Genomic DNA, 69,478 nt, shown 5'->3' on the forward strand with positions numbered 1-69,478 from the left:
ATGTTTTAAAATGGAAAATCTTCTGTGTTTTATCTATACATGTATTTAATTCTATTCTCGACTAGAAAACTAGAAAATATATTGAGTTAAAATGAAAAAAACAAAGTACAATTTCAGAGTCTGGACCTCCTTTATCGTTAAATACACAAAAAAAGAACAGATTTCATTGTGTCTGCAGTATTTTTTTTTATTTTATCCCGACCTTTCAAATTTTTTTTTACTATCTTTAGAATTAAATTCATTATATAATTTCAGTTATATTAATAATCCATTTGAGTTTAACAGGAAGTATCAAAATGATTTGAGGACGGACCCGACCTCACTGCTTGACCCCGTTTACACGACGACGAAAACGAGTGTAACCGCAAAACTTTCTTCACGTTTTGAGGGGGTTCGTGTTTCTGCTTGTGTTTGTGTAATGAACCCACACAGACATGTCGCTATGAAACGTCTTTATGCGAAAGTAAGCGCAGGACCAACACGGAGGTCCGGGTGAAGCTGCGAGCCGCTGTTATCTTTGACACGGTGAAAACGTAATTGTGAACAGCAGCGTCCAGCTCCTGCTGAATATCCTCCCCTCTTATAATGGAGAGGAGCATCTGCACCTCACTGGAACACCAGGGGGCAGTGTGGCGCCCACGTTTCAATAAACCGGCTAACTAGACAAGCGCTTTGTGCTCACTGTGGCGACTGGGAACAACAATGGGAGGGTTTACCACAGATGAAGAGATATCAGTGCTCCTCCATAGTGATGATTACTACCGACCAATCAGCAAACGGCCGCATTGTAGCTCCTCCTTCAGTAACCATAGTGACGTGCTCGGTGCTCCAACGGCGGGGTTATCAAACATCGTAACCGTTGGTTACGGTTCTTTAGATACCATCCACAACTTTTGACTTCAATGGGAATTTTAGCAGATGCATATTATTTGTGATATGAACACATTGAAAACAATTTATTTACCAATTAATTTTTATTGCAAAATACAAAAAAGTAACAGAATAAAACCTGTATTTTTTCTTAAATAGAAACGTGTCTTGCTTCATAGAATATAAATACACCTGTCTTTAACAGAATTCCGTCTGGCTTAAATGACAACAGAATAAGCAAACCTTAACTTAAAATTGTATATATTAATAGAAAACAATAGAAAGCAGAACATTCCTGTAATAATGCACATTTAGTACAAAAAGAAAAGTGCAAACAGAAAGTCACTGGAAAAGTTGTAAACATAAAATATTTGTTCCTCCAAGTGAATGACAGTAAGCTACAGTAGAAGTAAAAAAATAAATAAAGATGGAGCTTCTGAATTCAAAAGCTCAATGCTACATCATGTAAAGACTATTTTTTCCATTTGTATTTCTGTTGAGCTCCTGCTGCAGTAGGGAGTTGTTTGTCTTTCAGTGTAAAACTCTGAGCAAGACATTTCATCATTTAAACTGACAATGAGCTCATTTCTAATTAATTCAGCAGAACATTTGTTCTGCACATCAGTCCACAGTGAGGTTATGTAGTGAGATGCTGCAGTGAGGTTCTCCAGGAGGCTGTTTGCAGCCAGACACTTTTCATGAAGCTCATCATTAGAAATGTTTATTCTGCCAATAGAAATTAGAATTGGACCTGAGTCATAAGTGACACAGAGGTCATTTAATTTTGACCACCTGTTTAGTTTACTTTATTTATTTATCCATCCATGTATTAAGTATATGAGCCGTTTGAATAGATGAATTGTTTGAATTTGTAAAATGTTGACTAAAAAAAAATGCATGTTTGTGTAGCTATACACTGAAATGTAAGTTTCTGATCATGTATTAATTTGTGTATATGATCTATTAATTGTATTTATTATTTATATACATTATCTATCAACTGTATTTATTTGTTTCTGACAAACAATAATATTAAAAATGGTTTATCACGACCCTGCTACCCAGCTCCGGTCCGGTCCTCCGCTCTGGTCCGGTCCTCTCCTCCGGCCTGGTCCTCTCCTCCGGTCTGGTCCTCCACTCCAGTCCGCCGTCAGCCGCTCCGCTCCGTGTTTTCGGAGCGCCTCTGGCCGCCAGCTGTGACGGTTTCTGCGCGAGGAGAGGCGGTAAAACATGTAAACAGACAGGACGCTCCGAGAACTGGCTGAGTTTCGCTGTGTTTCTTTACGAACAGAAGTGATACCTGCAGGGGTTGGGCTCTTCTCTTTCACACTCTACCCCCCCCCCCCCTTCCCGGGTATCTATTTTCTGCTCTCAGGTTTGGATTTAAACAGGAAACACGCTGCGATGAGAGCTAGCTCGTTAGCTTTAGCACACTTAGCGAGGCCAGTTAGCTTGTAAGCTATCAGATGGGACCGATCAACAGAGTCTAACATAGTCCAGCACTGTAGAACAGGGTCCAGCAGAGTCCAGGTAAACACCATGGAGGACTTTGGCACGTTTGTAGAGCGTCGACTGTCTCAACTGAAGAGGAAGGAAGAGGCAGAGGAGGAAAATGTCAGACCTGCAGTTTCTGTCATAAGCTTCTACGGACGACCCATCCTGCCTCCACTGGTACTGCAAAACCTTCTGCCATGCTCGTATAATCTACTATCATTACTACTATCTACTGGGATAACGGTCTAAAATGTTTTGATAACATCCCCGAGAATGTTTCTGTAACATCTCCAACTGTGTCACTATGTTTCTATAACGTCCCCTATAAGCTTCCAACCTGTTCCTATAATATCCTCGAACCTGTAACGAACATAACAAAGCTGGACCTCTTAGTTATTCACGTCACCGAAGTGTCTCTGAATCAGAATTGCTCTACTCGTAGTTTGTTTTTGGCCTAACTTTGACCATCCTGGATCATCTGTACTGCAAAGATCTTTTTCTTAGACTTAGACTTAGACTTTCTTTATTGTCATTGCACAGTACATCACACAGTGAGGAACTGGCAACGAGATGTCGTTGCTTAGCAACCGGTTAAAAAGGCATTCATAAAAAACGTATTTAAATAAATTTAAAAAAGTAGTGCAAACAGACAAACATCTAAAATAAGGTGCATATGAACGTTAAATAAAAGAGCATGATGAGAAATGTTAACTCTAGGAGTTTCACCCCACTTAAAACCTGGTCTGTCAGTCTTGCTGTTAACTGGTTTTTGTTTGCTGGATTTGATGGTTGCAATCTTTAAATAAAGGACACTAACAAATATTGTTACAATATTTTTTTTTATTTGCATACAACAAAAACTGACAGCGTAATAATGGTTCGTTAAAGAAGACTCTAAAACTTTGGCTTTTGCAGACATGCACTGTTCATCCCTCGAGTTTAGTGATAATACAGTTGTAAGTACATCAAATCAAAACTAAACTATTAATAATACCACACAACAATAATCCTAAAGTATTGTTATGATGTTATTTTGTGATGTTGTTATGTTAATAACATATCAATAGCTCACAATTGCTGTAGGAAGCTGCGCTTACTCGAAAAATCACATGTTAATTTTTGCCCATGCCCCCTTCTGATGCACTGGTTTTAGTTTGTGGGCCTTATGTTTGACACATCTGACCCCAATAGTCTGGCACTTAGCCAACACAGTTAAAACTACTATCGTTATTATCCGCCTATATTGTCGGTGTGCAACCATCTTGATTATCTCTTGTTACAAGCAAAAAAATACATGTCGGTCTCATAATCTGCTTCATGAATAATTTCAATAAGCAGAGTTTTGAAACGTTCATATTTTTTACGAGAGTGAGATATTACACGACAGGTGAATTGGTTTTGGTTGTTTTCACTAAACGCAAACCTTCTTTCTGTTGTGTTTTAGGTAGTGGGAGGAAAAGTGATCTCTTATATAATGTCTTTGCTGACTGTGCAATCGGTCACAGACAATTGGTGTCAGTTGTGTTAAACACAATGTGGGGATTTGTTCGGAGCTGCCGCTTATTTTTGCACCGAATTTCCACACATAAATCGAGCCGTGACTGAACTTAGGCATTTGTAATTTTATTTAGTGAGGTTTGTTGGTATTGCAAAGCTGCAACTTCTTGTCAGCAGAAAATCATTAACAGACGACAGGAAATCAAAAGGCAACATGAAGTCATGGGTTCTGCTAAATGAGAGCGAGAGAGGGAGTCAGAGTGTTCTGACTTTTTGTTTTGGTCTAATTTACCATTTCTCTGCTCCTCGGGAGCATTTGGTTGAACTTGCAGCACTGGGAATAATGTATTATAACGTAGAACTTGACTGTAACTCTACAATGTATTGCTCAGGTAACTGATTATTACTCTGAGTACACTTGAGTAGTGCCTCATTAATCCTGAGCTAATTCAGTCCTTCTGGCAGCATCATGAATGATTTCTGACTCGGTGAAATGTTTTCACCGAGTCAGAAATCCCCAAATAAATATTAGCTTTCCTTCGTAAGAGCTGTTTGCTGTGTTAGCACTTTACAGGCCAGCTTCTTCTCACTGTTAATTTATGAATCTAATTCTTGTAGGAACCAGTGTTGCGCTGAGAAAGGTCTCCTGCAATATCAGAGTAATTAACGTCAACAGTAAAAAAGAAAAGAAAAAAGGCTGGGCATCACAATTCCACATCAAATAAACTGATTATCTTCAGCAGGAGTTAATCAAATGAAATGAAATTAACTGTGAAACTGATCCGCTCAGTCTCGACAGCTCACAGCTCCACTACCTAATAGATAAGATGCAATTAAAGTTACTTTTTCAAGGAACTTGTAAGACACTCCCAACATTTTAAGGAAATGACTACTGATTTTAATGAATTAATAAAAGTCGCTAAATCAGAGAGAAAAAGAGCTGCGCCGACAGAAATAACCCCAATGAAAGTGCTTTTTTGTGAACACATCACCCCAGATTCAAAAGGGCCTATTGGTAAAGAAATGTTATTCAGAGTGCATGTGGTAGATTCTGCTGATCCTTGTATGGACCGGAGTCCATGCACACATTGTGATCACCTCCCTGCTGGGGGTCGGATTATTCTCACCGTGCAAAATCAGCTGAAGTTACCTGATTGTGGCGCTGGAACGTTGGTAGTTGATTACGACTCTAATAAATGTCGGATCGTCTGTTACTCGTCATACAAGGACAATGTTTCTGTTGTGTTTCTGTTTTGAGATACAACCTGGATAAGTCCAGCTAACTAAAACCAACTTCAGTCCTTCCGGCTAAAGCTTGATGTGGGTTCATGTGAACGTGTCACCAACAGTCGGCGTCACAGAGCAAAGCTGTCCTGCATGGATCTGCTGACCAATTCAGACGAAGTTGTCGGTGCATTTAGAGCTGCAAATCGGTTCCATTGCTGTATTCAATCTCCATGTAATTGCGATAAACTAAAATAATTCAATTGGTTTAAAGCAAAAGTGTTGTTCTTCTCTTTTGGCTCGATCAAAAAAACGTCTCAATGAATAATGATAAAATCATCTAATTTGACCCTGACATTCATTTGGGATTGATGTTTATCATTCTCATCAATAGAGGTGAAGAACAGTTCAAAAAAACAAACCTACATTGATGGAAAATAAGGCAAACTGAAATCAGCCATAACTACTAATGTAAGCACAGAGTCGGAAGGACAAACAAACAGAATAGCTGATCGTGAAACTGCCGCTTACTTTCAGCCTTGTTGTGAAACACGCATGACTTGCATGTGTGCTTTGTTGCGATAACAGCTCTCCGGGAAGCAGAGAGAGGAGATGCAGCGCGACAGAGATGAAATGCAGAAAGCTGCTGTCTGCAGACAGTTGAGCAATGACCCCAGACTGGCCTGTGTGCAAAGTCTTCTCCACAGCGTTCAGGTAATTCAAGTTCTTGTATTTCAGCTAAGTGTTGTTTGCAACTCCTCAAAGTGCCTGTGTTTGTCCCCACATGAAAGCGGCTTTAAATGAGAATTACAGATGGTGCAAAGGACTATTCAGGCACAAAATATGAATGCATAATGTAATTTTCAGACATTTTCTTTCATATAGTGGCTCTGATGACTCATATAGTTTCAAGTCAGATGGAGAAAACAAAACGTTTTCTCTGACCTTGCAATTTTTTTATGTATCAAATTGCAGCTCAGGAAGACGCCGACACTCGATGAGTTGCTTCAAGAGCCAGAGATCACCACACAGTGTTTGTATTCTCGTAACACCAGCAATGACTCAGCGCCCCAGAGTGATGTTTTGTCTGGAACAAAAGAGAGTCTTTCACCACCTGCAAGGGAAGAAAAGGGCAGCTTTTGTCTCCCTCCGCTGACATCAACAACATACAGTGCCTTTTTCAATTCAGACAGGACAACTCAGCAATCCTACCATGAAGGATGCCTTATTGACCAACTTGACTGCCAACGAGAATCTCAGCCAAGTTCCTTTAATGGCGCGAGCCACCAATCGCTATCCTCAGGTTACGTGACCGATGTGAATGTCGAAAAGTCCCCATCTGTGTCCGGAAGGATCGATGCAGAGACTGAGAGCCCTCGCTTTGCCTCTTCACAGGGTTTTTTGGACACGGGTGGATTTTTCCATCACAATACCTCAAGTACAATTGCCAAGATGCCCGATATAATCAGCTATCCTCCCGTAGACGGAGAGGAGTTGGAGAGGAGTGGGTTGGAGATGTCCCTTTGTAGTAACGCATGTGGAGTGAGAGACACTTGTTGCATCTCCTTGAAGGAGGAATCAACCGCATGCGACCATGTTCCTACAGAAAACTCTGAAAGTGGTCATTTGGACAGCGTTGAGCATGAAGATGACATTCCTTCTGCCGACTGCGTGAAAGATGAAAATGTCCATCAGAACGAGGAGTCAGACAATCAAGACGTCTCACAGACATTGAACCGCCATCACTCTTTGACAACAGAACAGCATATTGTGCAAAACTCCAAAGAAGCAGCGCCAATACACAACCAATTAGACGAAGCAGACCCGGTGCCATCGGGGGAGCATTATCGTCTCCGCCTGCAAGCCTTGCTCAAGAAGTCGCAGGAGTATCGGCGGCGCCAGTGGACGCTGAGGAACCAAGCCAAAAACGCTAGAATCCAGGAGGGGACCCAAGAACAGCCGAGAGCAAGGACGGAGGAGCAGAATCTCTCTGATAAGGAGAATGATGAGTTCTCCCACACGGTGACAGCAGAGGCTAAGAAAACCAAAGAGAGGAGAGGTGCTTTCATCCCATCCGTGGAAGCGTCTACAAAGAAATCCCGGGACGTTGACAAGAGAGTCGAAGGCGAGTTCATTTCTGAAAACACGAACAACGCGTCTGAAGTTTCAACGGGGGAGGAAAGCATGAAAGAGCCGGCTGGTTTCGAGGAAGGATCAACCTTCAGAAATAATCAGCTAAACATCCCGCGAAAGATCAGAACCAGCCACACACAAAGCAGCGCCTTCATCCAGCAGCAGCAGCCTGCTTCTGCAGAACCCCTCAATGTCCACCGTGCGTTTTACCTGACCATGGGTTCAACCTCGTTTCTTAAAAGACCCCGGAAATATCGCACAGTTCCAGTGCTTCGTTTCTGTAGGAGTCCCACTACCTTAAAAAGCGAAGTCAAAGCTGTTGGTGGCCACGCCCCACATGGGAAATCCACTTTTAGCAGGGGCTTGAATGAACACCACAAGGTCGGGGGAGTTGACCTGCAGCACCAAAACAATCCCACCGTCGCTCCCTCTGCTGTCAATCTCATCGTCGAAGGCGATGTGACAAGTTTTCTCGCCAAAAGTTCAGAGAATATAGATCAACTGGAGTCAAATCTTTCCATCTTAAAGGTGCTGATCTCAGATCTGGAATCGACCATCAAAGAGAATTTGGACAACCGGTGCCAAACTGAGAGCAACACACAGAGCGAGTCGAGCTTCAAGCTCCCACAACAAAGTGGAAGTCGCCAACAGCTGCTTCAAAGTAACGGTGACTTGAGGGAGGATAATGGAACTGAAGCCGACCAGCAGGAGAGACAATCACTCAACAACAGCCAACGCATGAAGACGCTTGAAGATTTAGGACCTGATTCGAGCTTTAGTGACTTGGAAGATATTCTCCTTTCTTACCAGGAACAAAAACAAGCTGTTCTCATGAACTGTCTCATTAATGAGAAGCGTAAAGAAGAGCAAACAAAGACTCCACATGGAGGATGTGAACTGCAAAATCCACCTGCCAAACGCACTCCCGACGTATTCCCAGCTGCTCCATCTGAACCCGTCTCGGCTCTCTGGGAGGCCGGCAGCCAGCCTCCTCTGGGAGGAGGAGGTGAGAGGCCTGCAGGAGGTCTCGGCTCGATCTGCTCCCCTCTCAACAAGTCGTACGACGTGGACACGCCATCTGACCTTTGGCTGCACGAAGGGTCGGGATCCGACCTGAGCTCTCAAGGTCACCCTGTTCAGGAGAAGACTCCGACTCCAGAGAGGCGGGGTGAGGACGGAGTGTCCAAGGTCAAGCGGCGGCTGCTCATGCACGTGGCGGAGGAGGGCGCAGACGAGCGGCGGGCAGCAGGAGGGTCTGCGGTCAGATCCAGATCTCTGAGAGGTAAGGACAAGGACAGAACAAAAAAAACACCAGCTGCTGCAAGGGTGAGAGTATATACTAAAAGCACTGCAACCGCTTATATCTTCTTTTTTTTTTAATTCCAAAAAGAAAACAATTTATCAGCAGTGTTTATTGTGTAGGATAAACAATCAACTATTGGACTAGTTGGAAAAATGCGCCTCGGGGAAAGAAGCCCTGCGTTAATTCCTGCTCTCCGTTCGGATAAAAAACCTGTTGTTTTCAGATGTTGTCTCGCCTACAGGTTTGAGTCACATGTGACCACCTACTGTTTACTGCGTTTTTTTATGTTGTGTAGCCACAGCGCGTGGCCGCGTAGCCGACGGCGCCCAGAAGGACAAACGGGAGCAGTTGAAGGAGATCCACGCCGCTCAGGTCAGAGCCCTGCAGGACGAGCACAGGAAGCAGAAGGAGGAGCTTCTGCAGGTGAGGTTGTCGACCAAATGTTATTAGAAAGACGGCACGTCGGCAACGCCAGGAAGAAGCGAGTGGCGTTAAAACAGGCATTTGTGAGGCTGAGCGACTAGGCGGCAGGTGTTTAATGGCGCAGTTTGGGAGTTTTATTGGCGAGTGCAGCTGTGATCCTAATCGCTCCAGATTTGTGCAAATTAACCTGTTAGGTTGTTGTTGTTTTTTTAAATAATTATTTATTTTTAGATGTATTGTTCCTCAAGGGGAAAGTGTTGCTCCTTTGACAACAGAATAATACACATCTAAATCTCAGTATTTTCCTCAGTAATTCTCCTGTTAATATGCAGCTAGAACGTGTTACTTGGTCTCAGCGCGTCGCTTTGTGCTCTCCCGATGATTAGAAGTCACTAATAACCTTCAGCGTAGCGACTGGACGACCGTTCTCATGTAACCGGAGCTTCAAGGTTACGCGTTTCAGTCTAACACGTGAAACGGTTGTGCAAGAAAGAGAGAAGAAAAAAGAGGATTTTTCTTGCTAAAGTTCCTGTTGTGTTTTTAATATAAATCACTAAAAAAAAAAACCTCCCTGGGAATTTCCATCTTGTGTGCTCCTGTCAGACAAAAGACATGCGTTTCAGTTCTATCGGTGACTAATAAACTCTGTTCACATCCGGGCATCGTGAGGCCGTCTGTGGCTTGACTGGCCTGAATCAAATAACATTCACTGTTATTATTTGCTTCATTACATGAAAAATGGTCACAATAATCACACTATTGGCCACGATTACATTATTGGGGTCGAACTTTGGGTAGCAGAGCAGCAACTGTTACCTCATAAAAGTCGTATTTCACAGTGAAAAAAACCAGACTGTTACTGAAAATACATTGTTTTTATTTACTTAATGGCTGAACTCAGAAAATTTCTGAGAAAATCCACTCTAAACAGCCTGTGTGGTAAACATGCTTACTCAACGTTTTTGAATTATAAACACATTATTAAGCATTTTCTAAGGATGTCTTTGAAACTTTAGGCAATTAATAGGAAAGAAAAAGTGAATTCAGACAGTTTTGGGGTCTTTTTTGGTATTTTTTGTACAACTTTGCTATCTTTCTTTCTTTTTTTTTTTCCAATTTAAGACCGTTAATAGGAATTTGAAATGACTACTGGAAATCTTTTTTTTTCTGAAACACCAAACCAACCAGACACCTTCCCTAACTCTCAGCATGGTAGAAACAGAGTCATTGATAATCCCTCCATCCCATTGGCCCGCTTCTTGCATTAGATTGCATCACGTATTGCTGTACAGATCTCGCACTACGTAATTCGAGAACAGCAACCATAATTCACTCCAGCGAGGTTTCTGACTTCACCCAAAGTCACCTACCAAAGATTAAAATTTAATGTCCAGCACAGTGGGCTTTTTTTTTTTCTTCTTCTTCTTTCTTTTCTTTTCCCCTCCTCCTCCTTTTTTTGTTCCTGACGAGACCTGGGCTTTGACACTTTCTAACCAATTCACTGGACTGCGATACGACGACGGCGACCCGACAGGGCTCTTCTGAAACAGGAAGCAGACATTGGGAAGACTGATCCGCATATGAACACACACACACACACGCACATGCACACGCACACGTTGTGGGCCTACCTGTTAGAGCATGCTTCTGGAGACCTGGGTCGTGTGCAGACTACAGACATCTGCTCATTACAAGAGACCTTCAGACTCCCTAGTAAAAAAAAAAAAAGCAAAAAAAAAAACCAACACAGGGATTCTACCATAAATGTTTCATTACGTCCCTAAGAGGCGAGCTGGCATGGTCGCCTCGTGTGTGTGTGTGTGTGTGTGTGTGTGTGTGTGTGTGTGTGTGTGTGTGTGTGTGTGTGTGTGTGTGTGTGTGTGTGTGTGTGTGTGTGTGTGTGTGTGTGTGTGTGTGTGTGTGTGTGTGTGTGTGTGTGTGAGACTTCAAGGACGCCTGCTGTTCTCTGGCAACCAGTTCCCGTTCCTCCAGCCTGTGTCTGTATTTGTTCTTGGCCGGTGTCCTTGCCCTGCTAATCACAGGCTCTTGTTTAATTTATGTATCCTTAACAACAATATAATTAACATACGCCGTTTAATAGAAAGACTTCCTTCTGACTCCCCTCTGTCCTTCCGTCATGTGTGATGTGATGGGAAGGAGCTGGCTGGAGGAGGGGGGGAGGGGGGAGGGGGAATTGACACAGAAAAGGAAAGGATAATTTGTTTAATTCATGAGCGTCTGTGGTTAAGTGCCAGATCGTCCCACTGAGTGCCGCCGCTAATGGTCCCTTTTCCTTCTCCTTTCTATTTTCCTCCTCTCCTCTCCTCTCATGCCTCCTTTTGTTTTGTCTCATGCCTCCTCCCACATTGTTTTTCTTTTTTTACTCTATCACTGTATCAATTCTCTCCACCCCCCCCCCCCCCCCACCATCCCGGTCATCGCTCTGCTTCCCTGTTTTCCTCTTTCGTCTCGTTCCTCCTTTCCTCTGCGCCCCGACTCTCCCCTTCTGTCTCTTTCTCTCTACCCTCAATTAATTTCTTCCTCCTGCCTCATTTGCTGTCCTTTCCAATTCAATATTTTCCAACCTTGCCTGCTCCCCAATGCATGACGCACACACACACACACACACACACTCTTTTCCTTTTCTTTTCCCCTCCACCCACATGTCTTCCTCCTCTGTCTCACTCAGGCGTTGGCAGAACGTTACCGTCTCCTCCAGAGTGCGTCCTTCCCGTGCTCCATGTCGAGCTCACGTCCAGGAGACACGCTGACCTTTCCCACTCCCTCAGAGGTATTATTACCGTTACCGCCGTCCACTCAAGTCACGTTCCTGCTGCATATGTAGGGTTTCTAATTCTTATGGAAGTCATGCGAGGCCGGTCGCCTGCTGTCGTGGTTCACCAGCCCCAGTATGTCTCGCTCTTGTTTCTCCTCAGCTTCACTTTAAACACATTTGTTGAGCAAAACCTCGCTTTCTGCTGCAACAGCGCCACAATCAACAAGTGAGCGGCGGCTCATCAGTGGCTTATTATTCTGCTTATTATCCCCTATTGTAGCGGCGAGTCCACTTGCACTGATGCTCTAAACAGATGCCAACCAAAAGACCTTGAGAAGCTGCGAGGGAAATTAATTGGTTGTCATTGATGGAATTAGCATTCTCCTCTCTCTTCCCCGGCGGTCTTCATTATTCACCCCCACCCCCTCTCGCTTCTCCTTCTCCCCCTCTTCCTCCTCTCCTTCCTCAGCCCACCAGCTCTCTCCCGCAGCACCAGCGCCCCCTCCTGGCAGCGGCCGCCAAGGGTTTTCTGACTCGCCGGCTGCTGAGGACCGAGAGAGTGGCCCAGCTGGTGCGCACCGTCAGGGTGAGTGGAGACGGCGGCCGGTGTCTCGTAGCACGCCGCCGCATCGTAGTGAAAACCGAGCAAACGGCCGCAGATCACAGCTCCGCGTCTGCACATGTAGGACACGCAGCAGTTCCTGCAGGCCCTCCGGCAGCAGCTGAGCCCCGGCGGGCCGTTCTGCAGCCGACAGGACCTTTCACTGCAGGAGAAAGGCGCCGTGCAGGTAAACCGAGGCAAACGCCTGGCAGCTCCCCTCCCCTCGGCTCCGCCAACACTGCGGCGGCTCGGCGATCGTCCGCTTCGTTAGCAGTTAGCACAACATGATTACACCCGTTCATCCACTCCGTTGTGTGCCCTGGAATTGTTCCTCCTCCAGCTGCGCGCCGCACGCTACGAGGTCCACGACATCTTCTTCAGCCTGTCGGCGAGCGAGCAGATGCAGCTGATCCGCTGGGACAGACAGCTGGCCAGAGAGAGAGCGCTGCGACAGCAGGTGATTGTTCCGGAAGCTCCCCTGAAACTGGAGGGAATCCCACACTCTGAGAAAATATCATGTTTCCCGATCGAAGGAGATTGAATGGAATATTTCATGGTGTGATCCCTCATGTTGGATCAATGGAGAAAATGTATTTATACACCAAAATATTGTATTTATTGCAATATATTGCAGGTTTTTTTGTTCATATAATTCGAGATTTCGGTTGTTGGGCAGGGTTTTGTCTCTGTGTAAGCAAGGTGAATTCTGACTTTTTAATCCTCAGTGTTATCAAAGTAAAACCTTTGAAGAGCAGGTCTGGATCTGCTTTCAAACGTCGGCGTGTTTTGTGTCTCTTCTAGAGCGACCATGCTGGACGTCCCAGAAGGAAGAGCTTCCTCTCAGCGGCGACACAAAAATCCCTGGAGAGGAAGAGAAGACTGCTGTGAGTTTTTCCATTTATCGCTTCTGTTCTGGACCAAATATCCTCCCAGCGTCATGTTCAGTGGCGTCCGCTGATCTCAATGCAGGAGCTGCTCGGTCGACAGTCAGCCTGGTATTTCAACCAAGTGAAAACTCTGCAGTGATTTTGTTTCTCAGCCGCTAAAACACGCGCTCTCTTTCTTTCAGGATCCAGAAAAAGGCTGGTGAAGTGAAGCGGGTGGTCCGAGCGAGTACCAGACAAAACACTTCTCCTGAGCAGCTCCCAGAAACCAAACGAGGAACCTCCCCAGCAAATCCTCAGAGGCTCTCAAAGAGCACTTTCTCCTCAAGGCCCCGGTGACAGACTGGCCCCGGCGAGAACTGCTAACAGGGCCTCTGGAGTCTCTGACGCATCATCTGTTTCTCCATATAAAACCCACATTTCACTCCCAACTGGGGCCTGTTGCTGACTAATATACTGGAGTTGGGATGATTTTAAAAATTCCTATAATCTCAAAGGGTTTAGTTTTGCAACGACACACTGAACCGTGTTGATGGTTTCACTGCAGCTCGGGATTCCTAAATTGTGAGGTCTGCTTTTTGTGTTTTTCACTTCAGTGTGGATGAAGATGAACGACACACTTTGGTAGCAACGTCACAGTCAGGTCATGACGGAGAGATTAATATTGGCCTCATCCTGTGTGAACAGTGTTTCTCAGTCCTGGTAGTTGAGACTTTCATCGCACAAGTTAAGGGATGGAATTGCTGTTATTTAATCGCAGATGTTGATGATAAAGGATGACATTTCCTCAAGTTTGCCAGTGAGTCTACAGCATGCTCATACAAATATCCAGTCATTCTTGGGATTGATTGGATGTCAAATGTTTTCATCCTGAGCAGAATGCTGGAATTACACAAATGTACACAAGTGGAAGACATGAATGTTGCGTCAGAGGCTTTACATGAGGGCGGCTGAGCGCGTGTTTTGTTCACTCGCTCAGACGGTGGTGAAAAGTCCCCCGTGAATGTAAAACCACCCACAGTAGTGTGTGAAAGGTGTGGTTTCTTCCAACCTTCGGTCCAAACCAGAGAAATCACACTGCCTCAGGGGTCTCCCTGATTTAACTTAATGGATTGTCATTAAACTCTGCCAGAGCTCCATAATGACCCATTAATTTGAATCGAGTAAGTGAGAGCGAGAAACCTGTCTAACTCCTGGAGGACAGTGGATCGTTAGGGAAGCATCACATGTGAGCCTGAGCCACTAAATTCAGCCTTTGGGCTTGAAGGTTCACCAGCAAACAAATACAGAAAGCAGTGGAATGCAACTAAGCAACTAATTTTTGCATCTGAAACAGTAAAGCACAGGTGGGGCTGATCATATTGAGAGACCCACCAGCATTCCTCATGACTGAGACTCTTGTATTCATTGAATTTGGTTCTTTGGGGCTCTGTGCACCTGCTGTGTTTGACTTCATCTGCTGTGTGAAGAATCCTATGTGAGGTGGCCTAGTAGCACAATGCCCTTCTCAAGTGCAACCATTGTTAATTATTTATACACTCGTGCTAGTGAAAGGTCAGCAGTTAATTAGTTTGTGTATTTTAGTGTTTTTTTTGGTTATCTATTGTTTTTCTCAATCAAAGTGTTCATGTGTTAAAGTTGCTTTCACAGTTTTACCAATTTAGGTAAGATGTAGATTTGTCTTTAATCAGTTACTGGTAGAACCGTAACACTTTTGCTTTTTTTGTTTACTTCATGTGTCCAAACATGTCCCCTTCAGTGTGAGACTTACAGTATTTATATACTGTGGTGTTCAAATCCTGATCTTAATGCAGAAGTCAATACTTTAACAACCCGTTTGCTCTTTGGTGTTGCCTTAAGTATTTTCACTGTATTGAGAGGATCAGCCAAATCACACACACTTCTTTGAAGTTTTTCTTTTCCCAAGTATCTCTGGTTCTGTTTTATTTATTATTTATTTGTATGTTTGGTAATAAATATATTTTTTACCCTGAATTGATGCATCTTTATGTGGACTCCGGCCAGCAGGGGGAGCTGTCGGGCATTTTTTATTTTATTTTTTTTACTGGAAGCAGGGTGCGATGCTAGATACTCCTCCGGCCAGCAGGGGGCGCTGTTGGAACACACCTCCCGGCCTCCGGTGAACTTCGGCCGGATAGCCGCGGCGCCGTGCTTCGTTTTCAAACAGAAAGCTTTCCGAGCTCCGCTGACTTGAAGCGGGATGGCGGAGGAGGCGGACGGCGGCGGCGGTTCGTCCCGAGCGGAGAGGAAAGCGTTGGAAAAAGCCAGAATCCTGCAGCGGGAGAGCGAGCGGAAGGTTTTCAGCCTGGTAAGGACGAGACGACGGAGCGACTAGCTCAGCGGCTAAACTAGCAGGGGGTCTCACCCGGCTCTCCGCCCTCCAGGTCGGACGACTCCTGAAGAAACCCGAGGCCGAGCGGTCGGAGGAGGAAGCCGCCGTGCTGAGGCTGCACCGGGACACCGCGGAGGAGCTGTGCCGGAGGCAGGTCCGGAGAAGCGTGCTGAAGAGGAAGCAGGAGGAGGTGAGCTCTCCCGCGGCTCCCTGGTCACCGGGAGGGTCCCGGTGTGGGTCTTTGTTGACAGACGAGATCCAGTATTCAGTGTTGCTCATTTCACGATTAAAACTCACCAAGACGAGTCACGATTTGGAGATTCTAAGTGTCCGAATGAGACTACTTTCTCACTAGAGTTAAAACTAACCCTGTTGCTACAGCTTATAATAAAACTACTATTCTACAGTATAATTACCAGTTTTGAAAAAAAAATCTGATTGCTCTTGCTTGTTCTTAAACGTGTGTCTAATCTCAGATCAAATCAATAAATAGAGTAATGCATTTTATTTTATACCACAATAAAAGTGCTCCCTTATTTCCGAAAGTAAGATAAAAAGATTGGGACACTATTTGGTCTGATGGTAAAACATTGACATTTGGGAGTATTTATGCGGTTCCTCTGTATGTTTCTTGGTTCAAATAGATTAAATTAAAGTTCCTAAATGATGTGACACTTAAAGATTTGTCTCTTGGAAAGTGATGCTGAAGAAGAAATTGGTTTCATGGCTTGAGACGCTCAACGAGGATGTTTCTGTTTGTTATACATTCTTCAGAAGTGTTTATTTCCCTTCTTGGTCTCCAGGTGTGCGACGCCGCCGAAGAGTTGAAAACTAAAATCAGACTGCTGGCTGCAGCCATTAAGCAAGCAAACCATCTGGTGGTTTACACTGGAGCCGGTATCAGCACGGTACGCCGAGCCCCCGCATCTGCTACGCTTGTTTTTCTCTCCTGTAGAATTTCACAAGACTGACGACGCGTCTGATTTCAGGCAGCTTCTATCCCAGACTACAGAGGCCCGAATGGCGTCTGGACGCAGCTTCAGAAGGGACGGAGTATCAGGTAGTACAAGTCCTAATGGAAATCACTTCAGAGATACTTCCTTTCTGATTTCTCTTTTCCTCTCTCGCTCTCTTTACTCGCAGCTCAACAGACTTGAGTAAAGCACAGCCAACACTCACGCACATGTGTATAAGAACACTCCATAAGGAAAAGCTAGTAAGTGCAACTTGCAGTCCATCAATCCTGTGTGACCGGAGTTTTCAGTGTCAGACGATGATCCCAAAGTCTCATGTCAGACATTAGTTACTGGTTTAATGCTGGACGTCCTATAGTTTTTCACATTACAAGATGGTTTTGACGACTGACGGATTTGGAGGTGCCCATCTAACACTAACACCTCATGATTTTTTGCATCGTGTGTTTCTGTCGAGGTGAAGCACGTCGTCTCTCAGAACTGCGATGGACTTCATCTGCGTAGCGGCCTCCCCAGACCCGCCCTCTCCGAGCTCCATGGCAACATGTTTATCGAGGTGAGGCGCTCAGTTTATCGGCGTTGGGGAATCTCTGGGAGCGCCGTGACGGTTTATTGAAAGAATAAACATTGTGCTCAAAGGCGCCGTTTGAACGATATTTCTATTTCTCCAGTGTTCCTCCGGGGCGTCCCGTCAGCCAATGTTAACTTTACCTTCAGTGTTTGTCGGTTCCAGCTCCTCTGGTCTGTATCTTCATATGAACCCAGAAAAACTTGATTGGTTTGAGACGTGGGCCCTTTGGGTGGCCTCACCGTCACACTTCCTCTTTAGACTAGAAGTCATTAACGGACGTCATCTGTACGTTTCCCTCTGACGTAGAATCACTTTGGAGACAATTAGACGCTTCTTGCTGGCATTACAGAACATATTTCCACAGTATTTTATGTACATGTGCTTTACAATATATGTGGTTCTGTAGATATAGTTTATTAGACGATAATTGACAGGTTTTAATCACATGTTAACTGAACAAAGCTTTCTAATTAATGAACCTAGTGTATGTCCTCTAACACATTTTAACCACTTATTTGTGATGAATGTACTTCGGAGCCTCGCCTTAAAACATTTTGTCAGTTTTAGGTCAGATCAGTGTTAAGTGACCCTGAAACCTTCACGTGAACATTCCCTGTGTGTCCAGGTGTGCACGTCCTGCTCCCCGGTCAGAGAGTACGTGCGACTGTTTGACGTGACTGAGCGGACGTCCCGGCACCGCCACGGGACGGGCCGCAGGTGTAACCACTGCCGGGACGAACTGAGGGACACCATCGTGCACTTTGGGGAGCGCGGGACCCTGGAGCAGCCGCTCAACTGGAAGGGAGCCTCAGAGGCCGCCGGGACGGCCGACGTCATCCTCTGCTTGGGCTCCAGCTTAAAGGCAGGTTTGAACAAGCACGATGGCGGCACTAACTCACGGCGGCCATTTGAGCTGCTCACACTGACGGACATTCAGCGTATCGCTGGCTTCACATTTGAGGGACGTTGCTGGAGTCGCGTGAACAGAGGGAGCGTCTCTCCTCACCTGGTTTGCCGCTTTGCATCGTAGAATCCCAGAAATCAACCCCCACGACTTCACCGGCATGTCAAACTCAGTCCAGTCGGGACCATAGCGTCTCTTTTTAGAGTGTAGAAGTTGTGGAGAAAACATTAAACATTTGTTAAAGCCCCCCCCTCCAATAAAAACAAGACTATTTCTTGCTCTCAGACAAGGAAAATGAAGATCGTTGGAGGTTTTTATCTCACTGATTGACGCTCCTGGTTAAGGAGCAGATAAACTCCAGAGAAACACTTGAATGCAGCTTTAGCTGAGAAAAGAGATTTAAAAATATCTTTCCTGATTTGAAGCGACATCAAAGCCAATTTGCACCACAATTAAAAAACTGTTTGAAGTTTTGTTTATTTTTTTTCCCTCATGTACCTACATTTCCTCCTTTTCATTTGGTAACAGAATATTTAATAGATTTGGTTTTTATTCGTATTAACACGTCGCCCCGTTAACGTGGTCACTTTGTGTTTCCTCCTTCAAGGTGCTGAAGAAATACGCCTGCCTGTGGAGCATGAACCGAGCCGCCAGCAGAAGACCCAAACTTTACATCGTCAACCTGCAGGTACGACTCTTAGTGCTTTGGTTCGGTCTTTCTCACAGTTTGAAACCGGAAGCTTTAAAAACAACAACAACATTGGAAAGCACAATCTCTGGAAACTCTACTTTAAATGCGTTATTTGCTTTTGTTTTCAGTGGACACCAAAAGATGACCTGGCTGCGCTGAAGATTAATGGCAAGTGTGACGAAGTGATGAGCCTCTTGATGGAAGAGCTGAACCTCCAGATTCCCGCGTACGACAAGTGAGTCAGGATTACGTCAAGGATGAACCACAAATGTGGCAAAATATGCTTCAGTCGGTTTTTGCCGGCGATGACGGCAGAACCTGTGCAACACAAAGCATCGAATCTTCTGCACACTTCGGAATGCTTGACCAGCGTAAATACAAAAGTGTGGCTAAAAGGAGGATCAAGTGCAGAGAAAGTGCTTCTACTTGAACTTAAGGACAGAACAAAGAATGGGAGGTGTAGAATTACATTTTGAATTCCTCCGTCTCATCAGGGCCGACGACCCCATCTTCACTATCGCCACGCCTCTGCTGGTAGAAGAGGTGCCGAGCCATTCTCGGGAGGTCATATCGCCCCCCGGTGGACAGGAGGACCGCTCGGTGGAGCCGGAGCAGCAGATGGAGCAGCAGACGGACGACACCTCGTCGGTGCAGGGCGGCTGGTTCGGTCGGGGCTACGGCAAAGGCAGGCGGAAGAAGAAAAAAGCGGCGTGACGGAGCAAACTGAACGGACTCCATCATTACAGCCACTTTCTACCAGCTCTGTTCCGTAGACTGACGAGTTGGAGCTTTCAGCTTTAGCGTGCGTCTGTCTGTGTGTTGGTACCGAGAGGTTACGTGCAAGTCTGTGTGTGTATGTATGTATGTATGTATGGGGTATTTAGCCAATTAAAAAATGGCACTTTACACCCTGAGATTATTTTGTACAACATGCATTTTGATGTCGACAGGATTTAAAAGTGGCTTTTGTCACGCCGACTCTGAGCGGGTGCAGCTCAAGTTTTTTCACAAACATATCATTTTCTTTAGGTGTTCATATTGAAAATGAATCTCTTGACTCAGAATTCAAGACTGAAGTTTTGTTTCACACCGGGTGGAGAACGGTAGCAGAAGTTGCAGTACGATGTGTTTACGCTTCCATTGGCGCCTTCAGTATAAGGTGTGTTTCTATGATTAGAGAAAATCCACTTTTCCTTCCTCCAGTTTTCTACATGTGTTGCTTTGAGTGAAATATATTTTTGTAGGATATTATTTTCTCCAAATGTTGAAGTTACATTTTTTTTTGTTTTTTTTTTAAGTACCTTGTTTTTAAGGATTTATGTTGGAAGTTCATTCTGTTTCAGTTTACTTTCAAATCTGAGCTCACTGTTGGTGTTGCCTCTGCTGGGACCCCTCAGGGTTCATTCCTCTGTACGTTGGTCTCTACAACTTACGGATTGTCATTTTGTTTACATTTTTATCTTGTGTTTACAGCAGTGTGAGAAAAAAAGCAGAGTTCATTTATGTCATCATCGTGTTGACTTTGTGTTTACTTGCAGTCTCTGGGACCAAACCATGTAGTTCTCTCCATTTGTCGGAAAGATTTTGTTGTTAAAAGTCACAGTTTTTACCACAAAGTATCAAAAGTGACGACAGACTGTCCTTTGTAAGCTGGCATTCATTATCCTGAAATGTATAACCTAAACGCTCCTTTTTGATGGGGTTTTGGAAAATGAGGCGATATATGTAGGACAATAAATCATAAAGTGCTGAATTTTTATTGATCGTCTCTATTTGTCTTTTTTTTTTATTTTTTTATTAATGAAACATGGACGTTCATTGAGTTATATTGTATGTTCCATACTCTCAATGTAAATCTGTTTACCTTCTGGTCGAAATACAGTAAAATGTCTAACAAACAAACAACCTCTCATAGCTGTTGCATTATGCATGTTTTTACAAACTCGCCCTGGCAGCACGGCTTTGTGGAGAGTTTCAAAGCGACGAGGGAGCTGACGTTTATGGCACCGATATCTCAGTGTTGTCTTAAGAATTATTATTATTTTTTTTTTATTGAATGTTTTCTTTGAGATGTTTCCATTAGTTTGTGTGCTTCTTGTCCAGACCGGGGCTTCCCGCGGGCCGCCTCTGGCCCGCGGGCCTCACTGTTTGCTGCAGGCTGCCAAGTCACGTGACTCACGGGATTATGCAATCCGCGCGTCACCCCGAGCGTCCGATGTGACGTCACATCGGAGGCGTCGGCCGCTCCAGACTCTGACCGGGCGGTAGGAGGCGGCGGGGAGGGGGTGAGAACCGGAGCGAGGGACCGCAGGGCGTCCTCTGGGTGCGGGGAACCGGCTTTTAACCGCTCGTGCGAAAGCGCTGCGTTTCTCTGTCCGCGTGCAGGACGTCCGACATGATTAAAAACGGCCACCACGCGACCGGCGACCGACCGGGCGACGCCGGGAAGCCGGCCGCCGCCGCCTCCCCCTGCAGCCCGGAGAAGCGGAAGCGAGTCGTGCGGCTGTGGTGTGACGGCTGGTGAGTCCGTGCGGCCGCCGCCGGTGGTGTCGGTTGACACAGTCTGTTGACGGGTTTGTAGCTCGGTGTGTCGTTATGTAACGCTCCAGGTGCTAACATGCTAATGCTAACCGAGCGGCTTTAGGGCTTCATGACTGAGCGACTGGTGACGATGTGAACCAGCAGAGACTGGTTGGATTAGCGTGTCTCATTTAACCTCAACTAGTATGGATAACACGTTAATAACAAACCAGCGTGTCTAAACAACCCGTCCTGAAAGAGGCTGTTTGTCAGTGTAGCCGCTGCTAATGTTTATGGTTCAATAAAATGTGTTGAGTGAGGTCCAGTCTGTCCTCAGCCTCTGGACACTGTGTCCACCAATGTTTGTGTTCATGTCATTAAAAGTTAGGAAGAAGTCAAACTGGTCAGGCAGGAAGGAGCTGGAGAAGCACGTGGTTTAGTGGTTTACACCTCTAAGAGCCTGGAGGAATATCATGTCCAATATGTAGGATCACCTTCAACAAGCCCGCGTGGGTTTGTTTGTTTTGTTACCAGTTAAAAGTGTTTCATGCTGACCGATCACAGTAAACAGCTTGCTGGTATGGATTTGACTTGGTTACGTCTGTGACAACCAACCCAGGTTAAAGTCCTGTCATTACCACTCCCATGCACGTCAATGTTCAGTTCTCGTTCTATTGCAGTCACATCTTGTGTTTCCTTCAGCAGAATAGCTGAGCGTCACAGCAGATATTGATGGAAGGACACCTTGGACTTGTTCTGCAAATAAAACGTACTTCAGGTTGAATGTAAAGTTACTTTGTTGTGTCGACAGGAAATATTAAGTAGATAGTTTCATTATTATGTTGATTAGTGAAAACAAGTTGAAGAGAGCAAGACGCCTCAAATGAGTAAGACGCATGTTGGGACCAGTTGTCATTCATTCAGTGTAAAGACTGAGCTGAACATGTTGAATTGGACCGGCCGTTGTTGTTTACAGACTCTGACAACACCGTTCAGATCTTTTCCTGGTAAATAGTTCTAATATCAGATGTAAGTTTTGTCATTATGTTTGGTAGCTGCTTCTTTCGTACTAATTGCTGATGCTGGTGAACGTCATGCACGGTGTATTTCTGTTTTCCTGTAAACCTGCATTGTGTCGTGAGAGTAGACCAGGAACCTGCTCATGTTTTGTCTCTTCAGTGCTGGACTCACTGCACAGGACGGCCGGCGGGTCACTGAGGGCTCGTTTGACCTGCGCTGGTTAAAAATATCCATCATGGTAAACTCGCGGTTCCGCGTAATGCAAAGTGATATGTTGCTGTTGGAGTGGGCAGCAGTTGGGCAGGTTTTTTTTGTTGTTTTGTTTTTTTTGGAAGGACGTGCTGAGAAAGGTCAGGTTTCTATGAGGGGGGAGAAAAGTGTTTGTATTTACTACTTTATAGGTTAATCATAGTCAGACATCTGTGGCTTCTTATGTCGTTTTCATGCTAAATCTAACACTTGGTCATTTATATTTTAGAATATCACCTGAATAGATCATATTTGACTCTCTAGAACTGTAAAGCAACATTTTGCTGTCAGTTTTGTGCAAGTAAATATGAAATGAATCTTTTATTTAATCCAATATTTACTTAAAGCGTTCTCTACAACTCACAGATGAGTAAAACTCGTCATTGTCTGCATTTGCATTTCCTGCCTCCGTACACAGTGAAAGTGCGAGGCTGCAGAATGTCCCTGCGTAGCTTCATGAGGCCGCTCCTCAGTCCTCTGCACCGCCTTCTCCAGCTTAGGGTCGCGGGACGGCGAGGCTAATCCCCGCCGGCGATGACGGCAGGTTCGACCTGGATCAGACCTTCGTGAGACTTTTGTGAGAAACCTGGAGTCTCCAGAGAAAAGCCATGTGCAAACAGGGAGAACGTGCAAACTCCACACTGAAAGGCTCACCGGGAGCCGAGAGCTGTAATCATCAATCCACCGTATAAAGAGAGTGGAAACAGTAATAAAAAAGCTGCTTCATCCAATTAGCGTAATAAGTATAAACCTCCAGAAACATATATTTTAAGGTCTGTCTTACTGACGCTGCTTGCGAAAGACTGAAGCTGTGCATGTGTGTGTATGTGAACGTGTGTTGGCTGGACATAAATGCAGGAATGTGAATCCCTGTGGTGCAGAACAAGAACACACGTCCCTCCAGTCTCCAGTCTTTTACATTTGACTCAGAATGCACAACATGTTCACGATCTCAGATTGAGATGACTGGAAAACAAGATGTTTCCTCTTCATGTTGACACTGTGGAGTAATAGGAGGGTGCTTACCATATCTATTTCCCTTCTCACAGCTTATGTAATATGTTGACTGTGAGTTACTGAATGGCAGAAGGCAAATAAACACGGGCACACCGGAGACTCTGCTTATCATCACCCTTTGTCCACAAAGCGCTGTCATTGTCACCTCCGGTAACCCTCCAGCATCTTTGATTCCACATTACAGTGTCACAGTGAAGAAGAAGAAAGTAAGAAAAAGAGGTTGAATAGTTTAAAGAAGATTTGCTGGAAACACGTGTACGGTTGTCGTTCTGTATCTCTGTGTGGTGAGACGTGTGTCTCTGTCTCCAGTTACGACATGGTCCATTACGGCCACTCCAACCAGCTGCGGCAGGCGAAAGCCATGGGAGAGTTCCTCGTGGTGGGAGTGCATACCGATGGTAAGGCTGCACACACAGCTCCTTTTCCACTGTCTTCTGAAAGGTGCTTTTAGTTCTTTTCCCGCCCCTTGTTGCCACTGTTCCAACTTTTTTGAGAACTGAAAACCAATATGATCAGTGCTTTGATAAATGGTCAGTAATACTCATTAATGGCAGGAATCGTGAACACTTTTCTTGTAAACTACAAACACAGAGATCTCATTCATCTGATTAATGTCATCAGTCCAATGTAAATATGGACATATTAAAGCTCACTTTTATATTGCAGATGCAGGTTTTCCTCATTAATGTCGCGCCTATTACGAGTGTTTTAACCCTTCAACAGATACGTGATCGTGCTTAGTAATTTGCCTCGTGCAGGTGAATATGTCAGTTTTCATGCACTCATTGCAACCAATAGATCTTGTTGAGATTTCTAATGCAACGTAGCTCCTAATACACTAATAAGGTGGCCAGCTCACCCTGCTGTCTCTCGTTCTGCCGGCTCTCGGTGTGAAGTTCATGACTGCTACTCTTAATATACTGTGCAAAAAAATGTCTTTTTCCTGTTTTCACATTTGTAAATGAATCTTGTCTTGAGGATCAGGTTGAACCTTCTGTGTGGCCAGTGTTGTTCCTCCACCGTGTCTTTGATGCCTCATTATTTTAATATTATACAGACATTCAGTAATAAATCCTACTTTATTCAGAAAACAGTTTTGATTTTTTTTAAATGGGACGTGTGTGACTCTGGTCAATTTTGAACATAAAATGACTTATAAGAGTTAATTCAAATCTTGAGATTCAACAGTTTTCGGTTTAAAACCAGTTTTCCATCGTTTTCCAGTAGCAAACATTTTGCTCACTCCTTCCTTTCCAAAGCGGAGATTTCCAAGCACAAGGGTCCGCCGGTCTTCACTCAGGCCGAACGCTACAAAATGGTGCGAGCCATCAAGTGGGTGGACGAGATCGTGGAGGGAGCGCCGTACGTCACCACGCTGGAGACTCTGGACAAATACAACTGTGACTTCTGTGTGCACGGAGGTCAGCCGCTTGTTTTGACAATTGTTTTTTTTTAAAGTCTCCTCCGTACTGATGTTGTGACACTGTACTCAAGCTTCCTCATGAGATCCAGTGTTTTGTGTGTGTGTGTGGCTCCCAGACGACATCACGTTGACGGTCGACGGCAAGGACACGTACGCTGAGGTGAAGCGTGAAGGCCGATATCGGGAGTGTAAGCGCACTCAGGGGGTTTCCACCACCGACCTGGTGGGACGCATGCTGCTCATGACCAAAGCCCACCACAGCAACCTGGTGAGTTTTATTCGTCTCCGTTTCGCTTTTAAGCGCTGGTTTGTTATTTAGTTTGTTTCTCATTGGATTGATTTGTTTTGACAGGATAACCCAGATTACCAACAGCATACTGACAACTTTGGGAAGGTACGTGACATAACTTCATACTGAGAGTCATTTTTACTCATTTGTGTTGCCGCGAGCACCCTTAACGCCGGGCTACCCTTAACGCCGGGCTACCCTTAACGCCGGGCTACCCTTAACGCCGGGCTACCCTTAACGCCGGGCTACCCTTAACGCCTGGCTGCCCTTAACGCCGGGCTGCCCTTAACGCCGGGCTGCCCTTAACGCCGGGCTACCCTTAACGCCGGGCTACCCTTAACGCCGGGCTACCCTTAACGCCTGGCTACCCTTAACGCCTGGCTACCCTTAACGCCGGGCTACCCTTAACGCCGGGCTGCCCCTAACGCCGGGCTGCCCTTAACGCCTGGCTACCCTTAACGCCGGGCTGCCCTTAACGCCGAGCTGCCCTTAACGCCGGGCTACCCTTAACGCCGGGCTGCCCTTAACGCCGGGCTGCCCTTAACGCCGGGCTACCCTTAACGCCGGGCTGCCCCTAACGCCGGGCTACCCCTAACGCCGGGCTGCCCTTAACGCCTGGCTGCCCTTAACGCCGGGCTGCCCTTAACGCCGAGCTGCCCTTAACGCCGGGCTGCCCTTAACGCCGGGTTACCCTTAACGATGAGCTACCCTTAATGCTGAGCTATCCACGCTGTTACACATCACTTTGCCTTTACTCCAGCGTGGATATCAGTGTGTGCCGCTTCTGCAATGCTTTTCAAATGTGTTAACGGCGTCTTGTCACACCAGCGACTGTGAAGGTGAAGCAGAGGCCAGCAGGTCTGTCAGCTGCACTCGGACTCTCACAGAGATAAATGGTCCAACCTATCTGTTGTGTTCCAGGGACCCAAAGGTCACAGTCCATGGACGGGAGTGTCTCAGTTCCTGCAGACGTCCCAGAAGATCATCCAGTTTGCCTCAGGGAAGGAGCCTCAGCCTGGAGACACCATCATCTACGTGGCCGGAGCCTTCGACCTCTTTCGTATCCTCGTTTCGTGGAAGCGTCCGGAGTGGGTTGAGAACGCGGACGGAGATCATTCCTGTGTGGCGTTTTGCTTTGTTTTGCTTGTTGGTTCCTTGACGGCAGATTCCTCTCAGACATCGGCCACGTTGACTTTTTAGAGATGGTTTACAAACAAGCAGAGAGGCCCTACGTCATCGTGGGTCTGCACTTTGACCAGGTACACACACACACACACACACACACACACACACACACACACACACACACACACACACACACACACACACACACACACACACACACACACACACACACACACACTTCTGTTTTCTGAGCCACACTCACGTTTCATTTACTGACTTCAGTGTAGAAATGTGTCGACTAGATCTGTACAAGGTAAAGATGTTCTGTGTAAACCTCTCCCTCGTCTACAGGAAGTGAATCGATACAAAGGAAAGAACTACCCCATAATGAACATCCATGAGAGGACCCTGAGTGTGCTGGCCTGTCGGGTGAGGACACACACACACACACACACACACGCACACACACACAGGTGCTGGGCCCTCTGCAGGCTGCTCTTGGCCCTGCGCCCTCCGTTCCCTGCAACAATGAGGCTCTGTGGCCCCCCAGCACCATCGCGTGTCCCTTCACAAAGCGTTACACAATCTCAAGAGCGCCGAGCTCCGCCAGCACTTTCCCTCCTCTGACAGCAGGGCGCAGGATCTGGCAGGAGGCCAGCAGCAGCCGGCCCAAGTGCGCTGGGCTCTTCCTCGATTCCAACACACTGAGGGAATTTTCCACTCGCAGATTACAGCCTCTGATGTGAAATGTTCAAATCATCCAAAGTCACATTGCTGTGCTCCGTCTCTTTGCGCAGTACGTGTCTGAGGTGGTGATCGGCGCCCCCTACGCAGTGGGAAAGGACTTGCTGGATCATTTTAAGGTGAGTGGCTCCTTTGTGTGTGATTGTTGGAGCGTATTGTCACTGTTGTGCCCGTCAATGTGAAGAAAGGGCCAGGAAGTTCAGCCACGCAATTCAGTGCACTTTCAAAATGAAATGCATCCGAAAATGTTCTTCTGTCTGGAAGGAGGGTCGTTCCTTCAGCTGGGCTGGAAATAAACTTAGACAGCTGCACATTCAAACCAAATATCTTCTGGTTTTACTTCTCTGGAAGTGAAGCCAATGTGAAGTTTTAATTTGTGTCGGACTCTGCTGCATGTTTAGGTTGATTGGCTCTTCCTTTAAAAAAACGTTTTGTGGCGCCCCCTCGTGGATAACTTGAAAATAAGACGAACGTCCCTCAAATTCAACCAATAATTACGTTTTTGTATTATTTACAGTATTTATTAAAAATGTTGAACTAACTAACTTCTCTCCTCATGAATAATGTTTGCTGATATTAAACACTCATTAAGAGTTTGTTTTTTTTTTTTCTGACCTGGTAAAAGATTAACAAGGTGAGTTTGTTTACCTGTGCAGGTGGACCTGGTGTGTCACGGCAAGACGGAGGTGTTTCCGGACAAGGACGACTCAGACCCCTACGCGGTGAGTCCACGGCTCCACGCCGACACAGCAGCTTTTAGTTTTTTTCTGTCTTTGATGTGGAGCCGCTTTGAGTCGTGGTCTGAGAGCCGCTGCACCTCTTGAGCAGCAACAAAACACCTTCTGCAACCACTGAATATGGAGAATGTATTTGATCTTTTATTGATCAGCGGTGGTTCGGTAGACGTTGAGTTAAAGGGGATTCATCCCTCGGTGAGAAAGAGGCGACCTGCACAAAGCTGACCTTCGTCTCTCGCGGGCCGAGTTTGACTGAAGCCGGTTTGTTCTTGTCCCTCAGGAGCCGAAGAAGAGAGGCGTCTTCAGGGCCATCGACAGCGGAAACAATCTCACCACCGACGACATCGTCCAGAGGATCATTGAAAACAGGTCAGGCATCGTTTGCTCATGTCAACATTAAGAGAGGTTTTTTTTTTTTTTTTTTTTTCAAACTGAACTTTCTCCTGATTACGTCATTAAAACTGCGTCGTCAGTTGTTTTGACCTCCATGAGAACGATTCTGAGAGACGGTGACTTATCGATCCTGAAGCAGCACAACCTGACGAAATGTAGAGTCATTTAGTTACATGGTTAAGGGCTGAATATCAGCACTTCCTGTTTCACTTTGAAAAATAAAAACCATTAAATGGAATTCATAAGGATTGAGCCGGAAAACAACTCTGTTTAGATTGATTGTTTTATATCTTTTACTGAGCCCCTCCTCCCTCCTCACATGAGTTTTCTCCCACTCAGGCTGCAGTTTGAAGCCAGGAACCAGAAGAAGGAGGCCAAGGAGATGGCGGTGATCGAGGCGATGAAGAGGAGGGAGCAGCAGGAGCAGAGCGAAGCAGCAGCTCACGTGGCTCAGCAGTGAGAGTTGGAACAAACAGGTTCCCGGGCTGCACTCGGCTTTAAGGAGGTGGACCAGCACACGGAGACTGGGGGGGTTTTTATCCTCAGCTGGGTTGGCCAGTCGCTCGCCCCCTCTCTCTCTCTCTCTCTCTCTCGCTCTCGCTCTCGCTCTCGCTCTCGCTCTCGCTCTCGCTCTCGCTCTCGCTCTCGCTCTCTCACTCTCACTCTCACTCTCACTCTCACTCTCTCTCTCTCTCTCTCTCTCTCTCTCTCTCTCTCTCTCTCTCGCTCTCGCTCTCGCTCTCGCTCTCGCTCTCGCTCTCGCTCTCTCACTCTCTCTCGCTCTCGCTCTCGCTCTCTCACTCTCTCTCGCTCTCGCTCTCTCACTCTCTCTGAATCAGGGGTGAGGCTGCCTGCTTCTCCTCCCTAGGGGGGTTGAGAGAAGATCTTCAGGCCGATAATCCCCCCCCCCCCCCCCCCCCCCCCCCCCAAAAAAAAAAGGTCTCGACCTGCAAAGTCCCTTTACCTCGTCACAAAACACTTTGATCTTTTGTCTCACGTTAGTTTGTTTTGGTCCATGAATTCTCACACTGTCTTCACGTTAATCTACAAATGTTAGAAAAAGTTTGTCATCATTCATAACTTTTTGACAAAAGTGTTTAAATGTCATCGTCGGATATGTTTTAAATTTTTTTTTAACCAAATTAATTGTATGGACACTTCTTAGAAGTGGCGACACATTTTTAAAATTCACCGTCGGTTGGAGTTTTTCGACGTCACTTTGTGTCCGTCCTGAACGCAACTCTCCACCTCCCAATGAGATGAAATCATGCACATTGTGAAAGACAAGTAGTGCCTCGTTTTAAAGCTGTAACTAGTAAAAGGGCTCTTATTTTTTATGATCATTCTGAACTCTGATTCCACTCAGTGAGGACGACTGCAGCGTCAATAAACTTATTCTGTGTTTGTTTGGGGTTTTTTTTTTTTTTTGTGAGACAATCTAGGAAATGGAAGGTTTGGGGCCCAGATTCACTGTGGAAAGTCTGTTTTTTTCTGTCTTTACAGGAGAATATTGGAGGTGTTGTTTGTTTTTGTTTCTCTTCAAAATTCTGTGGCGTTAAAAACGCCGGCCACCTGTCAGTAGCTCGTTCTCACCCTGTGAACGTGGCTTTAATAAACCGTTGAAATGGGGGAGCCGGTGGAGTTTGTTCTGCAGCCCGACGTGTTTGATCAGCACATAGCGACGGTTCACCCAGGCGCTTGAAAACCAGGCTGCTCAGACACAGGCTGACCTCGCCGTCTGTCTCTCTCTCTCTCCGCTCTGACACTCACACTGGGAAACTTGCAAACTCTCACTTTATTACACACCAAGTGTCTTCAGTCCGCGTGAAGGATCCAGCAGCCGGGACACAAAGCCAAACCGTGCGTTTGACGTTTGAGGCCACAAACACTGAGACGCAGAGAGAGTGAGACGTGTTCAGTGTGGACGTTTCCCTTGTAATCTCACAAGTCAGCAGTCCAGCGTAGAGAGAAACCAGCCACATCATGAGTGCCACAAAAATGTCCCCCAGACTGTGATCCAGCACAACTTTCTTGATACCTTTAGGGAATTATGACAGCTGATTTAGTAGTGAGAGATCGAACCTGGGAACGTGCCCCTGTGAGGCCAGGATCAATTCACCGAATGGAAAACCCACAAACCTTTCCTAGAAAAAAAGTTAAGAAATGTTTCTTTTTTTTTCTAAATCAAAATGACAAATCGGATGTTTAACAAGCCTTCACAAATGAATACATTAATACAAAATACATTGTAAGTTTTATTGTCAAAATGTTTTTAAAAAAAGCGTCTGTAAATACATTTCTATAAAGCGGGACGCGTCCTGCTGTGCGCGTTAATGGGAAACACCTGTGGACGTTATATAAGACGAGTTATACAAGATATATTTCAAACTTTGCACATTCAGATTAACGGCTAATCCCGTTTGCAGGTTATGTGGGGATCAATTAAAGGCGTGTTTCGCGGTGGGATCGGGGGTTTTTCCTGCGGCGCTCAACGCGCACTGCACCGCACCGCAGCCGCGCGCAGGTAAAACCACCCGGAGCGCAGCGCGCACAAACTGCGGTTCCTCCGCACGTCACTTCCCCGCCTGCGGTGGGAGGAGGCTCACACTTCTTTTTTCTGTGTTCTTTTTTTTTTTTTATTTAGGGGGGGATTAACTAGGGTCTTTGCCAAGGCGGCAGAAGCAGATTTGAACTGCGGAACTCCGGATGCGTAAAACAAACAAAACAGTTCGAGTTTGTAAAGTTTCTCCACAAACTCGTGCGGGTTTTGAGGGTTTGTTTGGGAGATGGCCTGAGCCCGCAGGGTTGAGGTTTCCTCCGCTCACGGTTCCAGGTTCAGGGGGAAGCGGGGCAGCTCGGTGGGAATAAAGACCCGGACGGCTCCCGGTTCTCCTGCTCGGGTTTTTTGGGTTGGTTTTTTTTTTGTTTTTGCGCTCCGGGCGGCGGCGGCGGAGGAGATGAGCGCTCAGGATGGGACTGTGCCTCGGTACCGAAGTCACGGAGGAGGAGAAGAGGGCGAGGACACTCAGTGCCAAGATCGACCGGGACCTGTACGAGGGCGCCAAGCGCGAGATGAACGTGGTGAAAATTCTCATCCTCGGTGAGACCGACACCGTGACGTCACTCACAAACTTTAACCAACTCCGAAAGTTTATTCGGAAGTTACTACTGCATCAGTACAACTACTGCTACTTTGTCAAATTCCTGTATTTTAAAAACAAACTCACCGGGCTGAACTATTTGAGAACTAAAAACGTGTACAAACATAATTACTGTTGCATTCCTTAACTTGTATTTGATTACAAGTTAAAGTCGCCTACTGTATGTAATACAATATTCGAGTAAAAATACTCCTCTCACATACTACCTGTACTGAATAATGAGCTCAATACTTCATTGCTACTACTTTTGCACACCTTAATATATATATATATATATATATATATATATATATATATATAAAGTACTTTTTTACAGCTGCAGTAATTTAACAGCTGTTTATGTTTGATTTATACATTCAAGCCCTTTAAAACATGGCACATTGAAACAAAACAAATTCCAGTTTGTAAGACGTCCATTCAAATTGGCATAAATTCAAACATTGAGTTTGATGAAGCACTTAAACTCATTAATAAGGCTTGGATTTAAGCTTGCAATGTGCTGAAGATGGCTCCTGTTTTGCAGAAACGTTTTTTGTATTTTTTTTTTTTTGTGTTTGTTTTTAGGCAACACTGCATCCTCCAACACTGTTCGAAGCCTCTTTCCAACATAGTTGCGGTTTAACCTGCACCAGAATCCGATCACTTTAGCCGTGGCGTTTCAATCGGATAGAGAAATTGTGTAGTTACCTTGAACTGGAAATCAATTATTGATAATCAAAAGGAAAAAAAAAAAACATAACCAAATGATTTATTCCCAGTTAGATTTTTTGTTTTCATTTTTTTCTGCCCATATATATATGTTAAATTACTGCAGCTGTAAAAAAGTACTTTTCTCAGAAACTAGTGGCAGACTGGAAATCTGTACTCGAGCATAAATTCTGTTACATTACTCAAATTGTGTTTAATTTAACTAAAATTTTACTGTGATCAAAAATATACGGGAGTAAAATACAGTATTGTCAAAACAAAAAGTGTAAAATCTTAACATGTCTACTCTTATGTTGCTCACTTGGCTGCTTGTTAAAGTTATTAAAGTACTCAGGGAAAAGTACTCCTCTCAAACACGACTTGAAAACTGAATTGTGTACTTGATTACAACTGCTGTTACATTGCTTAACTTACTCGAGATACTTGAGTAAAAAGTAAAGTAAATGTACATATTCTTCTCAACTACTTGATTACTGAAAATGTGTGAAGTAGTAGTACTGTGGTAATGAAACACAGTCAAAGTGCAAAGTACTCCTCTGAAATACTACTTCAGTACTCAATTGTGTATCAAATTACAATTACAGTTACATTCCTTAAATAGTTTACATGCACTGCAATTAAAGATATGCACATGACAGTACAAAGTACTTTAAATGAGTGTAATACCAATTATTTGTACTGGAGTATAACCAGTTTTGTGTTGATTAAATTGTATAAAATTTTGAGTCGAAGTACTTCAGTTGTCATTAAAGAGAATACTAAAGTAAATGCACAAAGTACTGTAGGAATTAAAATGTTACATTGCTTTAAATGTCCTTTAAATGCAAGTTAATGTACCTTCTCAGAAACTTCCCAAGTGCATGTATGACAAAAGAAAGAAAGCCTAATTTCTTTCTAATTCATCCTGTATTGATCAGTGTGACGGCTGCTGGTGGACCCTCCTGCAAATATAATACATTGTCTGTGTAACTTCAACTATATTATTTGTCTATTGAAGGGAATTTTGTTGCGCAACAGTTACAAGATTGTTAAAAAAAATAAAACCAAAACAGTAAAAAGGTGTAGTTTAGTGCAAACAGCTGCTCAGTCAGTGGCGTCACGACAGGATCAAATTAGATCAAATCAAATACAACAGCAAACAGTGATCAAGTGCAGCAGCAAAAAAAAAAAAGCAGAACATTACTTCCTCCTCTTCTCGGTGTTTATAGTTTGGATGGATGGAAGGAGAACTTAGACCGGTTGAGAGGAGAAACTTCTACTGTGGTTAAAAGAAAGAGGAGCGACTGAGTTCATTAAAAACATCCAAGACACTTTTCATGCTTCTTCAACTGTCCTCCCACGAGAGTTCTTGTCCTGGTTGCCAAGGTTACCACACCAGTATATGACGGAAAATGAGCTTATTTGGCTAAATATAGGAACAGTAGATGTTAATAGTCCATCCCAACAATGACATGAAATGCTTTTTGATCGACAGGTGTTTGTTTTAACGTCTCACGGTTGTTTTTGGTTACAACCCCACTGCTGAAGCAAACCTTCACAGAGACGCTTTTTAACCTCCGCTGCGACTCCCTGCAGGTGCAGCGGAGAGCGGTAAAAGCACCCTGGTCAAGCAGATGAAGATCATCCACAGCAATGGCTTCAACAAGCAGGAGTTGAGCAGCTTCAAGGTTGGAAACTCTCACGTTTTCAATGTTTCTGTCAGAAGGTGAAGCTCGACTGAACCAGTGGCGCCTCGTCCTGGTTGTTTGGGTCACACTTCCTCTTGGGAGTCAAACGGTTAGTTCAAAGGAAGAGAGATGAGGTGAGCGATGAGGAAGCAGTGATGAAGATTTTACCCGATAGCGTGGGGGTGTGGGGGGTGGTGGTGGTGGTGGTGGTGGGGGTGTGGGGGGTGGTGGTGGTGGGGAGGGTTGGGGGGGGGCTCCGGGTTGGTATGCTGTGGTTTCGGCTCTTCTTTTCTGTGTGAATGCCAGTGTGACTGAAAGCCAAATTCCTCTGTTGTTCGAAGGGGTTAGGACGGTTCAACACACACACACACACACACACACACACACACACACACACACACACACACACACACACACACACACACACACACACACACACACACACACACACACACACACACACACGCACACACACGGTTCTTCCCCCCCAGCTTGTTTGCTCTGAGGGTTTATCTTCTTCCACTTCCCTTCACTTTTAAACCTCCTGCCATATTGTTCCTTTTCCCTCCTTCGCTCTTCTCCACCTTTCCACCGTCTCGTCTCGTCTCGTCTCATTTGTTTTGTTGGTTTTTTTCGAGGCACAATAATGAAAGATAATGAGGATGTGATGACAGGGAGGGTCTTCCCTCCATCATGCTCCAGCTACTTGCTCGCTCTCCCTCTAATAACCGTCGGCTCAGTGGAAGAGACGGACACAGCAAAACTCTTTTTGGTTTGTGAAATAGACCATAAAGCAGCAAACAAGCCCCAGAGTGAAGCTGCTGTGTTTGGCCTGCTCCAGTGACGGGTGGAGCGTGTGGAGGAAGGATGTGCGTTTGGATGAATGTTGCTGTGAGAGGCAGGAGTCCTGGTTGGAGCGTCTGCAGCCGCCCGCTGGTTATCACACTCCCGCTCCTGGCTGACTGGCCTTTGTGCAGATAAACTGTGAGAAGTAGGAACACATTCCTGGATTCATGTCGGCCTCAGCTCCAGCATGCACGTGGCTCCTGCTGCTGCCCCTCACCAGCGTTTGGTTCTGGTGGCGTTCACATTCACGTTCACGTTATGGAGGCCAAACCGCCTGGATAATGTCCCGCCATTACACCAGCGACGGGTTAGGGGGCGCTGTCGCCCGAAACTAGCGCTGGCCAGAGAGGAGGTGAAGAAGAAACACGGCTCATTGATTGGTCCAGACCGAACCCCGAAGTCCCGCCCCCTCTGGCCTCGTGGCTAACGGGTCGCCACAAACAACCGCCATGTAACGTCTCCCTCACTGCCAGACATCTCAGAAATCCTGCTGGATTATGAGGTTTTCTTTTCTTTTCAATTTTTTTCTTTTTGATTAGTATTTCACATATTTCTCAACGTAACATTTTGCCATTGTCATCCGTTCATCAAAAAAAATACTTTTAAAGTGACATTACGTGAAACATCCATTTATCCGTCAGTGTTTCCAGGAGCCGGTACTTAATCGTGACGTATTCACACAGTTCTTAATTCTACAAAAAGGCTCAGGTTTGAGCATTGAATTCATTCATTCATTTATTTATTTATTTGTTTGTTTGTTTGTTTGTTTGTTCATTTGAGCAGTACACAGTCTGCTCAAAAGGAATTCATCTTTTATGCCATATTTTTGGTAAATTGTGTAAATTATAAAGTTCATACTGACATTTCCTCACAGCGAGAGCATTATCCTGGTTCAGGTCTGGCGGCTGAATACACGTGTTTTATCAGACGCTTCTCTCTCTGTGTCTGAATGGATTTTTGTTTTTGTTTTTTTTGTTGTTCTCAGTGCGTCCTGAAGTCCAACAACATGCATTAGGTGTGTGTGTGTGTGTGTGGTTGCCTCTGTGGTTGTTTACCTCTGTGGTTGTTTGCCTCTGTGGTTGTTTGCCTCTGTGGTTGTTTACCTCTGTGGTTGTTTACCTCTGTGGTTGTTTGCACTACGACGGACTGGAGATCAGTAAAGTGGAGACGCGTCTGTAAAAAGCAGGAAATGAACCGGCGTTGGACCGTCGGTCCTGAACTGTCGTCGCCGTTGCGTCACGTCTCCTCTCACTTTAAATCCCTGTTTGATGAGGTTGATGTCATCTTTATGTGTCTTTTCACATTTGCAGTGTAAGTCAGTTTCAAACACGCTTGACGTGTGCACACACGAATGCCCACATTTTCTATCGGCCTCGTTGCTCCTGGTGTCAGTTGGGTTCTTTGTTCTCAGGTGACGCCCTTATTTTCAGTGGAAAAATGACACGAACCCTCGAGCCCTTCCCTTCCCTTCCCTGACTGTCCCAGCCTCCCACAGCAAACACACACACACACACACACACACACACACACACACACACACACACACACACACACACACACACACACACACACACACACACACACACACACACTGCATGATCTCAGCGTTTTATCTCTTCACATTGTTTCCCATGTCAGTGACTCTCCCCCTGCCGTCACGTTGAAACGTCTCGCCTTCAACTGAACTGTTTGATCTGAGCTCCTGATTCCAGCACATCTTGTTTATTCTCCCCCAGGAGGGGAGCGGACCCTGAATCTCATATCTTTATTCATCTTGGTGTCTCTGCCAGGCGGCTTTGCGTCGTGTCAGGACGGCCCGTTGGAGAGTCTCCTCTCTCTCTTATTGGTCGCCGGAGGCCGCACGGTCTCGGTTCTTAACTTTAGACAGGCTGATGGGCTCGGATTGTTTTTCCCCCCCTTTCTTCTCCTCCAAAGTGCATAACTCAGAGTCTGTGTGTGTGTGTGTGTGTGTGTGTGTGTGTGTGTGTGTGTGTGTGTGTGTGTGTGTGTGTGTGTGTGTGTGTGTGTGTGTGTGTGGGTGTGGGTGCGATACTTCTGAAATGGATTTTGGAGCCTTCGTTGATCCAGGTGTTTGTATGACGGATGAAAAATTCCAGAAATCTTGAAGCTTTCCCACCAAAACATGTGCCTGTGAGTTCACCAGGTCACTGAAGTAAAAAAAAAAAAAAGGAAAACCCACTGCCACATTGTGTACATGGTTACACATTTGCAGCGGAGCAGCCTGCAGTTAATGATTAAATATCAGGCTGCTGTTGAGCAACAAATTCTGTGTGTTTTCTTTGCGCCGATCAGGTTCCAGAAGCACGTCGCCGTGTCTGGGTGGATTTAGAGATTATGTTGTCGTAATGAGACTCATTAAATGTCACAAAGTGGCGTCCGCCTGCAGGAAAACAAAGGTTAAAAAGGTGCGAGACACTTCCTTTCTGACTGACATACACACACACATATATTGTATAATGGTATTAATCCATAGACTTAGATTAATTTCCTGCAGCGTTAAGTCACCTGTGGAAGAGATTTTGCATTGTGGATATCACAGCGTCGCTCGCCACTGAACTGGAGGTGACGTCTCCTGTGACCTTCATCAATACATAATAATAAGGTTTTCCTGTAAGTTGCACTCAACAGGAAACAAAGTGAACTAAGAATCGACCAGTTGCATTAAAAGGAAGAAGCTTGTTGTGGGGATGTGGTCGCCCCACTTCCCCGGGAATTTGATAACGATTGTTTTGCTGAAGCTCTTTTTTTTTTTTTTTACTGCTTTTCTCTTGGTTAGTAAGCGGCGGTGTCTCGTCATCGCAGCACCGCGTGGTGAAGTAAGATGGAAACTTCTGTCATTGTCAGACGATTACCACCTGAAGTCTGAAGCCTCAGTCACACAACTATTACCTGCCTAACCCCAACTTTAATCTCACCTCAGGACCTGCTGCTGCTTGTCTTAAAAAACTGTTTCCCCCTCCAACACAGACATGCGTTTTCTTTGATATCACTCGATTTTCTTTTGTTTTCATTTTTTATTTTTTTTTAAAATTACAACCAGATTGAAATTACAGAAATGTTTCACCCAGTCCCAACATGCAATCTGTTTTCTTATTCAAAGTCCCTGCCAGGACGAGCAGTCCCCATAATGTGTTTGAAATAAATAGAATCAAGTCTGTCTTCTCGAACGTCACAGGTGCAAATCCTGGTAACTTCCTCACCTGTTCCGTTGAGCCTCGATGAAGCGATGAGCTCATGACAATCGTACAAAAACGTAAAAATAGTTGTGCGACATGTTGAAAGGGTGCTGGTTGTGTGGGTTTTTTTTTTTAAGGATTGGTGTGAATCACAAAGCAGGACACTCATGGTGAAGACATCCTTCTTTCACAGTAACACTTGTTAATACATGTTTTTACTGAAGAAGAAAAAAGCACAGTTATTTCATCATATTACCTATAATAGACAAATGCAATTAACACGATGATGTCGTGGGACCGTGTTACTCAATAGTCAATTTTGAAGCAAGTCAGTTTTTTTTTTTTTTTTTTACAGTTTTTACCACAGTTTTTATTCTGAGTGAAAAACACTTAATGGTGTTAATTTATTACTTCTGGGACTTAAAAAGAAAAAAAAAGTCCCTGTAGGGTTGAACTGATCTGCTCTCATGTGTTTTGGTTTGTGGCTTTTAAAGGGTTAAAAATGTGCTATTGTTTCAAACGTTTTAACACACACACACACACACACACACCCACACACACACACACAGGTGATAACAGAGTGTCAGCTTACTCTACGCCTCACAATGGATTCATGTTTCCACACCACGGGCCCCCGGGGGCCCCGGGGCTCGATTGGTCGGTTGGTCAACTCCCCCCCCAGAGTTGCTCCAACATCTCGCACACACAGTTTATCACTTTCTGGGAAAAGCTACAAAAGACGTTGTGTCACGTTATCGGAGGTGCAGGCAGTTCTCTCCTCCCTCCTCCTCGATACCAAACTAACGTGAGCTTCATCCCGGAGTCCCTGCGGGAGGAAACGTTCGTAATGAGGGCAAAGGTGAGGGGAGGGAGGAGAAGGACAGGGGAGGAGTGTGAGTCACTCCATTCTGTTGTTGTTTCCACTTTTCACATTTTAATGTCCACCTTCAAACCTCCTGGTTTCCTGACAAAAAAAAAAAACAACCCCAACAACAACAAACAATGCAAAAGAGATCAATGCTGTTGGTTCTCAGAGGGAAATGTGGTGTTTCCATCATGTGAAGCGGCCGTGTTGTTAAGCTGCACGTCTCTGGATGACAGGAATGGTGATCAAACAGCTCAATTCAGACATAAACCACTGCAGCGCCGCCCCGCAGGTGAAGACATGCAACTGCGCGCACACACACACACGCACACACACACACACACACACACACACACACACACACACACACACACACACACACACACACACACACACACACACACACACACACACACACACAAAATACTTTTATAAATAAGTGAGGTTAAGTTGAAAAGTCCACAAACCTGCATATTAAGCCATTTCCCCCCCACGTTTCACTATGAAGCAGAAGAAGTCTATTTTTAACCCACATCTGGACAGTCGGTTCATTTTTTTCTCTGGTTTACTGGATGGTTTTGTTGTTGTTATTTTACTAGAGAAATAATAGTAATCTCGCTTTCACTGCAACATATTGCTGCAATCTTCAGTTCCGGTTCTCAGTGTTTTGTTCGGTCCACTAATCCTATTAAAAAAAAAAAAACGGAGTGACCTCAGTGCACGAATCAGGAAAGCTGCTGCTTTCATTAACAGATTGCATATGTTAAATGTTAAATGTTAAATGGATTTCACTTATACCGTGTTATTTTCCACCGCCCGCAGCCCCCAAAGCGCTTTACACTGTTAATCACATTGCTACTGTACACAGAAAGAAAATCATTGTCTTGGAAGTTTTAATGAGTCGTGAAGTTAACTAGAGGTTGAGGAAGCCCGCGGCTCCTGCACAGCCTCCCTCTCGTATCAATTTGGAGAAACAATCCCACACAACCCCAAGAAGTGAATCAATAATTCAAAACCGAGATCTGGTCGTTTATTCCATCACAGTTTGAGCGTGCAGATTTATTCTGCCAGTGATCATAGATGATGCACCAAATCAACCTTTTGTGTTGCAGCTGACCTCTGGTCTGTTTTGTTCTGCAGCCTGCGGTGCTGGACAACCTGCTGACCTCCATGAAGTTTGTCCTCCATGGAATGGGCATCCTCCGCATCAACCTGGCCAACAGCAGAAACAAGGTAGCCCCAAATCTTTCCTCGCGGAATCTTGTGATGGAGCAAAAAACACAAAAGTGCACAAAGTGTGCAGGAGTCAGAGCTCAACTAAAGCGGTGTAAGTAATCCTCTGGTGATTATGTCTCCACCTGGAGTGTGAGAGACGAGAAGTAAAATGCTATAGAGACTATGCCACGTATCGGAATTTAGGATCAAATCAAACTAAATGTCCACACGACATCGTTTTAATTGAATGTGGTTTTAATTGTCATGATTCAGCTACTCCACAGGTGTCAGAAGTTTAACTCTGAACGATGCTTTGTTTAAAAAAAAAAATAGAAAAGTGAACAAAAAGTTTTGTGTCGGTGTTAATTTGTAATTTATTCAAACCTGTCACATATCTTCAAGAGTATTAAACAATTAGAGTAAATGAAGAACCAACGAAATGAGCAATAGGCTCAAAATTCTACTTTATTGTTTATGAATTAGAGAAAAAGTAGGAGTGCAACGACCTCGTCCTGCTGCGCCACTAGAGGGCAGCAGCTCAGCACTCACTGTTCGTGAGGGACGCACACACACACACACACACACACACACACACACACACACACACACACACACACACACACACACACACACGCCGCTGGGATGATGAGAGAGCTCTGGGTGGCTTCATTGAGAAGTTTGATTAGATTTGAACTTTGTCAAAGTTGTCAGTGCTCAAATGTTCCCCGCCCACTCAGCACATCCTGCTGTCTTTAATTTGTGATTTCTTTTCCTCTATCATTTAGAACTTACCCCCCCTCCCACACACACACACACTCATCCATCCTCATTTTTGCCTCCGTCCTCCTCTCGCAGGTCCACGCCCATTCGGTCCTGTCTTGCGGGCGTTGCTTCGACGAGGAGCAGGTGCTGTTCCCCTTCGTGAGCCACGCCCTGTCCTGCCTGTGGGCCGACCAGGGGGTGAGGGCGGCGGCCGCCCGGGGATACGAGTTCGAGCTGAACGACTCGGCGCTGTAGTGAGTACTCTTCCCGCAGCACAGCCACGCTGGGCGGAGGAGAGGCGGGGGTCTAATTAGCTGGAGTCAGCGGCCAGGTGCTGGCTGTCACTGGGAGTTAATGCTCTGGGGCGCCGAGCGACCAGAAGCCGGTGAAGACGAGGGTCTACAGCTACATGCGTGTTACATGAATGACATGTGGGTGGAGGGAGTGAAAAGGCGTCAACGCAGGCCAACGGGGAAGTCGGAACTTGATAAACACCCGCATAAGTGAGGTGTGTGTGTGTGTGTGTGAAATGCAGACGTGGGTCTGAAAGCGAGACGGAGCAGAGACCCACCAGGGGGCCGTCGCCTCTCATCCTCTGCCCGGCTCCGGGGCCTCGGCTCGGGGCTTATCCACACCGACAGGCCCCCCGGATCCCCGCCGAGAAGCGCCGCTCATCAACGTCACCCGTTCCCTCCAGCGGCGGCGCACAGTGGGCCGCGGGACTCTGGCTGACATTACGTGCTTCTGGGAGTCGTCTTAAGTTGTGTCTTAAAGGTTCTGACCAGTGGGACTGAGATTGTTTTTAATCCAACCTCTCCAGGGTGGGATGTCGTTTTCCAGTCCCAAAGTTTGCGGAATGATCTCGTCTATAGTGTAAAACACTGAACCTGTAGGTGGGGTTTGGCGCCTGTCAAATTATATAATTATATATATATATTATATTGCTGTGTGAGTGGATGTGACTGGTAAAGAAAAACAGGTTAAAGCTGCTCATGCAGTAAAATACACTGCATAGTTACCGTTTACAGTGGAACCCTAACTATGAAAGCAAAAGAGGGAACAGTCGAGCTTTGTGACGTCATTTTGTGGCGTTTTCATATGAGACACGTCGTTTCATAAACTTGGGATCTTTAGTGGTTTATAAGTATACTGATGAAAATAGAACACAAAAGGAATGAGAAGAACTGATCGGAAATTGCTTTTATTTTTTTTGTTTGTATTATAGTTGCATTGATTAGATAAGTTATTTATAGAATAGTTATCACACAAGGATCCTTGACCTCTTAAGCAAAAGCAAATCTTAGAAACAGTTGATGTTCAAAAGCCAGTTTCGTGTGTGTGTGTGTGTGTGTGTGTGTGTGTGTGTGTGTGTGTGTGTGTGTGTGTGTGTGTGTGTGTGTGTGTGTGTGTGTGTGTGTGTGTGTGTGTGTGTGTGTGTGTGTGTGTGTGTGTGTGTGTGTGTGTGTGTCCAGCAGGATGTGTGTTACTTTCAAAGAAACTGATTCAAGTTGACGACTGGAGAATGTCACAGTCACTTCAGATAGGTGGAGGTACCTCCGTGTGTGTGTGTGTGTGTGTGTCTAAATGGCAGCAGCCCACTGCGCGCTCTCTCACACACACACATGATACAGTCGATTACACCGGCGGTGTTAATAGCCGGATTGTGTTTGGGAGCTTAGCCCCAGTGTGTTATTATGGTAAACCGGGGTGTGAATATTCATGGTGATGAGGTGCTGCGGCCCCCCGGGGGGAGGGCCGCCGCCGCCGCCGCCGCCTTATCACCACACAGCCCGCCCCGACACCTGGCAGCCGACACCGCCACGCCGCGCACGAGCCGACACACCCGGCACCGACACGCCATTCCTCGTTTGATCTCAAGTTTGTCTGCAAGTTACTAATTTCCTTCCTCCCCTTGTTTCCCCTCCGTCTCCATCCTTTCTGCCCCCCTCCCCCCACCCCCCACCCACCCCCTTCATCTCTTCACTAGTTTCTTTGAGAACATGAGCCGCATCACGTCCCCCGACTACGTGCCCACCGAGACGGACGTGCTGCGGGTGCGACTGAGGACGACGGGGGTCATCGAGACGCAGTTCAAAGTCAACCACCTGGTTTTCAGGTACACGCCCCTCACTCTCGCCGCCGGATCAAGACGTAAAGCCGTGGAGACGGAAGCTCCTCAGTGCCGCCGACTCACGCCGCCGCCGCCGCCACCGCCACTTCCCTCACTCCTTCAGCGGCGACGCTCTTATCTGTGACCACAGCCATGTGACGCAGACGGACTCCTCCATTCAATATGTCGATACGCCGCCCATCCCTTGTCCTTCACGGCTCACACACTCGCTCGGAGGCGCCGGGGGCTCGGCCTTATCAGCGCAGCGGCAGAGGGGCGGGCGTCTGAGCTCGGGAGGCTCGTGTCAGATCAACGCGTTCCTCTGATCAATGAGCCGCTGTCACATCATGACACCTTCTGAACCGCCGGCCAGCCGATCAACTGGCTTCCTGATGGTCATGGCAGCTCATAGATATTAATGAACTGCGGCGTCGCGGCTGAGGAACAGCTCAGTGTCATGTAGAGGTACTCCCATATCCGCCAGACAAATACAAATGCAATCAGAGGAAGACACTGTTTGGTAGATTGTCAAAGTTCAAGTATGACTATTATTGCTGGCTTTTGGCGATATAGCAGTCAAATAGTGTTTACTGCTGTCTTATCGAGGCAGGAAGTCATATAAAGTTGAATTTCCATGTGGTGAATAACTTAAGATTTAAGCATTTAATTCAACAGGAAGTTCATTTATTTTTTGAATAAATAGCAAAGGGGGTTTTTCACTGGGTTAGTTTGAACTTTAAGTTCAGTTCATTGATCATTTAAAGCCCTTCAGTTCAGTGTCACCCTGCAGGAGATGGAGGAGTGTAGTGATGAGTTCTGTTTCCACACGATCAGAAGACTTTGGTTTGATTCCAGGATTGGGGGCATTCCTGTGGAGTTTGCATGTTCTTCCTGGGTGGTTTTTTTTGGGGGAGGGGGTTTGCAGGTGCTCTGTTCTGACTTCCTCCCGTCATCCAGACTAAAGCCCAGTAGGATAAATGGCGACTCTGATAGACTAAACACGACCCAGGTTAACAAAAATGACGCTCACAGGATCAGTTAGACCAGAAGATGATGCCGTGAAGGAGAAAGTCACACTTTCTCCTTCAGCTCGCTTGAAGATTTTATATGTATTGAACAGAAACCTGCACAATATTTCATTAAAACGGCAAAGCAAAGCTGCTCCACCTGCTTCCAATTCCTCTGAGCACCAAACTGCAAATCTGTGATTTGAATCTAATTCATATTTTTGATTTAAATCTGATTTTGATGCAATTATTATGATTAAAAAAAAAACCCTGAAGTTGCCAAGTTCCAGACTTTGTTGTTTTCATCTCTCATCGCAGAATGCTTTAAGAGCTAAGTGGTTCTCAGTGTGGGAGTCGGTGTGTCGTGAGTGAATTATTTATCTGTCACCGTATTCAGAGCAATCAGATTATTTCTCCTCTCTCTCTTCGTGATCTCCACTCGGAGGAGCTTTCACACCTTCACGGTGACACGACATCAACCTGTCCTTCATCCCTGCTCGACATCTGGAATGAAACCAATAAAACACATTACCTCGGCTTTTCATCCGGCGTGCGTTTAGCATACTAACCTGGTTGACGGGGCCCGTTTCTCAGCCGCTGCCTTCGGTCCGGGGCGTTTGAGTCACATCCGTGCGCTTGGCGTGCGTCTGTGGCCGCCGCCGCCATCTCATTTCAAGTGTTTCACTCCGGGAAAAGTTTGAAAACGCTTTGATGGTTAACCGATTCTGCTGTCGTCTGCAGATAAAAGCCACTTTCTCCTCGCGGACTTACTGAAGGCGTCACGCTGCACTGAAGCAGGTTGCTGTTTGTTTGTTTGTTTTTTCGCAGACGTCACTCGTCCCGAGCCTCCTCTTTCACCCTCCGTCTTATCTGCCTGAATTCTGAGCACATAAATAATTCCATTTTAGTTAATTGACACAAAGAGTGTGTGTGTGTGTGTGTGTGGGGGGGGATTTCTGTCTTCGACCCTCGGGGTTGATGAGGAGCTTAGCATAAGTTAATGTAATTATTTCAAACTTGGATATTAAAGGGATTTGGGGGAGAGAAGCTGCTCTATTCAGATGTGGAGATCATGGTAGTTTCTAAACTTATTGATGAAGAACCCATTGTCCTCCATCAGCTTTGGTTCCTGAAATATGAGGAACTTTCCAACCGTTCTTTTGTCGGCGTCGTTTTGGAATGCGGCCGAGGTCGGAGGAAGCAGAGGAGATATTTCGCGTTCCTGCTCGGTGTCATTTTGTAGACATTGTGTCGAACACAAGGTGAAAGCGTCTCTCTGCCACGTACTTAAGGTTTCTCATCAGCGGCAGCATCTGAGCCCCGCGCTCTCGGCATCTTGCGTCTCCCGCTGAGCCGCAATCGAACAGTTTCAGTGGAAATGCTCATTTTTTTTAGAAGAACAACCTCGGTAATCACTGCAAAAATATCTGAGACTGCAAGTTTTTACAGCAAAAAAACAAATTAGTGACTTACGTCCCCTAATTTCCTCATATTTTCTGTGAACAATATTAGATTTTTTTTTTGCAGTGCCAAAGACTAGGTTTCAGAAGCTCAGATTCACCAGGTGAGCTGAACGTACAGAAATGGAAAAATGTTTCCTCTTAAACACAGAGTTCTGAATATTTGTCTTTACTTACTTAAGTTTTAATGGTCATTTTGTACAGGTGCTTCCTTTCGACATATAACGTGTTCCACCAATAAAGCAGGTCCTAAACGAGCTGATGAGTGGAAACCCTTCAAAGATTACAGCCCAACTCATCAGCTGCGCAGTATAAAGTTTTACTGTGATTTAAATTTGAACGTTTTCTCCAAAGGATTTCCTTTGTCATTAACGAGGAGGACGTGACGCCTGGAGGCTGCATGTCTGACACACCTTGTTAGGGTTTCACACGCTGACGGATCAATGAATTAACTCCACATTTTATTGTGTAATTTTACACAATTAATCAACAGTGAAATGACGAAACGTGCGTGTGGCCTCATAACTTTCCACCCAGACACAGCCTCGTTATCATACAGAGGTCTCCTCTGACCTTTGACCTCTCAGGGTAATAAAGATCTTGAGTCTTCTCTCCCGCGTCATTAACACGAGCCGCTCTGGTAATTACCATCACCGTGCTGCAGATGAGGCGAAGCGAGGGGGAGGAGGAGGGGGGGGGGGGGAGGAGGAGGGGTGTGAGGGTGACGTCAACAGAGCTGCTCCACAGGAAGAAAGTGAGGATAGTTTGTGAACTGGACGGGTACTTTAATCTTTTCAGTCAGAACTTTGTCACACTGTCCCACAGAGAACAGAACCCAGCTGGAGGTTTACTCCGGAGTTCCACTCGTCACACGCGCTCCAGGAAAAGGAATGGAAACACTATTGTTCATCTCCTTCCTTTTTTATCCAACTCTGATCTGGACGGGTTGCCAGTCCATCACAGAGCAAATATTAAATGATACAAAATATTAAAACAAAGATATTTTAATATTAAAACATCTATTTGAAAAAAATGTATATTAAAAATGATAATAAGCTCATTGTTTAGAGGGCAAAAGCTGAAAATGGTCAAATATTTATGAACCTTCCAGGATCGGTGACCAAATCTGTCACATCAGCATTTAATATTCACCAATTAAACCGTATAAACATGTATTTGGTTTACTGGAGGACGATCTAAAAAAAGAGATTTACTCTTTGTTGAGTCTCAGATGTCTTCATGTATTTCGGTGCACTCAGGTTTCATAACGGAGCTCAGGGTTGTAAAGTTGTTGTCAGAATCTGGAGGAAAACAAATCTCTTGTTTTCAGAAAGCTTCTGGAGTTATAAGAACTCGTCCATTCAGTGTCACGTTTTCATGTGCTCAGAAACCACGAGTCTAAATTGTTCCGTAGCTTTGGATGTGATGCAGCTTAAAGTAAAAAAAAAAAAAAGAAAAGAAAAGATGGACGGAAGGTTTTTGATTGTCGTTCAGAACGACTCACTTCAGAACAACGGACACGATTGTTTCCTGTGAACTGATCTTGTCTTCAGCAGTCCGTCTCCAGATGCTTCCCACTCGTCTGTGTAGATCTGCTCTCGTCTCAGCGTTGAGCTTCCTCTGCCTTCATCTCCCCTCCCGACGCCGACCTGACGCCACGGACGCTCAGTGGGAAATAGTAGACAACACTAGACACGCGTGACATAATGGGCCCTTTATTGCATTACATAGTTTGGATTTCATGTTAGATTTATAGACCGTTCTTATTTTATTTTATTGTAAAGCGGTTTTATTCCCTCATGCAAGTTGTCATTTATCATTTATATTGATATTTTTACATTGTGCTGGTGAAGTGGCATCAATAATGCCTTTAAATAACCCCCCCCATTTACTCCAGTAAATCACATGTTGTCATAATGTCAGTCCATGTCACCGTCGTGTCTTCTGCTTGTTTCCCTTGTTGTCTGTCCCCGCGTCCTGATTGGCTCTTGATAGATGCTGATGGGGGAAATCTGACAGGAGACACATCTGGCTCTGAGAATGGCTGAAGAGAGACAAACTGAGCTCTCTCGCTCTCTCTCTCTCTCTCTCTCTCTCTCTCTCTCTCTCTCTCTCTCTCTCTCTCTCTCTCTCTCTCTCTCTCTCTCTCTCCTCTCTCTCTCTCTCTCTCTCTCTCTCTCTCTCTCTCTCTCTCTCTCTCTCTCTCTCTCTCTCTCTCTCTCTCTCATCCGTTGACCTTTCCGCTCTCTGTGATTGTCTTGCTGGAAATTGAAAAGGGGGGTGAGTGTGTTGGTGGTGGTGGTGGTGGTGGAGGGGGGGTGTCTGATCGGGTCTGCAGAGACACGGTCCTCTTGGCGTGTGCTCGTGTAAGTGTAAATCGCATATTTGAGAAATATCCGACCTTATCTGGGACCGATACAATCTGCCATTGATTAGAGTTTCCCCCTCGGCGGCTGCAGCATCGGTATGGAAGGTCATGAACACGGAGACGACGCAGCCCCACACCGTCCTGCTGGAAATTGAATCCTGATAAAGGACACGCCAGTCACAATGAGATGTCGTCTCACGTGCTGACCAGCAAACACAGGCGCGTTTATTTAGGCACGGCGGTGCGTTCACTGCCGTCAGGAAGAATAATGAAGGAACAGACTCACTTTCCCCAATCATACAAAACACCTGAGCAAACCTGGATTAAAATCAGTGTGTGTGTGTGTGTGTGTGTGTGTGTGTGTGTGTGTGTGTGTGTGTGTGTGTGTGTGTGTGTGTGTGTGTGTGTGTGTGTGTGTGTGTGTGTGTGTGTGTGTGTGTGTGTGTGTGTGTGTGTGTACTCTCTTGAGCGCTCCTGATCCAGTGTGTTTATGAGGAGAATCAGAGGCACCTGGGTCCAGTATAACAATATGGATGTTTTTTGGGGTTTTTTTCCTCGGCACACGTCGTGCTTATTTCTTCTTTTTCTTTCATTTCGATTTTCACATCTTATTTTAAATTTCCTTCTTATCGTTTTGCAAATTCATTCCTATTATTCTGATGTTTATTCACCATCTCACTTCCAGCACTTTCATAAGTAAAGATTCTCCTCACTTGATTTTTTTTTTTTTTTTATAATATTTTTTATATTAACACTAGATTATATTTCTGCAGATGGGGAGTATTTTCTTCTGCTGTTCATGGAGGATTTTAGGGTTTTTAAACTGTTCTTTTGGGTTTATTGCCCAAAAATATTTGTAGTTTGTTTCATGAAGACTTTTTTTTCCCATTTAAAGAAAATAATAAAACAAATACAAGTTCAGAAAGCAGAAATAATCTGCTTTCTGAAACAGCATCAGAAATCAGATGAGGTTCAGGAATATCTATTTGCATTTAACAGTGAAAAAAATGAGCAAGTCAAAGATCAAACTCCAACCTTTGGACTGTGGAAGGGAACCAGAGAGCCCTGTGGGGAAAATAAAACATGCAAATTCAACATAGAAAGGCCTCCTGGTTCAATCAAACATAGTTGTTTCAAATCACCGAAGCAAACTTCAGTGTCTGTCGGAGGTCAAAGGTCATTTGTAGGATCTAAAAGTCCTACTGGTTTGAAGGATGAGATCCGCAAGCAGCTGGCGAATCCTCATGGTTGTTTTCTGCAGAAGCAGACTGAACCAGAGATTTCTGATGTCCGCCAAAGGTTGACCTGGATCCGGGTTTGAATCCCAGTGAGGAACTTCCTCCGTGAAGGTTGCATGTTTCCCCCATGACTCTACCTTTGTGCGCCGATGCAAGATGGATTCTGCCACCATGTGACCCAGAAACTCAGTCGATGACCTTTTAATCAGAACAAAGTGCGAAGAAAAGAAACGTGCAAAAGCTTGACGGCTCCATTCACAGGTTATGTTTTAAAGAAACCTCCCCGTGTTTGTCCAGGATGTACGACGTCGGAGGCCAGAGGACGGAGCGGAGGAAGTGGATCGGCTGCTTCGAGGACGTCCGGGCCGTGTTGTTCGTGGTGTCGCTCAGCGGCTACGACATGACGCTGATGGAGGATCCGTCGACGGTACGAGCTGAGCCGGACCACAACGACCAACCGGCGGAGGGGAAAGAGTGTTTATTCACCCAGACCGTTGTTTCTCCTCGCTGCAGAATCGCCTTCAGGAAAGCATGAAGCTCTTCTCCTCCATCTGCAATAACGTGTTCTTCCGCAGCACGTCCATGGTGAGAAACCGGCACTGCACAAACACTCAGGAGGAACACACTTACATTTATAGGGAGGTTTTTTCTCTCTCTTGGTGATTTGCACAAGAAAATCAAATAAAAGCCTTGATCACTTACTTTATAATCCTCTGAGTGCTGAATAAGAAGATATAAACTGCCTTTTCACTGGTCAGTGTTACAAATAAAAGACTCAATAGAATTATTTTTCCGATATTTCATTCGACACACATCAGAGGACTTTGAATGGGGGAACAGACAATATCTTTGTTATTAAACCTTTATTTTAGTAGCTAGGCCAGGTGAGAAACTCCTTTTTTTTTTTTTTTTAATGGCATACCTGGAACACTTAGAATTTGATGGCAGCAACACGTCTGCACATGTGACATTTAACAAGAAAAAAATAGGAATATATATATATATGTTGTTTTACTACAATACCTGCTAAAGTTTTAGTGAAAACGTTCTTCCATCAACGAAGCACTTCTAGAGCACAAACTGCCTGCGTCACAAACAGCCTCAGTGAATGGGTCTGCGTGCCGAGTCCACATCCTGCCGTCCAGACTGTCGGCAATAAAAACAAACAAACAAAAAAAAACCATTTGGTGCAAAATAAAACAAGAACAAGTTCCGTCAGCGATTAGTTAAGGACATAAGAATATTTACATTCCTCCACTCCAGTGATTGGTCCAGATCTTTATGAGGGGAAGCGACTCCGTTTTAAACTTTATGAGACGTGACGCTGGAAATCAAATTTAAAATGTGGTCACGACGAAATACTTAGACACAATATCGAAGAGTCACGTCCTGTTTTTATCCTCGTTCATCTCTTTTGGGGAAAAAAAAAAAAAAAAGTAGTTGCTAAGTATAAAGTAGCTGCAGCTTTGTTCTAAAAGTCATGAATCACCCCGCCAGTCTGACAGAGGTGGGCGGAGCCTCTGGAAGAGCTCTTTGGCCCTGCGTTTGTTGTCCATGACACCCCGGGACAGGAATAACACTAATGTGTTTGATAAATGCTGTTTCCACATAAACCTCGGCCCCTTTGTCGCCGCGTCTTCTGTCACTCGCAAATTAAACCGCCGCTTGTAATTAGCGTGAGCTTTGCCAAGTTGACATTTTCCCCTCTGCCGGTTTTAATTTTTTGTTTTTTTACCTTCTACTTTCCGGTAAATGATCACATTAAAACAATGAGCTTGTTCAGTTCATTCCACTTAGCCCGTGTTTGAAGCCCACTTTGAAGCCTCGTGAAGAAAACACGAGCCCGCCGCACGCCGACCAACGTCTCCAACCGCCGTGAACTCTCATGTCGTTTCCTCAACTTTAACCAAAAGCTTTTCGCTGAAGAACCCTGCTTGTAGGAAGAGAGCTCCAAGTCCGAACAAATAAAAGCACGAGTAAGCATCAGAAACCTAAATCGACAGTTCCATGTTAAAAAAAACAACATCACAGTCATACATCTTGTGTCATTACAGATTCATTTTTGCAGGAAAAGTTAAGACGTTGCACCTTTTCATAGGTTATTTGACTTAAGCATTAAAAAAACACAAAAAAAAACCTTATTTAAGGCTTCATTAGAGCCAAACGGGCAAATAAATGTCGACGTGTGACGTGTTTATGTTCCGGGTTGTGTGTGGGCCTGCACACTGACATGGCTAACAGGCTCATTAAACAAAAGTGTTTAATGATACCTACCTTTGTGTGTGTGTGTGTGTGTGTGTGTGTGTGTGTGTGTGTGTGTGTGTGTGTGTGTGTGTGTGTGTGTGTGTGTGTGTGTGTGTGTGTGTGTGTGTGTGTGTGTGTGTGTGTGGGAGGAAAATTTGTAACCTCCACCTCAATTAACTCCTCGCTTTCACTGGCCGGTGGTAATTACACACCGAGGTCCTGCTCCGTGTCCTGTTCATTGAAAATCTGCCCCCTCCTTATTATCTGTGTGTGTGTGTGTGTGTGTGTGTGTGTGTGTGTGTGTGTGTGTGTGTGTGTGTGTGTGTGTGTGTGTGTGTGTGTGTGTGTGTGTGTGTGTGTGTGTGCGTGTGTGTGTGTGTGTGTGTGTGTGTGTGTGTACAAAAAGCCAGGTTCGGCCTTGGTTTTAATTGGTGGACTACAAAGGCAGAGGTGCAGCGTGGCGGAAGTTGAGGCGCTTAAAGAAGCGTTGGAGAAGCAGATTTATGAAAGTGGCCACTGAGCTTGTTGAACTTTCTCTGGAGACGACGTGACGGATTGATTTGCACAATGATGCATGCTGCCGAGTCATCGATCTGCCCCCAAGACGAACATTGATTTTTACTTCTTCTTCTTTTTTTTTTTTATGAATATCTGTAAGTGACAATAATTGTGCCTCTTATTGGTTCCATTGTTTGGGCAATTACAGAGCAGAGTCATCAAATCAACATTTTCTTTTTCCTCATGATCTTTCACATTGATTTCCCTTCCCGCACTGGAGCGGAAGCCTTTAATTTGGGAGGAGTTGTCTCTTGTGCTCATTCATTGCAGATTTTAATTCTAATTTGATTGTTTGTTTGTCTGTTTTTGTTTTTTTCATTGCAGATTTTATTCATGAACAAGATAGACCTTTTTCAAGACAAGATTTTACACTCTGGACGACACCTGCGGTTGTATTTGCCAAAATTTAAAGGTAGGACTGGTGATAATTGAGTTGGGTTTGTTTGTTTGTTTGTTTGTTTGTTTGTTTGTTAGATAGAAGGAAATTAGACCCGGCAAAAAGAAACGAGTCTGGAAAACCTCTTTCAGATGTTTTGTTTGAAATGAGTAAAAGCCATAGCTTTTACTCATTTCAACCCTAACGTTTCCATCGTGTAAATCCTGTTGGTCGGGAGGTTTTCTTTCCGGTCTTGTGTGTAACAGCTCAGAGTTACAGACACAGATTGGTGAAACTCGCCCTGCGTTTCCTGGACGGCAGCATAAATCACTTCCTCCCACACGGTCCTCCCGCCCGGCGGCTCCAGTCCTCGGGGTTTCTTGCCATTTGGGATTCACCAACAGAGCTGCAGGTCACTCACTGGTTGTTTTTTGTTTTTTTTGTAACCAAAACATAAAGGTTACGCGGTAACATCCGGGAAACGTTACAGCGTTTAAACCAAACTACCCTGGATTATTTCTCCCTTCGTGAATGATGCATCGGTTTGGGTTTTACTGTTATAAGGTTATAATACTATGAAACTGATATTGGACTTTTAAATGTTTTTCAAAGCTATGCTTTAAAAAAAAAAAAAAAAAAAAGCAGAAGAAAATCACAATATGACCTGGCCTTCATCTCAGCAACAAACATGGTTCATTTCACACCAGTGTTTTATCTCAAGCTATTTTCTTTCCACTTGTACAGTTCAAACCTTCATTATGGTCACATACGCCAATTTACTCTTTCTGAAATAATCGAACATGGAGTAATATATGAACCTAATCCTAATCTCAAACCTGGAATATTCTCACCGTGAGTGTGAACCACGACACCACTTCAGCCAACATAATAGATCTTTACAGTGAAATACTGTGACGTCCCCCAATGCTGAAATACTGTGAAGGATTAAAAAACACCAGTGGTTGAAAGCGACATAGGAAAAGGACGTGTGCTCGGTTCATTTCAGGACAATCTCCCTCAACCTGAGTTATTTGGAGTTGGTTTTTCCCCTCCTTATTTCACTTGGGACGTCTGGACGGCTCTCCAGTGGCTGCTGCTCCCATGCAAATGTCAATAAAAATGCTAAAACATTTGGGATTGAGGTCAGCCAGCAGAGCAAAGGTCTGTTTCACATTGACCTCGCATGTGAAGAAAAGTCAGACGATCCCTCACTTTTTCTTTTGTTTTCTTTTTGCGTCCCCTCAATCTTATGCAATGAGGCGTGAAATGTTATTAATCTATTTAGAAAAATACAGGGAACACAGGAAACGATTGAGTTAGTTAAATTTTTATTCTTTTTAAGTATTCTTCAGGTTTTCAGTTGCAGCTTATAATTGCTGGATAATTAAACTGTTTGACTTGTTATTGCAATTAATTGGTGTTAAGAAGGACAGTGTATATAGTCTGAAGTCTTGGTCTTAATTGCAGGAAGAGGAATCGTATGTATTCCCATGTAATTACTGTTTACTTCCTCTTCTCTGCGGTCGACCACAGACGCTGTGTCAAACTCTGACTCCATGGTTTTATAACAGGTCAAATTAGCTGAAAAGGTTGTTTTCTTTCTTTCTTTGATTTTTTTTCTGATCCTCCTCATGAAGTCGTATAAATAGTAACCCAGGACAGACAGAACACATAGTTTAGTAAATAGTTTACAATTGTTTTTACTTTCAATTCCTATATTTGAACAGATATGTGTCCTTTATGATCTTACATTCTTTAAGCTCATTTCCTGTTTGAACGGTTTTCCACACTAAAGCTCCAGAAGGCGACACATTTAAGATAATTAAGTCACATTATTAATAGTTAAGACTTCCTGTTTAAATGGAAGTCTTTGTGTTTCATATAAAGTGTCGCTGGGTTATTTAAGAAATGTATAATCCTCCTCTGAACCAGGACAGACGTAGAACAAAGGTTTGTTTCGAAGCTGATCAGCAGGTGCACAAACATATTTTACACAAAAAAACCCACAATCATCATTTATGAGCAGGTGTCCACACCACACAACCAGAACATTGAACAACTTCTTGTGTTTTTACTGTTGCTTTAGTGTTGAAGTTAAACATATTTCTGTCTTAGGTCCACAAACATCCAACAAAAGTAAAACATAATCAAATATTCACACTGTTAATGAGGAAAAACAAACCCAGTCAAAAATAATTAAGACCAATAAAGTCAGAATGAAAGCATCAAATCAGCAGAGTTGGGAAAATATTCCCACCGTTCACATGTTTGGTTGTTCATAAACCACAGCCAGGACGTAATGTGTTTCATAATGACAGAAATTAAATTCTGCTGTTGAAGTGCTGCTTTATCGAGGCTTTACTGCCTGAAGGGACGCTGAAGTGCCTCTGATTGAAAGTGTGACGAGAAAAGGCAGCGTCAGGCCCAACACTGCTACGGCAGGTCACCGTCGTCACTGCTCAATGTTCAGTAATTATAGTCGATACTTCTGTGTGATGAAAGAAAACCTTATTTTATCCTCCTCCCATAGAGCCAGACTGCATATCAAAAGAGGCTTTTCATGAAATGTTAAAAGAAATGGCTGCATTGAGACCAAACGGATTGTGTCATTAATGACTTTTGACACCAACTTTATGAAAGCTGGAGCTTTGTGGTTTGAAAATGTCACAATAGACTAATGACGGTGAGCAACCAAAGCTGCTGCTGACGCAGGGTGGAGCCTCGGGGACTGAAATACCTCACGGCAGATTAAAAAAGTGTTGATGCCCACTCCCCTCCGCCTCCATGACTCTTGGAACCAGCCAGTCCCACCTTACACTCCCAGTGGTCCTCCATACCGCCGCGTGTTGCGTTCAAGGGAAATCATTTGACTCGTTTACCGGGTGAAATAGTGAAAACCGAGAGTGTTTAATGGTGTCGGTTTACGCGAAAGTGTATTTCTGGTGGATGTGTGTTTCTGGCTGAAGGAGGTGTGGCTGTCTGAGCTGGTGGAAGTAGAACCAGTCGCTCATCATCGTCCCTCTTTACCAAACAGTTTTTCCACTTTTATCACATGAACTGAGCCGCTCCAGAAGAACTTTTATAGTGACAAGTTACTTCACTCCTGCTGCTCCCCACTTCCTGTTCCTGGAGTTACTATAAGGCTAAACTCCTGTTTATGGGGACGACAGAGTCCCACTTTACACGACAATGAATCCGCAAAACTTTCTTCACTTTTCTGGGATCCGTTGACACGACACTGTATCAGAAAGAGTCTTTCACGGTCGCTATTCCTTCCTGGAGAGACTGAAGGAGGCTACGGAGCCTCTTCCTGCTCATATCTAAAGAGGATTTTCATGAAAAATTAAAAGAAATGGCTGCATTGAGACCAAACCGATTGTGTCATTAATGACTTTTGACACCAACTTTATGAAAGCTGGAGCTTTGTGGTTTGAAAGTGTCACAATAGACTAATGACGGTGAGCAACCAAAGCCCAGTGACGGTTTAACTCGCGATCTGTGTTCTAGTTTGATCATCCATGTAGTTTCCACTGAGATGTGGCCTTAGCTTGACGCTCTCTCTCTTCTCCTCTCCTTCATCCACATCGTAAACAAGTAAAAAAAAAAAAATCCACAGGTCCACTGGTAAGGTTTAACAGTTTACTTGTCAAAGAAACAAACAAAAGGGTGGTACAGAAAAAATGTCCAAAGGTGTTCCATGTTATGTAAGTGGTCCGTTAAATCCAGTCAATATTAATCATCCAAGACATAAGAGACAAAAGAAAAAGGGAGAGCGAGAGAGAGAGAGGTCAAAAAACCGTGCGGCTCCACTCTCACCTGCCTGACTTCCTGTCACAGGTAATCCCCCCAAACTCCACCCACCCGGGAGCATCAACAAACAATTAAAGGTGCACAGCCACCAGAAAACACCAAACAGTTATCCCTTCCCAAACATTGCAAATAATATAAAAATTTAACTTTTATCCACTTAAATCAACCACAACATTTTAAATGATTAACTTATAACTTTATTGCCCATGTGAACTAAAATTCCTACCAAATTAAACGTCTTACATTGCTGCTGTTTTAGATCAACTTAAGTTATTTATCTTTTTAACCAAGCTCAATGAACTGCGTTTAGGCTCCTACATTACCGGCCCCTAATTGTTATCAATGCTCTTGAAACAATTACTCAAACATTTTAACTTAAATTAAAGGAGCCCACATGCCACAGAGTTACTTCAATTAACTTAAGATTCTTTATCCTCCGTAATTATCTTCGCCCATCCTGAGCGAGAACTTGGATTCAGAACAGTCCATCAATCGTCCTCGGATTCTTGAAGAAGGCACAGCTTTGTTATGGGGCGACAAAGCATGTTGGTCTTGGTCGTGACCTTCACCTGTCGAATGAGGCCTTTCCTGTCGGGTAGAGTCTCCACAACTCTTCCAAGTGGCCATGAATTTCTGGGTGAAGTGTCGTCCACGATCGGCACCACATCACCGACGCAGAAGTTTCTTCTGGGCGTGGACCATCGTTGACGTTCTTGGAGCTGCGCGAGGTATTCTTTGCACCTGCGTTTCCAAAATATGTCGGCGAGATACTGCACTTGTCTCCATCTGCGTTTAACATATTGGTCTTCTTTGTTGAATACACCTGGTGGTAGCTCTGTCTTGACCTTAAGCAACAGGTGGTTGGGCGTTAAGGCCTCTAAATCATTGAGGTCTGAAGACGCCTTTGTGATGGGTCTGCCATTTATAATGGCCTCAGCTTCACACAGCAAGGTATGGAGCCCTTCTTCGTCCAAAGACTGTTCTCTCACCGTAACATTCATAATTTTTCTTACGGAGTGGATTAGTCGCTCCCAGCTTCCTCCATGGTGGGAACCTGTTGGCGGGTTGAAGTAACACTGGATACCTTTCTGTTGCAAGTCTCTTCCAACCTTGCTGGTGTTCCATTCCTTGATCGATTTCTTCAACTCACTGTCAGATGACCGGAAGTTAGTGCCATTATCTGAGTACATCTCTTTGACCTGTCCTCTTCTGGCAAGAATCCGAGGACAATTGATGGACTGTTCTGAATCCAAGTTCTCGCTCAGGATGGGCGAAGATAATTACGGCGGATAAAGAATCTTAAGTTAATTGAAGTAACTCTGTGGCATGTGGGCTCCTTTAATTTAAGTTAAAATGTTTGAGTAATTGTTTCAAGAGCATTGATAACAATTAGGGGCCGGTAATGTAGAACTAAAATTCCTACCAAATTCCTGCTGTTTTAGATCAACTTAAATTATTTATCTTTTTAACCAAGCTCAATGAACTGCGTTTAGGCTCCTACAGTCCATATCGGTAGTTTTATAGTTGAGACTCTCCCCTGGTAGCATCCGATGCGTCACACGTCTGTCAGAATGTCGGTTTCTTTCCATTTTGTTCATGTTTACAGCTATTGGTCTCTGCACACAAGTCTGTGTTTTCACTACAGAAACAAGCCACAGCGCCCTCCAGTGGCCCGGCATGCAAACTGCATAGTTGTCCTTGTGACCACTGGTGTAAACTGACTTTAACCGTTGTGGTGTAAACGGGGCCTGACTCACTCTTCCTCATGGCAACATTAAACATGTCCCACTGTAAGTTATGTCAACATTAGTCTGACTCCACAGTACCTGTGGTGGAAATAAACACCTTTATAAGGATCGTCCGCATGCTGGGCGTTTATCTCTGGTCTTCTTGCTGCAGTTTATCGTCTTTTTTCCCCCGTTTGTCTATGAATCTGTGTTTCCTGCCTAACTTGAATTGTCTCCTCCTTTTGGAAAGTGTGTGAAGTTTAAAGCAACTGAAAAACCCAAAGACACTAAAATAAATTGTGTGCGTCACCAAGTCAATGTCCAACTAACTGATGTGCCTTCGCCTGAACTTGACGAGTGAATCGGTGGCAGTGCCGACAAGCTTTGCTTCCAAGTGTCCCGGCAACATTATTACCTCTATCTGCACTTATCTGCAGGAGAAACAGAACCGGACTCACAGCCTGACGCGCTCCTTTCCCCCTCTCGCCTCTCGTCCAGGTGCAGACTGCGACGTGGACTCGGCCGCCCGCTTCATCGCCTCCACCTTCGTCTCGCTCAACGCCACGCCGAGCAAACTGGTGTACCATCACTTCACCACGGCCACAGACACCTCCAACATCCAGGTGGTCTTCCAGGTGGTCATGGACACGATAATCAGAGAGAACCTGGAGGCGGTGTCGCTCCTGTGACGGCCGGGAGGGGGAACCTCTCTGAAATCTGGACGTCTCGTTTAAAAAAAAAAAAAAAAAAAAAAAAAGCCTGAAACTACATAAAAAGACGTCACGCAGCAGATGAAGCTCATCCGCCCGGGAGCTCAGATGATCTGTGCTGAGTTTTCGTTTGTGTGTCTCTTGATTTTGAGCCCTGAGAAGCAAATGGAAGTTGAAGACTTTATTCTCAGAGCTTGTGTTTAAAGTAAAAGCCATTATTACTGCCCCCCCCCCCCCCCCCCCCCTCAGAAGACTCGGGTCATTTCTTTATGTCTTGACCAGCGTGAGTGGGTGAGGAGGATTTACCGTTTGTCCGTTCACTCATGCATACCGTCATGTGTTTTCCACTCATCCATCAGCGTGTCTCTCCAGCGCGCAGATCCTGTGCGTCACGTTCTCCTAACGAGGCGCTGATCACTGCTTTTATTTGACATCGCGCCTTTGCACCCGCCTCCTCATTCATTCACCCGCCTCCTCATTCATTCACTATGCTACCTGTCAACGGTGAAGCTGGAAGAGTCAAGACATGGAAATGGAAACGTATTAAGAAAAAAAACAAAATGATCCCCCGAAGCGTCTCTCAATTATTCTTCCTCGGTTGATGGAGGGCATCAACCTTGTTTTGTGGAGTGGGATGATGGCTCCTGTATGAGACCTAGGTGGTATTAAACTCTGGTGCCCCCCCCCCCCCCCCCCCCCCCGAGCGACTGTGATGCCACAAGTCACGAGATATGGAAATGACTGATGCAGTCCGATGGAGATCCTCAAAGAAAAACACCCCCAGGTGCCTCGAGAGACGTTTGTGTGCTTTAAATGCTTGTTTGTACTGCCATCAAATCTGCATTTTGCCCAATTCCTTGACTTGGTTCCTCGCTCTTACAGACCGTGTTTCTCGCTGTTATTTCACGGTGGTGCACTGCACGAGAAACTCCTTTCAATAAATGAAACGTCGTTACAGTTTTGATTCTGTGTGAAGTTGGAACACTTTGTTTTATCGCCAGTGGAGGACGATTTAAAGACAAATGTAGACCACACAACAAAACCAGTGTTTGTTCGTTTTAATAAATAAAATAAATCAAAGTACTTTGCAGGGGATTTGCGCTGCAGTCGACTTTACAGACGTTTAATACAGTTTTGCAACGCAGGTACATTTCAAGGGTTAAACAGTGACGATGGAAAGAAAAAAACGGTTTCAACTAACAAATCTCGCACTTATCTTTTTTTTCGTGGGTTTTTTTTTCTGTCTAGGAAAACAATAGAGAAAAAAAAATACTAAACGACGTTTGTGTCTGGTTTTTTTTTCAACAAGAACACATTCAGAGTCTGCAGCGGTTCATCGTTGTGCGCAATCATCCATCCAATCCTCCACACTCATCCGTCCTTGTTTGTTTCCTTCACTTATGTTTGTTTTCTTCTTTTCGTTTCTTTTCTTTCCGGGGTTGCGCTCCCGGGACTTGGAGGATGACGGGGACTCCTGTCCGCGCGGCCCCGCCGGGACTCACGCGGACAGACAGTCCAGGGAGTCCAGGGTGAGGAAGACGTCCGCTTTGCACTGGAAGGTGCCCGTCCCGTCCCGCAGCAGCTCGCAGCTCTTCAGGTTTGGAGAGATGTCCTTCACGCAGATGGCCTGCAGAAAGAAAGAAACAAAGAAAGAAAACACAGTTATATGTGCTTATCAATACATATACTTACAATCAAATTGATTATAACTTTTGTAAAATCTCCATCGCGTTTTATTGTGCTATTTGATGCCTTCTTTCCTCAATGCTGAGCTGATTAAACTTAATTCCATGTTCTGTTCGAAGCTTGTTTTCTATTTTTAATTATTTTAGTTGGGATTTGACATCAGCGCGCGCTGCAGTTTTTTTTCTCACTTTTACGCACACAGTTGTTGCCAGTTTGCCAATTTAGTTTAAGTCATTTATAAATAGTGACGTCTGAGTCTGCTTCAATGTTTAATTGTCATGAGTATTTTTTCCCCCCTTGTATTGCAAGGCTTCGTCTGCGGTGCTGAATGGAGAGCAAACTTTACGCGCGTCTCTTTCTTCTTGCGTATAAAGTAGAATTACGGTTTTAGGTGTGGCGTGACCTCACCATGCTTTTGAGGATGGAGATTTGCCTGTTGGCGTCCGCAAACACGTTGTTGCCCACAGTCTCCCCGCTGTCCGCCAGCGTCTCTTCGGAGTCGGACCTCCGGACGTACGGCGATCTCCTGATGCCGGAAAGCAAACCGGAGGCGCGACCCACCGAGTAGTAGCTGGGCCCGGTGGACTGCTTGTACCAGGCTTCCACCGAGTGGCAGGACACGAGCAGAGAGATTCCGACGCACACCACGGCAAACCTGACCGACCTCTCCATGTCCGGGACCGCTTGGCACTTTTTACGCAGGAGGAGGAGGAGAAGAAGAAGAAGAAGGCGCGTCGCGTTGGATTCGTCTGTCAGAGACTTTTGCTTTGCTGCTGCTCCGGAAACTTTTTGCTGCTTATATAGGCCGAGTGGCGAAACGTTTTGGTGAACTAAAGGCGCTCGTCAAATCAGAGGCGAGGTGGGAGGATGATGATCGGTATTGATCCGTGTTTGATGGTTGTTGGGAGGGTGTGTGTGTGTGTGCACGGGGGCTGGGGAGGCGCAGGGACGTCATTTCTGCTGTGACGCGGTCAAAGAGGTCAAAATGAGATGGATTAACATTCAGTCGACTCTGACGCAAATAGTAAAAACATAAAGATGTGCAGATAACCAAAGTGAAGGGGCGTTTTTTTTTTTAGTGTCACTCATCTTAGATTCAGCAACTTTTAACACAAATAACTCTTTGGACACCAGTGACATTAATTACACCAAATCTACAAATAGTGAGCTCCAGATCTGTTTCAGTGTTGACTTGTCTGAAGTGGTTTCCCCTTATTTGTCTCAAAGTCTTCGTCTGTGGTGCTGAATGGAAAGCAAACTTTACGCAAGTCTCTTCCTTTTGTGATCAATATCAAAAAGGACTATAATTTGAGATGTGATGTGAGCAGCAGTGTAAAGTTAAGATCATGCAGAATAAACATACCTACAGAGGCCATTAACCATTTTTGAAAGTTATTCAAAAAGTCCCCACTTTTAGGCACTTTTAGTTAATCGATGCAATTTTATACCATCAATATGTAATAACATTTGTTTTACAGTGGAAAAAATTAAGGAATGACCAAAAACACCAATATTTCAGACATTTATAGCTAAAAATGTATTTCTTTATGGCTTGTAAATAATTATCTCGTACTAATATCCTACAAATTAATTCCTTATTTGCAAAAACTTACCTTGTCTTGTCATATGATCAGAGTTATCATTGTTCTATAATTCAACCTTTTATAATCTTATATAATCTGTGTCTTTTCTAAAAGGGTCTTGGTAACTTTTCTTCATATTTCCTCCAGACCAACAGTTGTAAAGTTGATCAACGTGCTCATTATGCTTGTGATCATATTCACGGTGATGATATATTTTATAGTGAAGCAGATTTCACAGATTTTCATGTTATACAAATAGAACATTGGTGATTTATAGATTTATGTCAAGAATTTAAAGTGCATTATAAAGTGTTGATGCAAGAAGAAAAGCAAGAAAACAGTTATTGAGTTATTTAAATGGTCATTTATTATACCTACTGACCAAAGCTTCACCTCTTTTCAGGCTTAATTATATATATATATATATATATATATATATATATAAAAAATCAGATATTTTTAACAAGACTAAATGACAAATTACATCTTTGACTTAATCTTTTCTAGATTTTTGATTGATCTCTTTAGTCTTTTTTTGGGCATCTTATTGTCTCGTGTGTCACTGTGTTGTTTTTTACGTTTTCCCATTTTATGGCATCATTTAGCATCTTGAAGGTATTTAAATTTTGCTTTTAGTCTTTTAGTGAACGTTTCGTTCTTGCATCTTTTCTGTGGTAGTTTTCTACCTGTCCATTCTGGGTTTTTTGGTCAATTTTGTATCTCTTTGTGGCCACATTGTGTCTTTTTAAGGCCATTTGTGTCGTCCTGTGGTCATCTTCCCTCCGTGTGTGTATTTGAAACCTTTCCCTCCTTCAGGGTCCGTCTGTCTCTTCAACATTCAATCTGCAACTACATTTGTACAATACTCAAACAATTAGATTTTCCAACCAGTTCATGAACTCCATTGTTGGCATAATTGGTTTACTAATCCTCAGCTCAGTAATAAACTGAATAACAGCCGATCAAGGTGCATAGTGCAGATATATGGTGCTCCACAATGAAAGGTTCAGTCGGGGTCTGGATGATGCTTCAAAGTATAAAGTAAGAGATAAGAAAGATTACCGGCTTGAATGATGAAATTAGCCAGTACCTGAAAGAGGAAGGATACTACTCTGATGACAATATCAGGACTCAAGGCTCCAGAGATTATTTATTAGCAGCAGCATTGACATACAAAAATAGAAATACAAATAAACGTCATGTATGTTACAAGGCAAAAGCCCTCAAGGGTACAAACATCCTGTCAATCAAGATGAGTAAAAGTACCATTAGAGTCCATCAGAGTCCGTTGTAGAGTGGCCTGCAGTGTGGCTCGAGTTTGTCCTCCAGGACGTAGTCTGGTCCGCAGACCCAGGGGTCGCCCGTCTCCCACTGCCACTTCTGCAGGCTCTGCCTCAGACTCTCCAGCACGGCGCCGAACGACGGGTCGGACACCAGGTTCCTCGTCTCCAGTGGGTCTGTCCTGTGTCGGTGAAGCAGCTTTTTAGTCATTCAAACGATTTCACACTCAAAGACGCTCAGTCTGAAGTTAACGTAAAGAGGAAAGAGGTTTAGGCGTTGGCATTCTCCGCCCTGTTGGCCCGTCGGCTGATTCTCCTCAACTGGGAGCTCCATAGTCCCTCTTGGCATCCCCTCTGGGTGAACGAGGTGCTTTAGAACCTGAAGCTCCAAACACTTTGATTCACACGAAGAGGCTCAGTGAAAACATTTCATGTTATTTGGGATCGTTTTCTAAACTATGCACACTATTCTCTCCACCTTTCCTCTAAGCTGGAAGATTACCCCCCTTTTTTTATTACATAATTTCTCTCTCTATATATATATACATTTTTTTTTTGTTCTTCCCAACCTTCATTTAATTGAGCCCTTTTTTAAATTAATTATTTTTATTTTAAAAATGTATTTATCTGTTTATTTATTGCATTTATTTATTTATCTGTTTATTTTATGTATTTTTTAATATTTTTTTTATTTCATTATTTATTTTTTATTTATTCATTATTTATTCTTAAGGCCTTGGCCTGGCACTGGGTGGGTCGGGGGTTGACGTTCATCTGTGACTGCTTCTTTTTTTTATTTACACGGTTATATTTCACACGGTATGTCTGTAATGTTCACAATGTTCTGTGAAAAAAAGTATGAAAAGACAAAAGGAAAGAAGTTTGACAGGCGTCTGGAATCGTTCACGTCCAATAACGACTTTTACAGTCTCAGCAGCGCCGAGGTGCCGTAGAGCACGGACTCCACCAGCCTCCTCAACGTGCGTCGTATCTTGTCAAACTCAAATCTTCACACCGGCTAAATTTTCGATCAACTTTACAAAGAGGTTTACGCTCTACCTTGCTACCCTGCACCCACGAACAGAGGCCCTGATGGAGAGGTCACTGACCCGGTGTCGTACAGCTCCCAGCGCTCTCTGTAGTAATACTGCTGCAGGGTTTTGAACCAGCGCGTGGGCTGCTGCAGCCTGGTGCGGTTCAGCAGGTCCTGGAAGGTTGGAGACACGTACAGGTCCTGGTCGACGGGGAAGGGCATGCGGTAGTGCAGGTTGTGGAGGAGGTGATACGCCCCCTGCTGGACCGAGCGAGTCGGGTAGTACATGGTCACCTGGAAAACAGAGAGCCAAGTCACGGTGTGGATTCTTTTAGAGGAGGGTTTTTTTTTTGTTTTTAAACTTGTGGCGCTGAGGTTGTGACCTCGTGCAGCGACTGGCTGGAGTAGACGGTGTGCCAGCCGGCCGGCTCAGACACCAGAGCCGGGAGGAGGGAGCGCCCGGTGAGCTGCACCGGGGCGGAGGGGCTGCCGGGGAGGCTGTAGGACGGGTAGGACACGGAGAACCAGTCCAGAATGGTGGGAGTGATGTCTGCAGAAACAAAACATCTCGCATCTAGTCTACTGCATGCCGTATATTTTGTTATTCAAGGCAAAGGAAAAGCTGAACATTTGAGCTCACATTCATTTAAAAGCCCGTGTGTGTTAATTAAATATTTGAGGAAAATTCAAATACTCGGTCCGTAGCTTAAAAGGTCACATCTTGGGAGTGAATTTCTCTGGAGAGCCACAAACACGATGGAAAATAAATTCAACGGCTTGTTTTTGGAGTCAGGATTTGAATTCTCTACGCGTTTGTGGAAGTGTTTCTGGAGCTTTTGATTGATTCGTTTGGATTTTTGTGACGCTGCACCATGGTGGAGGAAGGTGGGCAGTGGTGAGCATGCTCCAAATACTCCTTTGAATCTAATTGGTAACTCTGACATTGCCAGTAGATGTGAAGGTGAGCCTGTTGGTGCCTTGTTGTAATGTCTCCCTCTTGTGTTTCCTTCAGGATATCACCGTTCTCCGTAATTAAAGTCCTCATGAATCACAAGGGGACCTGGAGTTGAACTGAAGCCCTGCAGCGTGTCTCACCCAGCAGGCTGACGTAGGCCCGGCTGGTGTCTCCCCAGCGCTCCCGGTGCTCCGGGGAAGACACCAGCATGGGCTCCGCCGTCCCAGAGCGGTACAGGTTGGTCCGTCCGTTCGGGAAGGGGATGCTGTTATCAGAGCTGTAGATGACCAGAGTGTCGTTCTCATAACCGGCGTCTCTCAGCTCCTGAAGCACCAGACCGATACCTGCACGGGAACAGAAGCGCTCGGTGAAACTAAACTAAAAGTACGAGTGACAAACGACGTGGGACGTGAATGAAAACAGAGAAATAGCCATTGCTGAGACATTTATGGTTTTTGTTAATCAAGTTGAATAAATAAAACCGTTCATTTCACATCCAGAAGGCTACTTATAAACTTCACGTAGAAGTGATTACATAGAACACTAGTGTGGGAAAGGACCGGACGTTTGCTGGTTCAAATCCCACTCTTAACCTCCTAAAGACGACCAGGGTTTTGCTCTGTGACAGTCCACTGTTATCCAAGCAACAGTTGGAGACACATAAGTCACATAAAACACATACGTGTCCTGTCACGTTAAATCTGCCACCGTGCAGTGGATGTGAGAGAGTGAAGGCGTGTTATTTTTTATTTTATTCTATTTCTAGTTCAGGTGAGAAGTCCCAAACAAGCCTGATAGTGCAGGAAAGAGAACAAACATGTGAAACCTCTGTTCATTTACAGTTACACTCAGAGTTTGCTTAGAAGTGGAACAAATTACAAAACGCACTCGGGACGGCTCGTTTGGCTCAAATAACATCGTCCAAACTTCCAGAAACTGACTTCACTTGCACTTCGGTTTCAATGAAACTGCGAACTGTGTGTTTGTATGACCGAGTCGTGTGACGTACCCTGGTCCAGCCGGCTGACGGTGGTGTACTGAGCAGCCAGGTCCGCCCGGGCCGCCGGCGTGTCCGGCACAAAGGGAGGAACCTGAAGTTTGACCAACGAGACACAAAAACACGAGCTGAAGATCAGAGTCTTCCATACGCGTTTCATCACGCTGAGATGAAATGTCCGAATTTGCATAAATAGTGACAAATAATAAAAAAATTATAATATAAAAATAAGTATTCATGAGTTATTGCATTTCTTTTTCTGGCTAAAATTACATCTGTATAGTTGAATAGATGTTAAAACAGCTATGAATCAAGAAATAAAACATCCTAAATATACATTTTCTAAAGTATTCATAAAGAAACGGGTAAAAAGTTACTGATACCCACTTCAAGAAGGGTCCAGGTTCAAGTTAATTCAGTTGTATTTTTCACTCTTGACGACTATAAATCTTTGTAAATGTGAAAAGGTTCAGACAGATATTGATATTGATATTGATATCGGTTACCGTGTAATGTATTTCTGTTCATCTCAATTTTTTTCTTTCACTTTTTAAGGGTTTAGGAAAAATGTGTCATGATAGTTTTTGAATAAAATGAGCACGTTTATAAAACTTTGATCAAAATCAAATAATACACATTTCTGTACCAATATGGATTATTTTTTTAAGGATTAACTTTCCCAGCTGCGCGGTGGAGGAGTGGTTGGAGGAAATCCCACCACTCACAGGAGAAAAAGCCTGAGAGAAAGTGACAACCAGTAATCCATCCTGTCCTCACGACCGCAGAATTCTTCCTAGAAATCAGACGATTCTAAAGCGTCGATCACAAACCTTGACTTGGTCGGGGGTGTAGTAAACGGGCGTCCAGTCGGGGATCCTGCCCATCCCTGCCTCGCCGTTCCCAAACTTCTCACAGAAGGCTCCATACTGAGGCTGCGAATGTCCACATCGGTGGGTGTCGTGGAAGGCCACGTAAAGGAAAAAGGGCTGCTCTTCACCGTCTCTCTTCTCCCTTTGAAGCGACGCTCCCTCTTTATGGAGCTGGAAAAACTTGCGGACCAGGAGTTTGATGCGGGTGATGTTCCTCCCGACCTGCAGGACCGAGTTGTTCTCCTCCGTAAAAGCGAAATCAAACGGGTACACGGGTCCTGGACCGACGTGCTTCTTTCCAATTATACCTGTGAAGGAGGAGGAGGAGGGGGAAAAGAGAGGAAGTGATATAAAGAGGCGATAAATAAAGTAGTGAACAAACGAGACGGAACACGGGTTTGGCTCGTGGAGGCTGGTTCCCCACATGGAGAGGATTTGAGTTCACATAGGACAGACACGGAGGAGTTAGTCCAAGACTTTGGCACTTATGTGACTGCGATGGATTTTATCCAACAGCAAGTGTTTAATTGCGTTAAAGAAAATTGCCTGTCAGGTGAAAGAATGATAGAAAAGGTCGGGTCACCAAGTAGTTTTTCTGTAAATGGGTCCATGAAGTCTTTGCTCCTATGTGAGGAACTTTCTCGTTAAAGGGGTCATATTATGCTTAAACTGGCATTCTGAAGGTTTTACAAAAGTACTAATCGTCCCCATATCTGGGACCGACGTCCCAGAAGAGAAGACAGTGTGTCCTCTCTCTCCCTGGCTTGTTCCAGGGTTTAAAAAGTGTGTTGCTCCAACCAACCAATCAGAAATCAAACCCTATATAGTGTCATCGGGGGTTCAGCCAATCACAATCAAGGTAGATCCTCCCCTTTGACTCCTCCCACAATCAGGCAGCTCTGCTCTGGCACATGGCACCACGAGAGGAAGTACTTCCTCCTCTTCCCATAGATGGGCATGTGTGGGCGTAGCCAGTCCAGCTCACACAGACACAGCAGATTCTGAATGCAGCTCCTAGGATCCAATATTCTAATGGAGGAGAATCAAGGAAAAGCTGGATTTGGGGCAATAAACTTTGAATATAATGTTTTAGGACCAGCGAGACCATGTGAAAGTGTTGAAAGGTGAATAAAATGACCCCTTGAAGGATGAAAACAGTACCTGTGTGCACGTTGGCCTTGTTGAGGAGCAGCGGTAAACTTTGTACTTCGTCAAATGAGTTGAAGTGATGAACCCCCTGATGAAGCCCGTACATGCCATTCTGATGCTGGAAACAAAAAACACACACACACACCTTAGTATTTCATGCACAAAAGAGCGGTCAGTGTGTGTGTGTGTGTGTGTGTGCGTGCTTGCGTGTGTGCGTGTGAGACCTGTGGCAGTCCGGTGAGGATGGCCGAGCGACTGGGTGAGCAGCTGCTGACGGATGTGAAGGCGTTGCTGAACACGACGCTGCGCTGAGCCAGAGAGTGGAGGTGTGGCGTCTGGACCGCGGAGTTGTTGTAAACATCCGTCTCGAAACCTGCATCGTCAGCTGGAAGAGGGGAAGGATGATGTGTGTGCTGTTTTTATATTTTTTTTCTTTTTTCGAGTGGGAGGATGAAGCTTGAACCCAAACTCTCACGTGACATATATTTTAATGCCTGGTCCTATTTTTTTGTGCGAGTGAGAGCTGTTGGGATACAAAGAATTAAGAGGTATACAACTTCCTGGTAAAGGTACATGCTTTTAATTACACATATAACAATATTTAACAACTATATAAAGTCTGCAGCTGTTGTAACTGCTACACTAATACCCTTGCACTTAAAGCTTATTTCATCACAACATCCTTTGTCACATTTTGCAATAAATTTCAATTCGGGAAATGTGTATTTTCATCAAATAATACTTAGTTTTAGGCTCAATCGACTTTCATTTCTCAGGATTTCTTCTAAAAATGAAAATGAGAATAACCATGATGCAAAAAGCAGCTTCCTGCGGACGTCCTGGCTTCCTGCTGTTGGCTGCATGCAGCTCACTATCTTAAAGTGAGCAAGAAGCTGTGCAGCCTGTTTAATAGGCGACAAATGTTCCCCCATCGTCTGTGCTCTGCACAAGTCAGTCAGGTTGAAAAGAAATACTTAACTGGTTTGGAAGAACACGCAAACTCCAAACAGATGTTGAAAAAGAAGTGATATTTGCAGTAGTTTTTGAAAAGAAAAAAAAACGTCTATTTTTCCTCAATATGTAAAGTAGTTGCACTGGACTATAGATTTCCAGTGCTTTTTCCACTTTTTCTTTCTTCACTGTTGAAGCATCAGTCGTCATCTTTATCCACTCTCGGACATGTATATTTGTGTACATGTATATATAATACTGAATTAATAATATCCAAACCTTTGGCTTGAGGTGAGTTTGAGCAGTATGGAAGTTGTATTTTAAATGTTGCATCTGTTCCACCAAAAAAAGAGATTTTATCTTTGAATGTCATTGAGATTCATATTTTTCTGAAACCTGAAAATCTTTCAATTTCACAGTAACATGCTGCTGACACACTGTTAATGTTCCTCTTTTAGTTAATTGTGCCAAATTTATATCATAACCTCAGCCACAATATCTTCACTCCAATAACTTGAAATGGCATTGTACAGTAAAACTGGTCTAACCTGACGAAGACTTGTTATTCCAAAGCACAATGAAAACAGGTTTCATGATATAAATGTCAAACATTAGTTGATTTAACTCAACTAATGCCTCCAAAAAACGAGTATAAACTTCGCGTATATTGCATTTCTGCCAGATGAGTGAATAATTCAGTGCTTTAACTCTCCCAGCGGTGAGCAGTTTAC

At 44.7% G+C, this 69,478-nt stretch overlaps 6 protein-coding genes across 6 annotated transcripts in view; 4 read left to right on the top strand and 2 right to left on the bottom strand.

Moving 5' to 3' along the window:
- The first annotated feature begins 2,360 nt into the window (after positions 1–2,360).
- Positions 2,361–15,094, top strand: cp110 (centriolar coiled-coil protein 110). The gene is made up of 9 exons (XM_080516359.1): positions 2,361–2,541; positions 5,674–5,799; positions 6,061–8,500; positions 8,817–8,944; positions 12,190–12,306; positions 12,407–12,508; positions 12,662–12,778; positions 13,123–13,205; positions 13,391–15,094. Exons 1-9 carry the CDS (start codon positions 2,410–2,412, stop codon positions 13,542–13,544), a joined length of 3,399 nt encoding a protein of 1,132 aa, XP_080372485.1. The 5' UTR covers positions 2,361–2,409; the 3' UTR covers positions 13,545–15,094.
- A 277-nt stretch (positions 15,095–15,371) lies between these two features.
- On the top strand, positions 15,372–20,367 carry sirt7 (sirtuin 7). Its single transcript, XM_080521190.1, has 10 exons — positions 15,372–15,534; positions 15,611–15,748; positions 16,362–16,466; positions 16,548–16,618; positions 16,702–16,774; positions 16,990–17,088; positions 17,729–17,965; positions 18,615–18,695; positions 18,827–18,933; positions 19,193–20,367. Exons 1-10 carry the CDS (start codon positions 15,427–15,429, stop codon positions 19,410–19,412), a joined length of 1,239 nt encoding a protein of 412 aa, XP_080377316.1. The 5' UTR covers positions 15,372–15,426; the 3' UTR covers positions 19,413–20,367.
- A 576-nt stretch (positions 20,368–20,943) lies between these two features.
- On the top strand, positions 20,944–29,844 carry pcyt2 (phosphate cytidylyltransferase 2, ethanolamine). Its single transcript, XM_080516986.1, has 12 exons — positions 20,944–21,218; positions 23,814–23,902; positions 24,764–24,925; positions 25,044–25,195; positions 25,280–25,321; positions 26,138–26,276; positions 26,393–26,475; positions 26,693–26,770; positions 27,139–27,204; positions 27,742–27,807; positions 28,103–28,191; positions 28,555–29,844. The coding sequence occupies exons 1-12, from the start codon at positions 21,094–21,096 to the stop codon at positions 28,673–28,675; spliced, it is 1,212 nt and encodes a 403-aa protein (XP_080373112.1). The 5' UTR covers positions 20,944–21,093; the 3' UTR covers positions 28,676–29,844.
- A 1,126-nt stretch (positions 29,845–30,970) lies between these two features.
- gnav1 (guanine nucleotide binding protein (G protein) alpha v1) lies at positions 30,971–58,223 on the top strand (the record flags this gene model as incomplete). Its single annotated transcript, XM_080520500.1, has 9 exons — positions 30,971–31,315; positions 33,660–33,751; positions 39,800–39,892; positions 40,730–40,890; positions 42,624–42,752; positions 49,117–49,246; positions 49,333–49,404; positions 51,946–52,033; positions 58,033–58,223. The coding sequence occupies exons 1-9, from the start codon at positions 31,186–31,188 to the stop codon at positions 58,221–58,223; spliced, it is 1,086 nt and encodes a 361-aa protein (XP_080376626.1). The 5' UTR covers positions 30,971–31,185.
- A 45-nt stretch (positions 58,224–58,268) lies between these two features.
- On the bottom strand, positions 58,269–60,602 carry npb (neuropeptide B; the record flags this gene model as incomplete). Its single annotated transcript, XM_080520501.1, has 2 exons — positions 58,269–59,871; positions 60,339–60,602. The coding sequence occupies 2 exons, from the start codon at positions 60,600–60,602 to the stop codon at positions 59,743–59,745; spliced, it is 393 nt and encodes a 130-aa protein (XP_080376627.1). The 3' UTR covers positions 58,269–59,742.
- A 2,048-nt stretch (positions 60,603–62,650) lies between these two features.
- The window catches only part of sgsh (N-sulfoglucosamine sulfohydrolase (sulfamidase)), a 7,071-nt gene continuing 243 nt past the window's right edge, over positions 62,651–69,478 (bottom strand). The window contains exons 2-9 of the mRNA XM_080494234.1: positions 68,021–68,181; positions 67,809–67,914; positions 66,609–66,955; positions 65,791–65,872; positions 64,922–65,125; positions 64,210–64,376; positions 63,903–64,120; positions 62,651–62,975 (exon numbers count right to left, since the gene is read on the bottom strand). Coding sequence (XP_080350360.1) covers positions 62,792–62,975; positions 63,903–64,120; positions 64,210–64,376; positions 64,922–65,125; positions 65,791–65,872; positions 66,609–66,955; positions 67,809–67,914; positions 68,021–68,181 — 1,469 coding nt within the window. The 3' untranslated portion in view covers positions 62,651–62,791. The remainder of the gene's footprint in view (positions 62,976–63,902; positions 64,121–64,209; positions 64,377–64,921; positions 65,126–65,790; positions 65,873–66,608; positions 66,956–67,808; positions 67,915–68,020; positions 68,182–69,478) is intronic.

The sequence above is a fragment of the Blennius ocellaris genome (genome assembly GCF_963422515.1).
Source record: "Blennius ocellaris genome assembly, chromosome: 3".
Classification (NCBI taxonomy): domain Eukaryota; kingdom Metazoa; phylum Chordata; class Actinopteri; order Blenniiformes; family Blenniidae; genus Blennius; species Blennius ocellaris.

Excerpts from the sequence above, each read along its gene's own strand:
- cp110 (XM_080516359.1), top strand. The coding sequence starts at position 2,410 with ATGGAGGACTTTGGCACGTTTGTAGAGCGTCGACTGTCTCAACTGAAG. Across the intron at positions 8,945-12,189 it reads AGAAGGAGGAGCTTCTGCAG|CCCACCAGCTCTCTCCCGCA; the intron begins GTGAGGTTGTCG and ends CTCCTTCCTCAG. Across the intron at positions 12,779-13,122 it reads AGAGAGCGCTGCGACAGCAG|AGCGACCATGCTGGACGTCC; the intron begins GTGATTGTTCCG and ends TGTCTCTTCTAG.
- sirt7 (XM_080521190.1), top strand. The coding sequence starts at position 15,427 with ATGGCGGAGGAGGCGGACGGCGGCGGCGGTTCGTCCCGAGCGGAGAGG. Across the intron at positions 16,467-16,547 it reads CTGGAGCCGGTATCAGCACG|GCAGCTTCTATCCCAGACTA; the intron begins GTACGCCGAGCC and ends GTCTGATTTCAG. Across the intron at positions 16,775-16,989 it reads CACTCCATAAGGAAAAGCTA|GTGAAGCACGTCGTCTCTCA; the intron begins GTAAGTGCAACT and ends GTTTCTGTCGAG.
- pcyt2 (XM_080516986.1), top strand. The coding sequence starts at position 21,094 with ATGATTAAAAACGGCCACCACGCGACCGGCGACCGACCGGGCGACGCC. Across the intron at positions 25,322-26,137 it reads ATACTGACAACTTTGGGAAG|GGACCCAAAGGTCACAGTCC; the intron begins GTACGTGACATA and ends GTTGTGTTCCAG. Across the intron at positions 26,771-27,138 it reads TGAGTGTGCTGGCCTGTCGG|TACGTGTCTGAGGTGGTGAT; the intron begins GTGAGGACACAC and ends CTCTTTGCGCAG.